The 69,362-nt window shown below is 51.9% G+C and overlaps 6 protein-coding genes across 6 annotated transcripts in view; 2 read left to right on the top strand and 4 right to left on the bottom strand.

The window, feature by feature from the left end:
• LOC100902224 (uncharacterized) overlaps positions 1-1,668 on the bottom strand; it is a 4,784-nt gene extending 3,116 nt beyond the window's left edge. Inside the window, exon 1 of the mRNA XM_018640518.1 lies at positions 1,570-1,668. Coding sequence (XP_018496034.1) covers positions 1,570-1,668 — 99 coding nt within the window. The remainder of the gene's footprint in view (positions 1-1,569) is intronic.
• Positions 1,669-2,196: 528 nt separating this feature from the next.
• Positions 2,197-11,294, bottom strand: LOC100897312 (noggin-1). Its single transcript, XM_003745963.2, has 4 exons — positions 11,100-11,294; positions 3,551-3,864; positions 3,169-3,425; positions 2,197-3,021 (listed from the first exon to the last, which is right to left on the bottom strand). The coding sequence occupies exons 1-4, from the start codon at positions 11,106-11,108 to the stop codon at positions 2,795-2,797; spliced, it is 807 nt and encodes a 268-aa protein (XP_003746011.1). The 5' UTR covers positions 11,109-11,294; the 3' UTR covers positions 2,197-2,794.
• Positions 11,295-18,742: 7,448 nt separating this feature from the next.
• LOC100897167 (mediator of RNA polymerase II transcription subunit 21) lies at positions 18,743-19,800 on the bottom strand. Its single transcript, XM_003745962.1, has 4 exons — positions 19,681-19,800; positions 19,423-19,531; positions 19,223-19,323; positions 18,743-19,037 (listed from the first exon to the last, which is right to left on the bottom strand). Exons 1-4 carry the CDS (start codon positions 19,720-19,722, stop codon positions 18,864-18,866), a joined length of 426 nt encoding a protein of 141 aa, XP_003746010.1. The 5' UTR covers positions 19,723-19,800; the 3' UTR covers positions 18,743-18,863.
• Positions 19,801-26,269: 6,469 nt separating this feature from the next.
• On the top strand, positions 26,270-31,040 carry LOC100902078 (RNA-dependent RNA polymerase 1). The gene is made up of 7 exons (XM_003745995.3): positions 26,270-26,409; positions 26,521-29,447; positions 29,549-29,817; positions 29,904-30,013; positions 30,098-30,289; positions 30,383-30,545; positions 30,629-31,040. The coding sequence occupies exons 1-7, from the start codon at positions 26,270-26,272 to the stop codon at positions 30,941-30,943; spliced, it is 4,116 nt and encodes a 1,371-aa protein (XP_003746043.1). The 3' UTR covers positions 30,944-31,040.
• A 3,886-nt stretch (positions 31,041-34,926) lies between these two features.
• LOC100901929 (uncharacterized) lies at positions 34,927-40,092 on the top strand. Its single transcript, XM_018640517.1, has 9 exons — positions 34,927-34,941; positions 35,207-35,360; positions 35,479-36,639; positions 36,716-38,415; positions 38,513-38,781; positions 38,869-38,978; positions 39,070-39,261; positions 39,342-39,504; positions 39,745-40,092. Exons 2-9 carry the CDS (start codon positions 35,221-35,223, stop codon positions 40,057-40,059), a joined length of 4,050 nt encoding a protein of 1,349 aa, XP_018496033.1. The 5' UTR covers positions 34,927-34,941; positions 35,207-35,220; the 3' UTR covers positions 40,060-40,092.
• Positions 40,093-42,834: 2,742 nt separating this feature from the next.
• Positions 42,835-67,659, bottom strand: LOC100901787 (cGMP-inhibited 3',5'-cyclic phosphodiesterase B). Its single transcript, XM_029112233.1, is given in 11 exon segments — positions 42,835-42,912; positions 43,295-43,386; positions 43,654-43,996; positions 44,225-44,408; positions 44,539-44,701; positions 44,956-45,280; positions 46,784-47,018; positions 47,165-47,281; positions 47,545-47,672; positions 48,816-49,082; positions 67,258-67,659. Coding segments are annotated over 11 exon segments (2,334 nt in total).
• Between the last annotated feature and the right edge of the window lie 1,703 nt (positions 67,660-69,362).

The following is a 69,362-nucleotide window of genomic DNA, read 5'->3' as shown; positions in this document are numbered from 1 at the left end:
TTCCCGATCATGGGAAGGGTATGGAATGAGGAATGGTATAAGAATGAAAGGAAATCTCAGAAAAGGAACCTATTCCGCGCTTCTCGAAGACGTTCTCACGAGCGTCGCCGACTGCAGAGATGCCCACAGAATCTCGATTTGGAGCCGATAGAATTGGTCATCTCCGACGCTTCTTCGCCGACGGGTTGGGATCGATGTTCCATCCTCGTTGCTCTTCAGTAATGATTCTGGCCGGAAGGACGAAACAATTTGTCCCCGAGTTTCGGATCCGCGAACACGGCGGCGGGCATCATTCGGAGTTTCCAGGAGTCTTCCGGAGAGGAGAGCTCCCTTCGAAATAAGCGCGGGGATGAGCCTATCAGAAGGAAGGGGAAGAGGAACGGTCTGGATTGAGGTGCTGCGCACCCGGTGGCCACCGATCTCTCCGCACAGGAAGTCGCTGGTTCAAGAGTCGATGAGAATCGTTTGCAGAGTCGTAGACAGAAAGGCTTCCCAGAAAGCTGTCTCTCGCGACGAATTTCTCCGAAAGCCGTCTGACAAGTGGCTAATATCTAGTCTGTGGAGTATTCGCGATAAAACTCGGCGAGAGACAACGGATCTTCCGAACATGCGGATACACCTCATTCAGCGACACGTCAGAGCTGTGGGCCCTTTAGCGGTCGCAATGTCTTACTTCCGAAAACTTGAAACCCTGGAGAATGCCTGAGGTCTAGGGTTTCCTTCATGAACGGAGCCAGCCCTACTTGTGTATAGTTTCGGAATTGTGGATGTCATGACGTCACCTCGATCGAGCCTCTCGAGCAAATGATACCTACAAGAAACCTTGTGGATTCCAGACACCCGCGAAAAATGAGAACTCAATGAGAAGACTCGGCGCTCCGGTTCACAAGTTCCCGCGCCGACTGAAGGCTTTCTGAGTTCGGTATTCTAAACTCTTGGCGCCGGCCATGTCTGCGGATCTTCAATGATCGCGAGACAACAAAGAGCATACCCCTCGATTGACCAGAGGTGTCAAGCCGTCGAGACATGCTCTGTGGTCATCAAGGTGCGCCGACAGTTCAACCCCAACAGGTGGAGTTATCTGATGCTCGCAGACATTTATCTAGCTCAACACCCCGACGGGTTTGATGGACGCGTCAGCAATCGAATCCCGACTTCGCTTCAAATTGAGTAGCTCTGTCTTTCATAATTCATAATCAGATAAGCGTTTGGATTGCCGACCGTAAAAATTTGTCTTTGTGGGGATCGGGAGCGACTGAGAGACTGTTTGCGTGGATAGATAGGCTCGAGTCGGCTCGTTATTCGACCGAAGCTGCAAAGCTGACTCTGATCTCTGCAGCTGATGGGACATGGAAGCGGGTAAGAGACAAGAATCGTGCCGCCCCAGGCGAGCATGCCCCTCATCATATGGATGGACGCCGATACGCTCAGAGTCGGATTCACGTCAAGTGAAGCCCTTTGACCCCTCTAGTCGGGAGCACAGAAATCCGTTTTGCCTCGGTCAGCGGAGCTCACCGCTGACATTTCGGCAAGAAAGTCGCAAACGTAGCGCTCCAGTGTCAAAATTACCTTATGACACACCGTAGCTGCTCCAGGTGAGAAAGGCGGCGGGATCGGGGCGCTCAGCCATCCTCCGATGGGTCTGAGCCCGAGATTAGAGCTAGCCATGTTCCGCAGTGCAACCCGCCTCGACACCAGACTCGCGGGGAGCCAGGACCCATAACATCTCATCTGCTCGCGTCACTAATGGCCGGAGCTCAGATAGGCATCAATGGAGGTTTCTGTTGTTATTGAGAAGAACATCCGGATGCTAGACTATATCGATGTCTGGCCGTCCCTTCGCGTGTCTGCTGCTCTGGAAGACGATCTTGCATTCGCAGTCCTCGCGGCGCCCCGAAGTACACACAGCTGCAGTGTGCATAGCCGTCTCTCGATGCCGAGACCTGAGCAGCGGTATATCAGCTCGATCGGAGCTCCGACCCAACCTCAAGAACAATGTCGGTGGGAATGCCATGCTTCGACGGCGGAATCAGGGTGACTCGCAGGCGATCTCTCGTGTATATGTTTTCGTTCACAAACATCGGATAATTACTTCGAAAAATAGTCCAGAATTATTATTGTTCTTATTTGACGCTAATGTTACGACGGAGATGGACTAAATGAGAACATCGAAGGAACGAAATTTTCTTCACAAAATAAATTAAAAATCGCTAGTTTATTGTCTTCCATTTCCTCGTCCCCTCGTTCGCCTTCTCGTCAATCCCTAGTCTAACAGCAACTGCTCTTCGCAATCGACCGACGTTGAATGTTTCTCCGCTAACATTATAAGCGCAAGGTTAGGAGTCCGTATACATAAGTTACAACAAAAAGTATTACATACAAGTACATGAACGGGTGTGGCTTTTTGTTGTCGCTTCCTTCTCGATTAATGATTGCTCGCTGTCACTGACTCGCAATCTGGGATCGCCGATGAATTCGTTGACATTCTCGTGTTGTCGGTGATGATGCCGTAGTTGTTAAGAGCGCATGGGGATGATTTTATGGTGGGATATATGTACACATAGTTTACACTTTCAGCTTGCCTCGATTCTTTCCGCTGCTATGTCGGGTTGTCGAAGGGATCCGGGGACGAACACGATGGAGGATAGGGGGCCCGAACAAGTCATTTTTCCCCTCGGACGAGCTTGTCGATATCTTGAGGGCTCGCGATGATGCGCTCTGTCCCGGTGTCGATCGCGATTTTTTTCCCGTGTTCTTTTGTGACACTGGAACTCTAGATTTCTAGATTCACCGTTCATTCATCCAGGTCAACGCTCTCCGATGAAGAAGGTTTGCAACGGCATGTACATTCATCCAGAACGCTGTACACAACCTTCCTCCACCGGCACCTCATGTTTTCCATGTCGAAGTCGTCATCTCCTTCGTCAGATCCCACACGCGTGCGTTTTGAGAATCGGCTTATGTGACAAGCCCAGTACATAAGTTTGAGCTCTTTCCTCTTTTCAGGCAAACATGTTAAACCTGCGGGGGAAGAGTTCAGTCTTGAACGCGGAAGTTCACCTTGAACGATTGCGTTTCTCACGGTACATAATCTTTGCTTCTCGGGACTCTCAGGAAAAATCCATCGTCAGTACAATTCGAGATACCATATCGAAAAGTCCTTCTCACCTGGAGGAATGGAGCAACTCGAGTTCGTGTGTGCGCAGTAGCCTTTCCGCACGTAGCGTGGGAAATAGCGGTCTCCCATATCCGCCCAGTATCTTGAGACCTTACACTGACTATGGTTCCGCAGGAACTTCTTCAGAAGTCGGCGGAATTCCGGGTTGTTTTTCGGAAGATCATCAACCCGACCTCCGAGAAGATCCTTCAACGTTTTGTGGCGCGGGCCGCTCTTCTGTCGAATTTTGTGCTCTACCGATGGAGTTCTGCGGAATGGTGAAGAAATCGAATGTCACGAAGGCGAGCTCTGCGACAAGGACGATATTCGATTCCGCATGCCGTCATGCGCTCGGAGAGATTCATGCAACGAACGGACTCCTGCGAGGCTCACCGTTGTGTGATGTTCGGGTTCGAGATACTCATGTATTTGGGTAGGATATCTTCACCCAGCTCTTTCAGCAGGGCAGCGGTGTCGATCTCCGGCTTTTTATACCTTTCTGCCGGAGGGGGAGGGATGTCTTCAGTCTCGTTGTCGCTTCTAAGCTTTTCGACGAGGTATTTGGCCTTCTCCTTCAGGTCCGGGCTCAGGTCTCCAGCGACCGTTTCGGTGTGGAGCACGCCCGCGAGGAGAATAGAAAACTGGATGCATAGAAAGAAAGTCGTAATCCCACAGTTTGGACATGATAGATGACTCCACCTTTTCCGCTGAAACGAAAAACAAGACAAGATTATGCCTACGCTACTCGTATAATATACACTGATCTGTATTGATTTCCAATTCGGTGTCGAGCTAAATATTCAAGCAGCCAGATGCCTCGTTGGCCACCGCATAAAATTCCCGGAAAGGAAATTTAAATATTAGCTCAGGGAGTCTTCGTCGGTCCGTAAGCACACAATTTCAGCTCCCGGCCAGAGAATTCCTCCAGCGCGTTTCCATGAGCCCAACATTCGCACATCCAATGGGAGCCGATGGAACGAATGAGAAATCCCAGGGACCTATGCTGGAGTCAGGGAGCGAACTCGTCGCTTCGCAGATATTATCCCCAGGATCGGAAAGAAGCGAAAACCCTCGGAGCGGCCAAAGTCGCTGGAACATACTTCAGCCGAGGAGTCTTCGCCAGTGACGCTGTGCGCCGTCATGGGATCCACGCCCAGAGTCAACGAGCGTACGTCATTCACACAATAGATTCAAGAAGGATTTTGTGACACTTGCTCGGATCGCGAGCGCCATACACGTCTTCCAGGAACTGATGTAAACTAGAGTTGTCAGAAATGACTGTTTCTGATGCTTCAACCCTATCTGACGGCCGTTCCACGGAGAGGAATTCCCGAAGTTTTGCATTTGACTCACTCACTCTATCACCGACTGAGTCGCTGGCTCGAATGCACAATACGGAGCTGGTTTCGCCACGAGTCGCGTCGATGACGCGAACATTGCACAGGTAGAACTAAATGTAAACATGTACACGCGGTGCTCGCTCCGCGGGAGCAACGCAGCGACCGGTTATATGGCTGCGTGCAGCGTACATTTACGTCGCGATGTCCCGCACGAATTTTGGAAATCGAGATCCGCTAGGAAATTCGATCGATGAGGAAGTTCGCTCATCGAAAATCAAGCCAAGCGTCACAACTCACTCCGCTGTGTTTACAAAGCATGTGCTGGGTAAGAAACTTCGCGCTCGAGAGCGCTGGGTGCTCTGATTGCCAATTTCTGAAACGTGTCTGCACGCTATCTGCATTTTCTGGAACATTGTTAGACATGAACGTTTCCCAAACGTTCCGGCGCCAAAGCGCAGAGTGGTGTGTTGGCGTCTCATATGTCCCTCACGGAACCAACACGTCGCCTTAACCATAAATGGAGAGTAGCCTTAAATACCGGCGAGCCGCTCATCATCCGAAAACACAAGTACGTCGAGCGTCGGACCGAGCTCCGGCCGGCTCGGACACTCTCGATCCTGGGGGAACCATCCGGATAATGGGCCTCCTGGGCCTTCCGAGGACAATAATTTCAATGATTCACGCATTGGACAAATAATTATGTGCTGCTGTCGGCGGCTTTCTGGATCATCGAAGACTGCCGATGATGGTTTGGAGGGATAGATGAAGATAACATGCAGTGTACGTGCTCGCTTCGCCTGTGTGATCATCCACCACCAAGGGAGTCGACGAATGAACGAAGGCCGCTCGATACTTCTAGAGACTGGCGTCGTCGATTCGGAAACGTGTCGATAACAAAGTTTCGTTCCGCGAAATCATCGCCCATGTCAGGGGTGGATTCTGGTGCTACTGGAGAATCGCCAGTTTACAAAATTACCGAGGACAGCGGCGATATTCGAGAATGAAGCATGCAACTCATCAACCCGCCAACTCTCGTCGACGTTTAGCGGTCTCCTGAGTGTTCTTCGATCCTCCTTCTTCTCCATGGCCCCGACAGCTCCTCGAAGGTATGAACTCGGAGCGAAGAGCCGAGGAAGCTTTTTCCCGGGCTCAAATGCCCGAGATTGAAACGTCCTGGAGTAGAAAATCATGAACGGACCCACCGGAGGCATAATTATTCGATCATCGTCTATAATCATCCGTTCGTAGGTACTTGAGCAAGTCGATCGATTGATTGAGAGAATGATTGACGTCTGAAGCAATAAGAGCGCCGAAGTTCAGACACCATTTGAACTCCTAGGCTGTGCCATTCTCTAACCCGTGGCACAGCGGGGGGGCGGGATGGAATGGCTCTGATGAACGATATCGCGTCATGAGATGTTCCCCAGACACGGATTCGTGGACATCGTGGACTCGGACTGTCTCGAAACCGAGATCTGAACCCTTCCCCGAGACATTGCAACTCAAAAGATGTGCGCTCGATTGTAGCTGCCGTTCTTGATCTTGTCGCTGCTGCTGATGATGTCAGATCGGGTCCTTGCATTCGACGCAGTTTTTTCGTGGAAGGACTGGAACAGCTACTCGGGCGAGCCGCGAGCGAGCGGTCCGGCGATTACTTTCGCTCTGTGCGTACATTCGTATACATTGTGTTTCACAAAGACTCGGAGACAGTGCGCGTCCGCAAAAAGGGGCCGAGTGGGCGACACCCGAATGTACCGGTCTTACTACGGAATCTCGTGCGAGAAGCTTCCATTCATTCACGTGGTCTTCAGACAATGCATACGGCGAGTGATAACTCGTTCCGTCGTAATGGTTCTGCTCGAGGCATCGATCCTCCAGTGGGATTTCATATTTTTCAACTTTTGCTTTTATGTTTCAGTTTGTGGAGCTCGCATTATGACAATGGTGTAATCGTGCAGAAACGCGTTGCAGAAAAACGGGAAATATAGTCGCCGCAATGTTCGAACGTCATATTCCGACCCCAAGGGACGGGACGCGCGATTCCCGAGCGTTGGCAGCATCCGCAACTACTCGCAGAGCTCCCCGTCAAACACACGCACACGATCAGCGAAAACCTCAGATTCTCCCGGTCCTGATCCCCGTTCGACGAGAGCGCCGATCTTCTGGGGTCTAGGCACCGAGTCTAAATTTCCACGGGCGGAATGGATTTCGGCGCTGACCAGAGCGAGGCTTCATTCGACAAGAGGCTTGCCGTCCCCTGCGTTCATCTAGATCAATCCCGAGCGAAGAGTTCCGGAGCACATAAGACCAAGAACGGGTGTCGTCTGATCGAAACTAAGAGATCGCGTCGTGGCCACTTTGGTAATGCCCGGCCCGCTCTCGCTCGGAATCGAGCACGTGATGAGAGTTTCGTCCATTTCGTTGGATGACTATTATGTCTGGTCTCAAGACCTCACTTCGTTCCCGTAGGGCTGGTTAGCTCAGCGATCGAAGAAAAGGTCCCAAGGGATTCTTATATCGTTCACGATGAAGAACACCGATCAATTCGCATCGACTCTCTGGTACGATCAAGGACGTCCATGCAGAGTGTAACGATAGAATCAGCCGGACGAGTTCTATTCGATCGAACATGCTGGGCGAGTCGCAACCTCTGCCCATATTTTTGATGGTCCAATTATCAAGTAAACAAGGCTCCTGTCTCGATAATTTTACTCTAAGGCCGCAGATCTACGAGACGCATCTCTATCTATCACTGATAGAGCCGTGTCGCTGAGACCGGTACTTGAAGACCATCCTATAATCTTGACAAGAAACATCCAAGGCGGATCTCCGCCACTTGGATAATCTTCCTTGTCAGAATAAAGAGCTTAAATGGAGTCGGAGTACAAATAGAGCGGTCAGAGCTGGCAGCTCGGTGGAGCTATCCGATGCTCTCTCAGTCACGTTCAATACAAGCCGTGACAAGACTCACTCAGCTCCGACTCTCATCCCCATGATGAAGCTCCTCGCACCACAGCCTAGACTGAGAAGTTCCGATGGTCCGGTGTGCAAGTTCCGTATCAATTTCTGAACGTAAGAGCTTATTACAGGGTATCGAGCCGTTCGCGCCAAAGTCTGAATGTCCCCTTTAGAGATCGGATTTCGAACGCATCGAACCCACCCACCCCGTGTAAACGATGGAGAGCGCCGTGAAATTGCGCGGAGTCTTGTTCACCAGAACGAGCAATATATCATCAGTAAGCGGACCGAATGAGCGGTTACGCCGCAGCTGCTCATGCGGCTGCTGTTGTCGTAGCAAAGTGAAGACGAGCGATTCCGAGCCAAAGATACAGGCGAACAGAATACGCCCACGGACTACAAAGTCTTCGTATAATCCAACTCAACGGCGCCCAGGCCGGTCATTCAGACCTTCTGTACGTTTTTTCGTCGTATTTAGTCACCCCGACGTCATGGCGTTCCGAAACCCGCAGCGGGAGAATAGTTTAGCTGCTCAATTGATCAGTTTGGTTCTATTATCGTGGAGCTTCTTAGTTCCCCGTGGATTCACGCAGCTTGTCCTGGGGTCCACCCTGTCTTCTTTGCATGGTCGCTGTCCTCCCCACTTTCCCGGGGGAGTTTGAACGCGAGTTGACCGGAGGCGACCGATAGATACAGGCTCAGGAGATTCACGAAAATTACAATGAATGACGTCCATGTGGCGACAGCTATCCGGCCGTCCTTCAAGCTCCCGCCGTCATCTCAGCCGACGAATTTGAGACCCAGGCTCGACAGCCAGCTCTCGAGAATTCATAGAATCGGAAAATGGGAAGCGGTCTACTCAGAATCGGACGGGTGCCTCTCAGATTCGGAAAGATTGTTCGTATTTCTTCCCCGGCTCCCTGGATCTGCGGAAAACTACATCCACGTCGAGAAGTTTTCCGGAGACCGTCAGAAGTGAGTCGCGATCCCCAGCTCGTATTTATCCTTCAGAGGATGTTGTACGCGAAGGCTCGGAATGGACTCGCAGACTGGAGATAGAATCGACTCATTTGATTACTATGTATGCACAGATTGGAGCACGACAGTCGTTTCGTCGTGCCTTGCCGCTAAGGTTGCTGTTGCCGCCGCCGCCGCCAGCGGTATTGCTGTAGCCACAGCCACCACCACCACCGCCGTCGTCGTCGAGAGATTTACGTGGCGCCGTGGCTCACCGACCCGACGTCGCCAGTGAGACACGGCGAAAAAGGAACGAACGAGCTTATGAGCAGGGGGACGAACGCTCGGTAGACCGATGGAAAGATGCATAAAGGTATGGCCGGATTAGCGGGCCGATGAATGGAGATATGAAGGGATCGGAGAACGGATTGATAAGTTCATGATTGATGGATGGGCAATAATAATATGTAGGTGGTCGATTCCGAGGATGGACTCTCCCCCGAACATAGGCTTCGATGGAGCTCGCTGCTAAGAAACTGAGAGAAAAGGATGGTCGGATGATCAGAGTTATGATTGTGTGCGGACCCGAGCTATTACGCTCGCTCTCCATTTCCATGTATCACAATGGGCTACCGTCTACAACTCCATGGCAAGCGTCTGAAAAACCCGCGGGGAAGACGAAGGAGCTCCGAACTTGTCTTATCGGACAGCGTCATCACCCGCAACAGAACGGACGACGATGCCGAGCGGGGCGGCACCGTTAGGCGCCGATTTTTTTTGGAAATAGAGCACGTTCAGAGAATGTGAGCTTCCCTTCCGATTCTCCCCCGTTCGTCTGCTCTGCTCTCACATATATAATTTATTATTCGCGCTTATCATCTGTCGCTCACTCGTTCCCTACTCGGTGCCTAGATGTCTAAGCAAGATCGGCTGCTTGGCAGTTTCGCTCCCCGCGCAGTTTTTTCGACGGTTCGAGGAGCGCTTCGAACGAGTGTTCTCCCTCGGCTGTCTTCCCTCTTTTCTCAACACGTGGGATCGAGGTCTGCGTGCGATCTTTTCGCTAGGGACTTATCTCGAATGCGCTAAAACGCCTCGCGAAGATATCGAATTGACCTTTGGCGGTGCAAGGCAGGGGCTCTCTGAATTTCGCGATATTCTCCTTCGCCTTCATTCGACTGTCGAGACCCTGAATCGTTTACTGAACTCCCGACTTTTGATTTGCGACAATCTCCCAGCGATTTCGAATCCGACGGAAGATCGAGGGCTCGAGTCGATTCCGATCTGGATCCCAGGATCGATGTCCGGTTAGCCCTCATTGGAAAAGCGTCCGGCACGGGCTGTCCGGCGTCAATCCGGTCGGCCGGCCGCACGGCCGACGCAGATGGAAACAATCAAGGACTGCTAGAATCGGAGATTCTTCTCGATTCCATGCCACTCAAGCATGTCCGAGGCGACTCGCTAACATCGTTCAGCTTATGACTGAAGCATTACTCCAATCGTTATTCGACCTGGTAAGCCCAAGTCACAACCCCGGACAGATGCTGGCGCGAAGATTCCCCAAATAGATGCCGGAACGAGTTTTCCCTGGACAGAACGCAAGCGAACGGGCCGCATCGACCACGTCGAGCTCTCGGTCGATTAATTGACGGACAGACTCTGACGGCTTTCGGAGCACACCGATAACACGAGCGAATCTCTCACGAAGCGATTGCGTCTCGTTTGTGCGCGACTCCCCGCGAACGCATCTCCAATTGCAGTGACCGTGGGCGTGTGCCGCGTTACCAATCGCATAATAACCCTATAAATTACGAGCAAGTCGAACAAAGTCTTACGACCGCGTCGATGGCGATCACAATGCGGAATAAACATGTTCCGGATTGACAGCAGACGTCCGCGGTGCTCACGAAACCTTCGTCTCGGAATTCGTCCGCCGTCGGTTTATTATTCGACTTATTTTCCTTCATCTCATGGCTCACATCTTTTTTTTCCTTCGGAGTGAGCTCACGATCTGTCGTCAGGAAATGAAACGCAATCGGAACTCGAGGCTGTACCGGACCTCTAAACACTTCCTGCTCGCCGCGTGTGACGTGGGTTCGATCGAAATCCGGTAGGCGAGGCCCTCCGGACCTCATTCGTCGGAATCTCACCACCTCATGATCCGATATGCGAGCTATTATGCACGGATGCTGAATAGGAGATTTCAAGAACCGCGAGTCCTACACAGGCTCCTCACGCACGATTGAGTCGAACGCGGTCTCCTTACATTTCTAGGAAACGGATCGTCCCAATCCCCAGCTATCTTAATCTATGTCTCGAAGAGTTACACAAGCCTTATCGTTAGAAAAACAGGTTGCTCGAGAGAATGTGCGCAATTAGAATGCCACAATGCCTGGAAGCGCGGAATCGTCCACGGAACGCACACTTGGGTCTGGCTTCAATCATTATTCTCGTGACCTCGTTTCCGAGACGGATCCCCCGACCTCAACCCTGGTTTTGAGTTGTGAATAGTTCCACGCGGAAACTCTGTCTCCAGACTCGGCCGCGCCGCATCGGGAACCCAATAATTCCGCTCAGTCACTTCTGCTCCGATCACCCGTATTTCAGTGAGCGCTCCAAACTCATCCAGACTTTGTACACTATGTGCTTTCTTGACTCGAGTCGTTCAATAATCGCATGGGGGTACTCACTGGCAGCATGGTACGTCGAAGAGAGTATCGGCGACGTGAGCTTGCAGCAGAAAACACCTTAATCCTTCACCGTCGATGTCCATCCTGGAAAAGCGCGCATGTCTTACTTCGTCTTAAAAGGCTCGGCTCTCCTCTTGCGATTCGCCTCGCGCTAAACACCGTCTAGGCTTCTGCTAGATTCCAACTCTTTCCGACTCGCTCAAAAGCTCTAGAGCTATTTATCGCAAAATCTTATTCCTTTACTCTAACACCGCCGTCATCGCTGATGCCGCTGTCGTCATTGCAGCGACAGCAACAAAGCCGCTGCGTGACCGGTCGGCCGTTGGGTCGCCGCGCCGGTCGGTCGGGCTCCACCTACACAAACTTATCCTTATCCATTAATCCAATCCATCTCGAGACGTCAACTGTAAGCGGGGGACCCTTTTCTTTGACTCGACGCCTGTGCGCACGAACGCCGGCCTGTACAGACACTTGCAAGGCCGGCTACCAGACCCGAGGAGGCCGATCCGGCGAGGCGAGTTTAGGTCTGGCCCGGGTAGGAGAGCTCCACCGACGCGGCGCTTGACCGGGAGAAAAACTCGCTCTCGAAAAAACTCGAGAAGATCGGGTTGTCGTCGACAAATAATTGCAACGGATTTGGATCTGGCATTATTATCGGAGCGCGGAAGTGTTCCTTCTTCGAGACAAAGATCACGGTTGTACAGCGGAGCGATTCGACTTGATCCACCTTGAAAACATGGTCAAGAGCATCGGTCCATTACATTCACTCTGGAAATTCCGCGTGTCCTACGATCTCTCTCGGGTTTTTTCCCGGCCTTTCTTTTTCTTTTAATTTCCGATCAATGGGAAACAGAGAATGAGAGTGGCGGTAGACTCTCAATATTTATCACTTGACGACAGTCACTCTCCGGTGATGGGATCGAGTGCGGCGGAGAACGATCAATTAACGACGAGGATACCTCTAGCGACGAATGTTTTTTCCAACGCGATCCATTATACTCCTATCGTACATCGGCGCTTACCATTCTGAGGGCGGGAGGAATCCAACCTAGAAGAGATTCCGTGGTGTGGATGACACGAAGTCTCGAAGACAGAGGTCAGCTGACACAGATGAGGTAACGAGGCATTTGTCGTCTGTGGAGCAGTTCAATCACTAGAAGCACTGGGTCGAGGAACACAATGAGAAAAAAGAAAGCGATGGCGTTTAGACATCTCATCGGAGCCTCTGTATTCAAAAGTCACGACGCAAGGCAACCACTACGCTCATTCACGGAACGAGTCAATGAACGATTGAGTAAAAGTTGTGCGTGAGCGGCTCGTCTTTCTGTGGGTCTATCGATCCGTAAGTCAGTGGAGGCGGTGGCGGCGACGGCGGCGGCGGCCGTACGCTGGAGCGCGTATGAGTATTCAGACGTGAGCGCGTCAATGAGCGAAGTCCGCTCGAGGGGTGCAGCACGCTTTCGAACTTCGTTTTCGGCTCCGGCGAGGGAACCGAGGGGGAAACTCAGTGCCAGTGTGGACTGGTGGTAACGCGTGTACGGACGTCTGTCACTCAGTCCGTCAGTCAGTCAGTGAGTCGAGGGAAGGGAGAGACGGTCGCCGTCAACAAATGGGAGAGAATTCTATTCGCACCAAACACGGATAAGTAGCTGGGGATCTTCGGTTGCTCGGTCAACAACAGCACTTGGAGTCAGCTCTGGGACTCGCGAACGATTCTCCCGAACACGATTCTTCTCCGAGAGACGCGGGGCTGCTCTCTCGAACTTCTGATGATGCACTCGCGCTCCTTAAGGCTCCTGTCGGACTGTCGGGAATCGGTTGGAGCTCCTCCGTATTCTCATGAACAATATCCGTTGAGAAGCGTGAAAACGTGGTTGCCGTCCGTGGTTTATGCGAGCCGGTACGTGAATCCTTGCTTTCTGCCTACGGCTCTCCGCGGCTAGAAGACGATGCCCTTGCCATCTCCGCGGCCGCCGCTGTCGCAGCCAGCGTCGACGACGTTGTCGGACGGAAAGAGGAAGGAAGAATTTTTGTTTGTGCGAGTGCGTACCAGTCCCTCCGTCCGTCGGTCGGTCTATCCGTCCCTCTGCTCGTCCTCTCTCTCGAATCGCTCGGCGACGGCTCCTGACGTAGCTCGCCTGCTTTCCCTCACCTGATTCGCCTAGAAGACCCCTTTTTCAAGAACTATGTTCTACTCGTGCCTCCTCTGCTACGGCGGGAGGATGGGAAGAGGGAGGAGCTGCCATTTCCCGCACATCTTCTTAATTGTCATGGAAGCTAGGGAGGGTTTGGTTTGGCGACGCGAACTTGACTAAGAATGAAAACTCATTCGATAGAGGAGAGCATCGCCGGCTAGGGGGATCGGTTCGAAAGTTCGGAATATTCGGGTTCCAGACTTCTCATCGACCTGCGGAAGCTTGAAGACAAATGTTTTTTTGTACTAAGCTTCGAAGGGGATCGACTCTGCGGGTTCAGACCTGGGGCCGCCTCATCGTTACGGGTTCTGCAGCGGTCCCGGATGAGGGAGTTCCCAGTTTCCCGCTCGTCATGCTCCGGCAGAGAGCCTGAGTACTCTCGTAGCTCCCCCGAACATCCCGCGTAGTTTCAACGGGAACTCCGAAGATCGATCTCCAGCTCATTGATCATTCAATTTATTCCGGTGTTTTTTCTCTGAATAAGTAGAGGCAATCTGGCGGACGCATATCGTCTGCAGGTTTGCGAAATATTCAGCTCGGACATCGTGAATCATAGAACATGAGAGCGGTTGATCGCAGTCCATCGATTCGTTCGGAGAGGATCCTGATCCTTAGCTCGCGATCAATCGCACTCGAATTCATCTCACCTTCGTCCGATCCCGACTCATCCCCTGAGATTGGCGGGCCGTAAACAGTCGAGCTCCGTGGGAGGGGATGATCATGGGCTCGGCTTGACCACAGAAAGATGTCATAATGACAACTGTTGGATCTCAAATTGATGCAATCATCCAAACTCCAATGGCTCGGTCCGATCCCGTCAGACCGGGAGGGCAATGAACAATGGATCAGAAACATGATTGGAAAATTCCCTCCTTCTGAACAATTGTAAACTCTATTCCTCAAACTTGGAAAATCTATCTTTCGGGGTCGCTTAGATGAGTGGCCGAAATTTCCCCAGCACGTGGAAAACTCCGGTTCTCTCCGTAATCATAAAAGTCGAAGTCGTGTACACATAAACTGGCGTTATAGGTTTGTTATCCGATCTCGCTCCCAGAAAGCGAAATGGATATCCCCATTCAGATGACTACGCGCACGCGCCCGTCAGCGTTCGTCCAGACCTATACTCGGAGCGCGGCGTCAGTATCTAGCGATGAAAACAACCTTCACTGAGAAGGGCATTAACCCGCTGTTGTGGCTTGTGGCTCAAAACGTTTGAGTAGGGCTCGACTTTCGCCGCGGCTTCTTAGCCGGAAATTCGCGGCATTTTCAGGCTTCCATAGACTTCCTATGGGGAAACGCCCCGCAATGTAACGAAAAATCGCGGTCACGGACCGCGACGAAAGTCGAGCCCTACCTATGAGCAATGTTCGCTCCTTCTTGGAGGGAACTCGAATCGATTCTCCTTGTCGTTAGAAGACCAGGAGGAACTGGGGCAGCCTTTGCTTTCCCGGATAAAATACATTCATTAGAAGTCGAATCGCAGTCAAAACTTACATCCAGATCGGGTTGCAGAATCTATCCAGCGACATATCTGTCGGAGGTTTAGTGCTAGCCTCGGCGGTCGGGACTCGACTTCGCGCTCCAGGGCCCGGAGCCTGGCAGATCACATACCGGCCACTATACGATTGAGGTATCGCTGTATTCTCTGGGAAGCCTCGCGCTGCTCAATCTAGTTTCCGTCGTAGAGGTGATGAACGTTTGCTCCCTTCCGAAACACTGATGTTAGCTTCTGACTGGCGAATCTATGAATATGCTGGCCCGAGGATGTGCTATCGACCCTTCTCGAGATGCTGATTCGATGCTGCTGGCAACTGCGGAAATCTGCCGTTCAAGAGACTCGCCCCACGGCAGCAGCCTTGCCGACAAGTGGCAATTACCCTCAGAAGTGATCTTCGGGAATTTCCCGAAAAGTTCGAGGCTCAAAGAGGTGATGCATCGACGTTCCCCCCTTCCGTGATTCCCGTGTGATGAGCTGCAGCACGGTATGCATTGATGCAGTCGCAGAGCATGGTCTCGCAGTCATCCTAACCGATGAGGCGTCAATTTTGTCGCAGCTCTTCAACTCGTGGTATATCTAAATTTAGACAGCGAATCTTCGGAGTCCGGCTCTGCCCTCCCGTCGTTCCCCGGCGAACATCAGGTCTTCGGATCGACATGACTTGCGTCCGATCAATTTTCACCCGTAGAGGAGAGTTTCATGATGTGGGCGCACCCGGGGAGATCGCGAGCTGCTTCGACGGGTGTGAGAGACGGTCCCGAAATTCAGGGAATCAATGATTCTGACCATCTCACGCAAGTCACGCTCATGCTCGTATTTTTTGGACAAGATTCTCGCCATCTCGTCTCGAACTGACTGCCCGTCAACAAGTATAAGGAGAAGGCTACAGGGAGCGAAACAAGAGAATGTGTAGAAATTCCTTGCTCTGTCTCGCCCTCTTCGCGAGCTTCGTTCTGTCGGATGCCAGTGATCGTTTCATGTGCGATCTGATAAGCCAGATATTCGGCGGGAAACCTGTTGTCGTGCATCACTTCATCGATAGCTTGGCTTCGGTTCAGGGATTCGCACGGTGTGTTGAGCATCATCGAGGAAAACCATCCACGTTCTACACATTCAGAGTGAGCGCCCACATGGTTCCCAATCCGTCAATTTCCTTTCGAGGCGAGTCCTTCGGCGAGGGGGGGGAGGGGGGAATCCGCTCGTCATCTCGGGAGGATACTATTCCTCCGCTGAGTTGTCCTATTTTTTTCTCCCACGCACAGGAAGCCTTCCACGGTGCGTTGAAAAGAACGCTCCTCGACAGGAACGAGACCGGGGTGATTGTCTGGCCATCCTCACCCGGCCAGGTCACCATCGAGAAGATGAAATTCATCTCCCTGAACTTCTACACGTGGACCACTGTTTTCTGCTATTTCTTCAACTCGAGCGATATTCCAGCAATGTACTGGATATCCCGGTGTTGCGACGCGATTCTTATTGGGGACGGACCCCTCGAGATCGACAACAGTCACGTGGTATACGAGGACAGGCAGCTGTATCGGCAGTGTCTCATTTTTAGTACGGGGAAAATTGATGTAGCCTGCAACAGATGTGGACTCGTGACGAAAATTTTCGATTTACATGAAGCGGTGCCTCGACCGTCCGTATTCAATAGAACACTGGTTTGCTGCTCGAGGGACAAACCTTGGTTTTTCAACGTCGAGCTCTCGAACGAAACGAGCCCTCGAGTCGGGAACGCGACTGGAGGCTTCGAATTCTTATTGATGGAGGACGTACGCACGCACCTCGGCTTTGAATACTTCGTCAGAGAGTCGCCCGGTCCTCAAACCTGGGGGGCATCGAAGAACGGGACCTGGACAGGAATTCTCTCTCAGCTCGTATATCGGGAGGCTCATTTTGCTTTGGGTGATCTCAGTCTTCTTCATCCGAGGAATCTTCATCTCGATGTTACGTATCCCCACGACTTCGATGTGCTGGCGTTCGTCTCCAAAGTGGAGCTTCGCGGGCTGTCTAGTTTAGTTTTCATTCAGCTCATGGATTGCGGAAGCTGGTGGGCGCTCTTAACGATGACTGTTTCCACTTGCACGTTACTTGTCGTTGAAAGAAGGCTGAGAGGCCCGGAGACCTCCTTGTCTGAAATCACATACAAAGGCGTCGAGTTCATCTACGGGGGCCTCGTTCAGCGGACGGTGAGTTTCCCGCGGGGATCCGGGTCCGCGGCCAAAGGTTCATTGCTGACATGGAGAGCCGGACTCTTTGTCTTGGGTAGTATGCTTTCCGCATCTCTCGTTACCTTCATCGCCGCTCCCGGCTTCGAGGCGATAATCGATTCGACGGGCCAGCTTTCGAGTTTTTTGCGATCGCATCCAGAATCTAAGGTATGCACGACCTCAGCGAATTATCAGAATTTTTTCGATAAGAGCCACGACCACGCGATAACACGAGAAGCGGCGCTCATAGGGGACTACGTTTTCCACGAATGCTTGTCGTGGCCTAGTCCACGGATTGTTAGCGAAGTCGTGGTGGGCGTGAATGGTTTCTGGCTAGGCGAGAAGGTAGAGATGACGGCCGAGTTCATTGCAGCCGCTTCGCACGGTGGGACTCTGGCCACGGCCCACATCTCTCGTGATCACCTGAATATCATGCATCAGGGGATCGGCCTGCAGAGGGGTTGCGCCTTCTCGATATTCTTCCAGAACGTTGCCAGATCGCTGTTCGAAACCGGGCATATAATCCATTACAAAAAGAAACTGAATATGTACAGCTTGCCCGCGGTGACCACCGAACACACCTTCAAACCACTCGCACTATCGAGTTTGAGCGGTTTGATGACGAGTATCATGGTTTTGGAAACGGCCACGTCTTTGGTTCTCATTTTCGAACTGGCTCTGCGCCTGCGGCGGGCTCGTCGACCGCGACGAAGAATGAACGGTCGAGGGCGTTGCAGAAGAAAACGCCCAGACTGGGACTATGATAATTCCGCATGTTCTAGGCCGCGATTTTACATTTCTCCCTAGATTCTAGATAATAACCTAATATAACCTTTAATAATCCATTGTTGCGATGCGGACGTCGTCGGCGACCCGCCTTTGGATGTTCAACTGATGCGAATGTGGACGGCGGCATCAATCTTGAGGGGGTTCGCAAGGACAGATCTTATACATATTTTGGAAACGAAGGCATTTTCTGATGAGATGAGCGTGATCAAGAGTGTGCGGAACCAGAGCGATATTAGCAGGGGTTTCATAAGCGGGTGCTTTTCCCAATGATCGAATGCGTCCGCGGAATCGGAGCGACAGAGTCACGGACCTAGGATTTAGGAAGAGACCAGGCTTCTCAGCTCTCACTACGAGTCACAAGAGGATGCTTCTCTAGCGCCGCCTCAACGCCAGACCCATCGGGGTTCGCTGTTGTTTTTGGAATAAAACGCGTACTGCGCTTCAGCGTTTTCAGGCTTGTCAATCGGGGAGCTCTTGTAAGTAAGCACTGAACGAGGGAGCTCTTTCTAGGTTCCGAGGCAGCGAAGCCAAGCCGAACGGCCTAAGAAATGTGAACAGACGTGTCATACATTTCTACATCGACTCAAGTGATACTCATCTATCGAGAAGTGCCGCAGCCGACAGAAATCACTTCGCTCGGAGGATGGGGTTCCCTCCCGGGATACTTCGTCTTTCATATGCACTTCGGAGGAGAAAAACGAGACTGTAAGAAAGGGAGTGAACATCTTAAATATAATACATGACGATAGCCGAATCGGCAATGAGCAACAACGGGATTTATTTACTCAGCTCCCTTTCCCTGTGGAAGCAGGATTTTTCCGGAACTCTGAAGGTTAGTATGTACAACTTTGCTCTTGATTCGGCAGGTCGGACTTCTCGACGTCCAACCTTGTGGAAGCTCACTGATCTCCGCATCAATGGCCGCACACGGTCAAGGCAGTTTTTCAAATTGGAGTCTACAAGGGACCCACGATATGGTCCGGACCAAAGCGCTATTTCTATGGAGAATTCATATCTGTAGGGAAACATGAAGCTCCTCGTCAATTCTCGCATTCTGGAAGCCCATCTGCTATCAGCTGCTCTTCGAGTCTTCGGATGATTGCTGTTTGGAGGAGAGCTGCTGACTCGCGATTTCTGAAAGGGCTTTCTGCACTTCCGCCAGCAAGGATTCCCCGCGCATGACGACTTCTCGCAAGCGGAGAGCGGCCTCATTATTCTCGATCTCTAGCCTCTGGAGGTTATTTGCCTGCAATCAATTCAGACTTTCCATCATACAGTTCCCCCTCAAGCGAGCCATTGAGGTGGGACCGAACCATGACCTCAGGATCAGGATGAAGCTTCCGATGGAGATTGACCATCCCCCTAGGGCAGATCAGATAGGAACGGTAGAGACGGCGGGAGATGATTTCCGAGAGTCAATCAGTCGCTAACCTGCAGTTCTGGTGCTGCTTCTTCCCCGGGAAGAGAGTCGATTAGAACGTCTATATCCTTAGCCGTTCGCGCAATCATCGTGGCGAAGAGCTGTGCGTAATCTGGTGGAACGACGAAAAAACTCATCTCGACTCCGATTTTTACGAGTAAAGAGGAAATACATGTATAGTGTATCTGATGCTCCAAAACTTCCCACTGACCCTCTTGCGATGTGGCCGTCGACTTGCATGTTTTCTCGAACTCCGGAAATGTAGAAGGCTGAGCGAACTGTTGAAGGATCCCGATGCTGTTGCAGAAATTCTCAGCTTGCTAGAATTGGAAATTCGAGTCAGACAATTTCGAACGCAAGAATTCATCCCCTGGAGCACCTTCGAACACCTCAAAGTCCGGTAAGAAAAGAAATGTATAGTGGTAAAAAGTAAGCCGGTAGCCGTCTCTCCCCCTCATCCGTCACTCACCAAATTGACCAAATCTTGGAGCTGTGTCAGGCGGTCGGCCATTTCTCTCCAGAGAATTCAGGTTCTTCCTCTCGATCGCTTAGAGGGGGGTTGTCATCCACTCGTCGTGCTCCGGAGGAAGTCGGCGCCAAGGAACTCCAGCGGGAGACGGCTTTGCTCTGCGGCGCTTCTGTAGTCACACTGTCTAAAGGAACGTAAATATTTTTCTATGATCGTCCTCTCTCCCCTGCCACGGTCTGCATATATCCCAGACATGGGTACAAACTGGTGCCGCGCATTTCGGGTGGCCTCTAAGGTGTGCGAGTTCATCCGAGTCTTGAAGCCGATCGATTGAAAATTCTTGAGAGCTCAAAAAATCAACTCCAGCTGGTTTTCTCCCTTGTCCGAGCTGTGATTCCCGCGCCTGACTCGACAGATTTTCGCGGTAATTTACCCATTGGAGTAGCGTGTAACCTCCGGGAAATCAACATCCCCATGACTCGGTCGACAGTCGATTTCTACCAAGCTTTCCAAATCCAGTTGGGTTGGATTTTCTTCTACTTGTCTGTCATCGTCGTCGGACTGGAGAGGGGCTGGTTGTTCTGAATCTGCTGAAGCTCCGAATCTACAGTCCATGACGCCTTCATGCAGAAGATGTGCGTGTGAAGTCGGGATGCCGCATTTACTGAATTAGGGAATGTCGTGAATGAGCAGAACAAAGACCACGGAGGATACAGCGAATTCCTTGCCTGAGAAATCGGGAAACTCGATAGCAGAATCCCAAAGTACCTATGGATCCCTTCGAAGTACTTAAGTTCAACTACACTCCAGATCTCGGGTCGTGATGAGCTTCGAGCTCGAGCCAAACAAACCTACAGGAATCGCTCGAAATCCATCTTATCATAACTCTTGGGATCAGAAGTGTCGAACTGAAAGCTCGCGGATATGAGGGATCTCAGTTCCGACGAGGCATCTCGAAGAATTGATAATAATTATTATGAATCATTGCCGACGGCTGGATATTCTACGGAGGCGATCCTTCCACGCTGGCGAGGAATCGTCGTGTTCTCCGAAGGCTACGCGCTCTAATTTTCTTGCCCGAACCACGTCTAGGCCCTATCCCTATCCAATTTCCCTTTCCTCTACCCTGAATGAACGCCGACTGAGTGTCACGTTGAACTCTATGGTAGCGACCTAATGGAGTGAGCTTTTTTTCATGGGATTCGCTGACGACTTGCAAACTGTCCTTGTGATATTCCGCACCATGTTTGACTGCGAGTCCTCTCTTGCCTCTCAATTTCGATGCTTCCTCTATGGCGGTCGAATGAGTGCTCGAGAATAGTCTCGATTCTTGGCTGGAGAGCAACCCATGTCCTCACCTCAACCCTTGAAGCCTCAAAAACCTTGTCCGAGGATTCAATTGTCCGGGGGGGGGGGGAATGTCGGAAAATCCTTCTCATGAAAATAGGTCCAAGCATGCGATATACTCATTCGAGGATCAGTCCCATCCAGGGGAGTCTACATACGGCGGGAGCACATAGGGACCGAGTCTCTGGTGGGATATCCGTTTCGATTCTTAGGATCTCCACCAGAGAACGAACTATATGCTCCGGAAGAGGCTCCATTAAATCGATTTCCTGCTCCAAGTAATATTGGCATCCCTGACTTTCCAGGGGGGCTAGAACGCTCGAAAGTATCGTTCTCCTATTGGCGAGTTCGTGCTTGAGATTGTCGTGAAGCATCGCTCTTAAATCAGATAGTAACCTTCGCAGGTCTTGTAACAACAGGCGGAAAACTTTATCCGCATGGAGCGAGGCTGGCCGCGATTCCCTTCAGAGCTGAAACGTCGGATGCGCTGATCGGGGTGCCGTGACGCGGCGGGACGTTGTTCAGAGCACGGAGTATGAGGAGAGCTCTCTCAATCATGAGCAAAATAGAGTAGAAACGAGTTCGGCAGTCCAGAATCGGGCGCGGCTCTCTACTCTACCATCAAACGTATCCTTACAATTAGCTGTTACCTTCCGTATCTCAGCCATCAAGTTCGGTTTCTTTCTGAGGTCTCGCGCGATTTTTCGCAGTCGTTCCGTTGCTTCTGCAACCACGACTGGCGCCTCGAGGTGTACCGCATTCCCACTTTCAAGATCGTTTCCCGCGTTCTCTCCGCTTCTGCACTCAGTTCATCGTCGCTGTCGAAACCTTCCTGATCGGACAGAGGGTTGCCCAGACCGCGGTGTTGAAGGCGAGGGAGTCTCTTTCCGTGAATAAGTATCTTCACCACAAGGTCCAAGCTATATGCTGATCTGGGAGTTGCCGGGCCGTCATTTATCGATGGAGCTGACAGAGCGTCAGATGGCGATGGAGTTCGAAGTGGACTAGTCTCGGAGATCCCGTGCTTTGTTTTCAAGTATTTGACCGAAGACTCAGTGGTCCGATCTCTCTGCAGGATCTGAAATCGGAAGGGAGGCTGGAATTCGTGCTAAGAATCGGGGTCAAACAATGCGGAAGAATTCGGGAAAATTCTGGATGGGGTTCCCCAACAGAATGAAAGATTTGCTCTCAGCCCTCTAGGAGATCCCCCCTCAGGGAAGAATCTCGGCGATCATGTGCTGTGATGCTCTGGAAAACTCGAGAGCGCTGGATCAAAACCGTGCGGGCGAAGTCTCACGCGACACCATGCCTGGAGACGAAATCTTACATCAGAACAAATGTCGCTTTGGGCCCTAGTTTTCAAGACGCTGCCTTTGAACCACAGCCAAACCCAAATATTCGTCACATCTCTGAATTTTTCTTCCCCGTTGAGTTCCGAGACTTCTCCCTCCATTGCTAATATTATTATTCGATCTTCCCCCCCAGATGAGATTCGACAGAATGCGGGAGAAGTGATTTGAAGCTTCGAGACTGCCCTCTGGGATGGCCAACGACAATCGATGCGTCGCACAGCGGGACATTTTCGGTCGAAACCTGTTTTTGCGATTTTCGGTGATTTTTTTGAGAAGTATGGATGTTCTGGATAGCCCAGCTCATGACCTTGACACTTTTTTCGCTAACTCATCCCCAGCTGATCGTACCTTGACGTATTCCGCCCGGAGCCGTTGGCGCCTGCAATTCTTCACATTCAGCGCCATCCGGGCCGATGGTATTCTTTCTAGACTCCCCGTTTGTTAAAGATTCTGTCTGACCCCCTCCCTGCTGCTATCTCCCGCTTCGGGCTGTTTTTTGGCGGAAGTTTGAAAAATGACGCATCTTACCGCCCTCCGGCGAAAGTTCCTTCTCGATTGCGCGCGAATGCGAATCGATTTCGACGGAAAAAGATGCATCCGACGCAGAGCTCAACGAGCTTCCAAGCAAGCCAAATCTCGACCCGTTACAAATATGCTCAAATAATTTTCCATTGCAGCCGGAAGGTCAGATCGTACAATCTGCAATTCGAGGCGAAATGCGAATTCAGCCACCATTTTGAAAATTCGGTCGATCGTGTACAGAGCTGTGCGCCATGGGATTTTCGTCGGCGGCGGCGGCGGGCTGGAAAACGGGCGGCGGCGGCGGGCGCCGCGGCGATTTTCGGCGGACCGATGAGCCCACGGCGCGCCGCGGGATAGGTGGAACGCACGTTCGAAAGTCTTTTGATTGCGTCTCCTCATTTGTCGGGGATGAAATACTATCTGACACGTGCGATCTTCCGATGAATTCAAGTTTAATTGATCAGTCAGGGCTCTCAATGACCACGGAGCTTCGGTCCGAAACATCCCGTCTCATTCGAATGCTATGTCCCCGCATCCTCGTGCGAGCTCAGTACCTCGAACCGAATCCAATTTTTTTTCCCGTGGTTTTCTGTTACTTTTCATGAGGATTGGGCACGGCGCGCCGGCGTTCCGTCACGCCGTCGGACGCCGTGCTCGGGTTCCGGCGGCGGCGGCGGACTCCAGAGGTCGGCGGCGGCGATCGCCGGCGAATTCGTGACGCGGCGCACAGCTCTGATCGTGTAGGAGGTCGGGCTTGGTCGCGTTCGGAAGCTGAGTGAGAGCGAGATCCAGCTCCTGGACGCCCCGCACATGTGTTTCCGCAGCATCAGAGGGCCAGAGATTGGTTAGCTGATAGTGCTCCAATACATGAGAGTTAATCACTATCGCCCATCGCCTGCACGAGATCCCATCCAAAGCCTCTATTTTTTTCCGTTCCCAGAGGAGGGAGAGACAATGAAGTCTGCCGCCAATTGGCGACTTGATTCTGCATCGAAGTCAGGCTTCGGTATGGTGGGAGCGCCCCGTTGAAGTCGCCAGTCTACATCCGCCGAGTCCGAATTACATTTGTAAAGAAGCCCAGGATGAATTCACCGTACTCCCTTCAGCAAGGGCTTGAACGAGAGATCTGCGTCGGAGCTCATAGATTCATCCAAATGACTAGCTTCAAGGATTCGCGAACGGAATCATGGTCGGACTTCACCATAAACCAGCGCTGGAAAGCTGCGGCTTGAGTCCTGCAAGCTTGATTTCCCTCTAGAAGCGATTCATGGGGAACAGGACCTTAGAAAGAATCGATTACGATCATAGCTGAGGACTCGAACTCACACCTGTCGCAGAAGCTCTAGGGTACGAGACCATTTCATGGGGTTTTCAATCAGCATTCCATAGACCTCTCTTTCCGATCCTATTCCTCGAAGTGTTGGTTTTTCACACCACGCGTCAGAGAACGCTGAGCGCTATTTGGTGACTCGGTCCCGAAGTTGCTAAGAACCTCTTCGGTTGGTTACCAAAGACATGGCCTCTCAAGGCAGGATTATATACAGAATCGAATACTATCGATTCGACGACGCCGACGGCGATTGGCGGACGGGAATCTGCATCGTGAATGTTCCGTCGACACTCTCGTCTCGATCCATGGACCGGCCGCGAAACCATCTCAATTGAACGACCAGGTACCTTGTTCTGCTAATGATGCATTCGGCAATCGAATAACTCGTTTTTTAGTTCCGATGTGTATCTCCCTCAGTATTCGAGAATGATTTAGATTTTCATTATATCTAGAAATATCCGATTGTCTAGTGCATGCGCTTAGTTAGTGTCGCGGAAAGAAGGATGTAGAAGAGCTCCTTCACTTGATGGAGGAAATCTTGAGAAAGTCATGATTGTCTATCCATGTGTGAAAAATGGAAAACGAAATCATATCGATATCACCAGTGCCCGATAATGCCCGAACTCCCCATTCCGGAGGTTCTCGGAGCGAATTCTCCGGTAGCAGAGCGGAGAGAAGTTCTGAATGCACGGACTCCTCATTCTGAAGCTTCCGGAATCGAATTCTTTGGCAGCCGAGCGGACAGCGGTCCTGAATTCCCGGACTCCATATTCCGAACATTCTCGGGCCCGAATCCACCTGTGACTGAGCGGAGAGAGGTCTGATGATGCCCGGATTCCTTAGTCCGAAGATTCTGTTGAGGATTTGATCATGCGGCATCGGACCCCACAGCATCGGCCTTCTAGTTTTGCCTCATTCGGGGGTGAACGCCGTCTGCTCCGGATGATTGCTGATTAGCGGCACTCACTCAGCTTTGCGGACCGGCGGCAGGTAGTGCGGAACTCAAACCGGGATTGAGGACGCAGGGTATCGAGCTGTGACAGAAGAATCTGTGTCTGATGCTTATACCAGGGGGTTTATATACTAGTTGGGCTGCATAGACTCGTGCAGAGAAAACTGGTTCCAGAAAATAATATGGGCTCATAGATCAGTCTTGGTAATGGTAATTTATTGATCCAGATGGGTCTTCTATGTATGTGACAAGATGACGGATCAGCCTTTCATGTCAGGCGCTATCAAGCAGATCCTTGGTCTCCCTCTCCCATTTTTCTAGGATCCGTTCGGTTTTTGTCACGATCGAAGGGTCCTGTCCTTGTTGTGACAGTGAACATAAACATTCAGAGTCCCCTGGTGATTGGTGATTTACATGAATAATTATCGGATACACTGTCTCCAAGAAGATTCGGGACGGTATTCGAGGAAACGTGATTTTTCACAGAATTTTTCTTCCCAGTATTTGCTCCCTTACTGTGGGAGGCTCGGATGTGATCAGACTCTCGTTTTGATACCCCGGGCATATGTACCGAATAAGCGCAGTTTTCGTCTGAAGGCTATTCATTCCTTCTGGATGGAATCTTGGAATTCGGAGACATCCCTCACCATCCGGCAGCAGTGATTGAGGGTAGAGCAGTATAAAATTTTGATGGTCTCCGACGGACCGCTCGATCGGAACACAGTCCCAAGTAAAGATCATTAATATCATTGTCCTGATGTGTACTCTTCGATGATGGAGATAGCGAGTTTGTGATCGGCGGCACCGGCGAATGTAGGCATCGTGATCGGATATTAAGATATAAGCAACAACTGAACCAAGACGATGAACATGTTGAATCTCTCGAAATCTATGTAGAAATTTCCCCGTCGCTCGACGAAGGCGCGCGCTAGATATTGGGATCCTCCCCGTCAGCGCCTTCGATGTGTACGCCGGGAAAGTTTCCCTGTCTTTCTTTATTTTCATATGGGTCAACAGCGATAGTTCCGTTATTCTTCATCGACTTCAGCGTACTAACAAAGACTTCTCCCTGTCAATCTACAGAGAATGGGTGATTCTGAGAAACTGGAAATCGATGTTCTGTCATCGAGCACCATCTCGAAACGGATCTTCAACGAGAGCTTCGGTGCCCTGCCGACAAAGACGGAGTCTATATGGATTGGCAGCGAAACCTTGGGGATATCTGGGTAGAGTCTCTCGATCTGAATACTCTGCTTATTCTGTATTACTCTGACATCATCAAGGTGGTTACAGCAGCATACTCGGGAAAATCCACTGATTTTCGCGTGGTATTTCAGGTGGTACAAGTATCGCTGCTCGTTCGATTTGCCCGCAAGCCTCGACAAGTTCCTGTACGTAGTCGATCACTTCTGCAAGATGTTCCAGGGCGACGCCCGTATAGACGCCGATGCCCTGATGGAAGATATCGTTAGCGAGGTCGAAAGTGACTACAAATACGCGAAAGTTCATCATTTTGCTCTGGGGGCTTGGACGGGTCTGAGCCGCTTCATCGAGAGGTTCACGAGTCATAAACCTGACAGTGCCTCTAGGTCTATCAGTCGAATACAGGCTAGCTTCTTCCATGACCGGAGGTTTCTTGAGATATACTTCGAAGACAAGATCGCGGGTTCGAAGAAGAACGATGTCTACAAACTGAAAATCGCCTATGAGGACATCACGCAAATAGTTCTGAAGAGGGAGTTGAGACATCTTGACGCTTTCTATGATATAAGCCGCAAGAAGGAGCCCACGGACGTCTTCATGCACGTCAAGAAAATCGCAGCGTATAGATGGAGCGATCCGGTGAAGGAGGCTTATGAGTATTTTTTCGACGGCGAATGGGAAAGAACACCGAATTTCGGTGGGTTGAAAGGTCCAACTTACTGCGGTTGCGTTGGGACTGCTAATGCAGTCAAGCTAAGACTAGATTCTAAAATTGGTTACCCCATGGACGCCATCTATGGTCTCCTGGGTGCAGCCAGCGCACCCGTTTATTTCGCAAGCGTTGTTACGCTCGACATGCCGAAAAATCCTCAACCACTCGCCCATGACAAGGCGTCGCCAGATATTCGATGGGCTCTGTCTTGCATACACAGCCTCTCGCCTGAGATTTCTCTGAAAATGGCCCTGGAGGGGAACAGCAAAGAGATTCAGGAAACTCTCGTCGCGTGCGCGAAAGAAGACAGCTCCTCGCTCGCGAGGGCCCTATACGACATCTACTTCAACCTTTGCAATTATCCACTGATCGACATGAAGCTAGCGATCAAGGATTCCTTCTCCAGCGCAAGAAAAGGCAAAAGTTCAAGGACCAGCATCATCAATCAAAAGTTGCCCCAGGACCTTTATCTCGTGAAGAGAGCCATCGTTTGTCCCAGTAAGACCATTGTGAAACCGCCAACGGTTGTGAGGGTCAGCGCTCTACTGCGTAGTGTCGACCCGGAGAAAGTTATGTTGGTGGATGTTAGGGACGACGATGGGACGAGATTGCGTTTCAACACTCAGAATGAAGCAAGAACCTTTATTCAGGTGTCCATCGCAGAGAAAATCAAGAGGGGCATCAAAATCGCGGGGAAAACTTACTATTTCCTCGGCAACTCCAAAAGTCAAGCGGAAGACTTTAGTTTCTGGGCGTACGCGATTGAGAAGGGGGATACGGACACCATATCTTCGGTGAGGGAGCGACTCGGCATCACGGGGAATCTCGCCAGGAGAATAGCTGTTCAAGATCTCGTTTTCGCCGAAGCTCTGGGGGCTGTCTCCATCGATCCTTCGTGGGTCAGCGAAGAAAGTGAAGACGTCCCAGCTGCGTCAGACTTCAAGCATGGCATTGGCCGCATATCGGAGGCGGCTCTTCGCACGGTCGTCGAAAACTGTCATTGGAGCAGAACTCTTTGTTCGGCTATTCGCGTGATTCACGGGGGTCGTAGAGGCACCCTCGTCTACGACCCTTCTCTCGAGGGTTCGAGAATAATTTACAGGAAATCCCAGACGGTCATCAGAAGCGAAGATTCTACGCTCTATCTGATCGGGAGGAGTGAGATGAAGAATGCCGCCTTCGACAGAACCTTGATCTCCACGCTGAGCAGCAAGGCCGACGGACTCACAGAAGAGTTCTCGGTCGAGGATTTCTTGACTCCCTTGTATGAGCTGCTGACGGAGCCGCTATCCTTGTATTCGACGGGAGCTCGAGTGAAGCGAGTCGCCGCGGAGCCGGTCCTGGATCACATTTTCAGGAAAGGAGAGGATTTGTACGGATACGACAAACGCGGCGATGGTTTGTTCCGCCAAGCAGTTCGCTGCAAAGCGCTGAAGGCTCTCCGAGACCTGAAGAAGCTCAAGCAGCATATGACGAATGCGTACGAAATAATGCCCGTCGTGGATGAGCTCGGACTCTTAGAGGAAGGCGAAGTATTCATTCAAGTTTCCTCACCTGGAGGTGATCTCCGTGTTCTCAGCGGGGACCTTGTCTTGGCTCGGAAGGATGCCATGCACCTCGAGGAATTCCGGCGGGTCACCGCAGTCAATCGCCCAGACGTTGTCGGGGCGCTTGGACACTTATTCAATTGTGTAGTTTTGCCGTCCAAAGGTGGCTCGAGACCGCTGGAATTCCTGGCGAGAGAGGCGAGTTATGCGGGGGAATCAGACATCATCCTGATCGCCAGCCATCCTGATGAAGAGCCCGCGTTCCTCTTCAAGAGAAACGATCCACCGCGCTCCACGTCAATCGCCGTGGGTTCCGAAGTTGATGCCAGCTGTGATACAGAAACCCACTACTTCAATTATTTGGCCTATGTGAGCTTCAATGATTTCGAAGAAGTTTTCTGTGCTCTGGCCGACTCCCTCCCGCAACATGCGTCGTCCGAAAGCTGCATTCGGGTGGGAGTTCAACGGCGTCTCCTGGATAAGTATCGGCGCGGAGGGAGAGAGGTCGCTCCTCTTCCCAAAGTCGTGAACTTTCCTCATTTCTTGGAGAAAATCAGCGATCGGAGAACTTATTGCTCAGCACGTCCTTTGGGACATATCTACCGGAAAGGGAGGTTGATCGATACTGAATACTTCGAAGATACGCAAATGATGACTGAGGATCTAACCTTCCAACATGAGTTGAGAGTGGAAGGCTCCGAAGCGTTCGCTGAAATCGCGGCTCGGGACATTCGGCAATTCAGGGGAGACCTTGAGGGAATCGCGTCGTTGTATGGGATCTCAGTCGACGAAGTTCTCACCGGTTAGTATTCAAAATCGCGCGATGAGACTTATTCCGCGCGATGAGATTGAAGCGCGATGAGCACTTGAATTTTCTCCATCTCATTATGGTCGCTCTCGCAGGTACGATCTTCTCGGACCGTGGACAGCACTCCTCGAATGAACGCAGGAGTGATATCGAGGCCGCAGTGAAGCTTCAAGTGAAGCACTTGGCCTTAATCTGCAGACGAAAATTTAAAAAAGGCATGGAGAAGGCTTCGGAGCTTGAAGTTCTGCAGAAAATATCTGCTTACTATGTTGCGTCTCGAGACTTCCCTAAGGATGGGGGCTATGCGTTCCCCTGGATGCTTCCAGATCTCATGCAAGGTCTCATCGCGCATTTAGACCCGCAGGTGAGTTCCTCATGATCAAACCCCTGGAGTGATCTCTCGAAGGTCGAGGTCGATTCCAATGACGATTCCTCTCCTCTCTCCCTCAGCCTCCGCCCATCCCGGAGTCGGAAGTTTCGAGGAAGCTCCTCGCGTCCGTAGCTGGCTGCAGAGCTCCAAAGCTCACAACGCTCACGAATATCCACACTATTCTAGACAGGTGAGGTCGGAGTGCCTTCAAGCTGGATCCAGTCCACATTCTGCTCGAGGACTGAGTTTTCTGGAGCAGCTTTCTCGTTTTCAGATGGATACGGGTGAACAAAAACATATGCGCCGTTTCTCGCGGAGACTCAGAATACTTTAGCGACAAGTTCTGTGACTTCGTGGAGCAAGCTCACGGAAAAGCCTTCGAGAAACTCGTTGGTCCCGAGGACAAAGTAAACTGTTCTCCCCAGCTAATCAACAACCCTCTAGGTCTGCTGGCGGAAACACTCCGGTGAGTCTGAATCCCCTGCCCGCATCGACTCGAGATCGTCCTACAACAATCATCACCCCGTCGCGGGTTCTAACGTCGTATCTTCCTCCGTAGGCACATGTTGTTCGTCTCCGCGAAAGACACCGATAAGAAGTTCGGGAGGGAGCAACTGTTCATGATGTCCCTGCAAACGCTGCTGTTGAACACTCTGGCGAAGATAACAGCTACCTGTTCGCTCCGAAGCTTGTTAGATCCCACGAAGATTCTCCGAGATACGGTAAGCAATCATTTTTCGTAGTCTAGACTCCACTATCGATTCTTCTCCGGACTTCTTCTCAGAGGGCCGAGCTTGCTTTCCAGCTTGTGAGTCACCGGATTCTCCTACCCTTGAGCATGAAAGACGACAAGTATATCCGGGCGACTCAGGGCGATCTACAGAAGTGTGAAACGAAGCTTTGTGAAATGACCGGTTGCCGCCGAGCCAGGATACGATTGGTGCCCAGACTTGAGACATCAGAGTGTGATTACGAAGAAATCATAGCCACGGGCACGTGGTTCACTGTCGCCAATCTGGAATACGTCGTCCTACAGCCTGACTACCGAGCGATTCTCATCAATATATTCAGAAACAATGAGAGGTTGGGTCTGCAGGCTTTGCGACTTGCTGATGAATAAAGTATCTGCTGCTCAGAAGACTCCAAAGTGCTTTCCTGTGAGCTGCTCGAGGGCTTCTTACACACAGAGCCCACGCCGGAGTCATGCAGTACACGAGCAGAATGTATTTTGGCCTGATTATTTCTCGTTCGAAGCATTCGCCCTCCGTGAATAAACGGCTGAGGCTTAACGCTTTACCGAATAGAACATCGATCATACTCAAGCCACATGATCCATTCGATCCGAACCACTGATTTCTCAGTTGAATGATGATTAAGAATGATGGCATTGAACATCGCGGATATCCTACAATCTTACATCTTGGTCGTGCGCACGTCGATGATGTTTCGACATGTCGACGGTCGACAGCGGCAGCCGGGAACTCCTCTTGGGGGCGAGGCTGCTCCATGTGACCTCGATCCAGCTCGAAAAGATGTTACATTCACCAGGCTGTTGGCAACCTACTTCAGGCACGCAACCTAACCGGTCCTCCGGGCTCGGGTGAGCCGAAGAGATGCGAATTTGTGGAACAATGTTCATAACCATGTCGACCTCACCATATGTTTGTAGAAGGATGTTAAATGCAGAGAATGATCTTCACGAAATCGCGGCTCTTGAAAGTCTTTATTATTATCTGAGGGTTATTTTCACCGCATATCTCGATGCCGAAGTCAGACATCTCTGTGGAGGGATGATGATGGCCCTGGAGTCCGACCACCACAAAGCTCCTCGAAAATATCTTCGTTCGCCACGCATATGGTCGCCCGTCGACCATGGAGGCGGAATCCATGCATTGCGAGAGTCCGGTCGAAATCGCTGTAATTTTTCATTTTTAGAAAATAGCAAGAAACTTCGTTCGCTCGTCTCGTCGGCTCGTAGATATCCTCCAGTTTGACGAACTCCAGGACATCGCAGATGTGTTCGGGTCGAACCCTAAAATTCAATCCGAGGACAACCAATATCAGATCCGACGGTCTCGGTTCCGCGCGACCCGCCAGAACCGGTCCGCAGCGTGGCAGATTATATCGCAATGGCGGCATCCTAGACTCGGCGAATGGGTGAGAAATGGTCGCCCGGCAGAAATCAGCCTTCGTCGCCGACTGGACATACACTCGCGCCTCCCCGAAAAATGCACCGTCCAATTCGAGGGCCAACTTGGCGTCCCCGACGGTACCAAATTTCAGAAATATGGCTGGGTGATCTGGCTTCTCGAAAAGGTACCTGATTCTGGCATTCCGCAAAGGCAGGCCGAAGAAAAAGTGCTTAATGTCGAAAAGGTTCGGAAGATCCGAGAAACCCCACAATTTCACGTATCTGATGTCTTCATGGGATTCGACCGTCGCATCCAACGGCGAGAGGCTCGGGAAACTGGGTGGGATCGCCCCGTGCGTTGTTCCTGCGTCGGACACTCCGCTCTTGCTCGTCCTAATAAGCCCCGAAATCAGTCGATACAAATCATCATGGGTCAGGGCGCGCGACCATTCGCCCTCTGGTCCGGTACAGGCGGATTGCTCAACGATCGAATTCACTAATCTGTCGAGTTCGCTTCGCAGCAGTTCGATAGTCCTTGCCGGAAATCTGAGATTATTTTCAGCACGACATGAGCTTGACCCTCTACTCCCGTTCCGGACAGATGCTGACAGTCTCTTAACTCGACGTCCAGGGGTATCGCGGCGTCTCCTCGGACGTATTTCTCCCTGTTCACTGCTAGAGTCGCCATCATTCGAATCACCAAGGAGCCTCGGCGAAGCACTCGCCGCGTCCGAGGTACTCTCGGGATAAGCGTGGAACTCTTCAAAACTGCTCATGAGAATACTGACCCGACATCCACGGATTTTCTGACCAGTCATAGCGACTGCGCGGTTACAGTCTTCAACGCACGAGAAGAAAACGAATGCGACGCTCCTGGACCTGGTCCCCAGAATGTTCACCGCGCGTGGAGGAGCGACCCGATTGAAGAAGTCCCTCACATCGCTAATGAAAGCGTCTTGGGGTAGGTCCAGCATTTTAACCACGTTGTCGTCCATCTCGTTCGTTCGGCTATGCTCGCGAAAGTGAAGCTCTTAACAGGAATCGGAGTGTCACTTGGATTCCATCCAGAGCATCGACCCGATGCGGCTGGGAACTGCGGCGGCCTGTCCTCTTCGAGCTCGGCTCAGAATGAGCGGGAACCCGATGACGCGGATGGTTTCGTGCACTTGAAGCAGGGAGGTGCGCGGTCTTCTACGACACGTCTGGACACTTCTATGGCGAGGCGTCGCGGGACGTATACAATACTCGGTGTACTGGTTCGACGGCTTGAGGTATCGGAGGTCGTCTTGAAACTAAAAATTAGTGCGATTCTCTCCGACCGATGTTCACGCAGTTCGCTTCCGAAATCCCAAACTTAGAGAGAGCATGTGGTCCTCGCATTGATGTTGAGCGAGAAATGTTCATGAATCTCGCAGCTCATGCACATGAGGTTCGGACCTGCCTCTGACTCGTGACGAGAAGGGAAAACGGTGGAAACTTCTGGCGTGACATCAGCGATGTGCCGAGCTGCGAGACTTCGAGCGCGAAATTCCCACAGTCAAAAGTCGTATCAGAAATAGTGATGAAAGAGGAAACCATACCGAGAAAACTCATTCTTCCGAGGCCTTCTCCATCAAGCGCATAAGAGGAAGGGCTCCACACTTTGCTCGGGCGGCCTAAATTTTCGTTACCCACGAAAAACGGACGGGATGCTATGGCGAACGGGTAGCTCTACTGAACCAGCGTAGTGCGTTCAAGAGGATCCATCGAGGGGCGGTCGAAGCCGCTCGAGCCCCGCGAATCTCACGGGTCTGATCCGCGAATCCGCCAGGAGGCCTAGTCGAGCTCGAGAGGAGTCGGGGAAGTCATCTAGAGTCAAATGTGTTGGCTGGACTTCCGAGAAAACCTTCCGCCTCGAAGTACCATTTGGCAGCTCTCGATGCCGCGTGAAGAAATCGTGGGGAGTTATCCCAGCATCAAGTCTTGTACCAGACTTCAGCATCCCGTTCATGGCATGCGAGCCCCTGGGAAGACCCACCGAGTCATTTGCAGTTCTTGGTGACCTCTACCTGCGACCTGTGCGAAACAGTTTGTAAAATATAGCTTCCGAATTTTTCTCTCGGCGCTGATCACTCTCGACGGAAGCTTCGGAGGGAAAATTCATTGATTGATTAGTTGACTATAATCAAGATAGATAATTATCTATTGACCCTTCGTGAAAATATTCAATTCCGAACGGAGAGAGACCCTAGTATACGGGGCGATGGTTCAGCTGGTCATTGATGATCGCGGTTTTGCGACTTGGCCGTCTGGGTTGTCAATGACGCATGAGACGCTCCCCGTGGAATCAACGAGACACTCCCCGACCCGGCAACCTATTTCGCCAGCGAAGTTTGTCAAGATATTCTCCAGCTCCAAAATTATTGCGGAACGACAGTCGAGAAATGAATCTCCGTAGCACCATGTCAAGACCATCTTTCAAGCGAGCTGATTTTGGAAGCCAAAGAACCGCCTTGAATATTTTTTGCTTTCGTCAACGTTCGTCCTCGAATGGAACAAACGGAGAGTGACCAATAACGAAACTTCCGGAGACTCCATTGGCCATTCGGCAAATAATAGTGTATGTCGTGGCGCGAGACCCAGCGTGTTTCGTCGGTGGCTCCGAGGGATGAATACCATGCTTTCCAAACGACCGGGTTCGTTCTGTATTCGACTTCATGTATTCAGTTCGAAGAATTCGCTCTCGGTGACAAAGTCGCTCCGGGAGGTGAAAACTCTGCCGGGGCTTTTCTACCTCGCCATCAGCTGAATAAAGATTATAAGGGCTCGGACCATCACCCACCTAGCCTCGGACCAGCGTCGTCATGACTTCAGGAACTCGAGCCGAAGGAAGGAAACCGAACGCCCGATCACGCCCATTCGTCCGGGAAGATCATCCGCATCATCTTGTCCACGTACAGCACGTAGCAGGTATTATTCGAATGGAGGCAGCGGGCGATCACGCGAAGGTAGGTGTGACGGCTGTCAATTTTCAATGAGCTGCGCAAGGCAGTACAATTCGACTCTCCGGGGTCCTTAGCGGTCCTCTCGGCATCGATCTGCACAATCGCGAATATTGCATAGTCTCACCCTTGATATCAAAACCTTCTTCGTCTGCATGAATCGTGTTGAAGTTACTAGAAATAATCTCGAATGTTGAATATTATATTCATGTTAGGCATGTAGTTCCGGGATACTGGACCGGGGCGAAATTCTAAACCGAGTCTTGTCCAGTATTTCCGGAGAAGATGGGACTTACCGAGAAGCTTGAAATCGACGTTCTGTCAACGGACAAGATCTCGAAGAAGATTTTCAACGAGAAGTTCGGAGCTGAACCGCCGAGTACAGAGCTCATCCGGATTGAGAGCGACACCTTGGGAATATCGGGGTACGTACTTCTACACCTGAAGTTCTCATAACGAGCGCTATCGAGTCGGAATCACCAATGAAATCGGATGAGCCCGCACATTTCGGGAAGGCTGCTGATTTCTGCATGAACATTCCAGGTGGTACAAGTATCGGTGCTCTTTCGATTTACCCCCAAGCCTCGACAAGTTCCTGTACGTTGTTGACCGCTTCTGCCATTTGTTTGAAGGCGACGCGCGCATAGACGCCGATCCTCTGATAGAAGATATCGAGGACGAGGTCGAAAGTGAGCACAAGTTCGCGAAAGTCCATCATTTTGCTCTGGGGGCTTGGATGGGTCTGAGCCGCTTCATCGAAAGATTCTCAAGTCAACGAAATGACAGCGTATGCAGGTCAATCAGTCGCATCCAGGCCAGTTTCTTCTATGATAGACGTTTCATGGAGATTTACTTCGAAGACCACATGGCAGGTCACAAGAGGCACGATGTTTACAAACTGAAGATCGCATACGAAGACATCACGCAAATCGTTATAAAGAAGGAGCTAAGGAATCGCGACGCCTTCCACGGGATCAGCAACAAGAAAGAACCCAAGAGCTTATTCTTGCACGTCAAGAAAATCGCAGCCTACAGGTGGAGCGACCAAGAGAAAGAGGCCTATGAGTACTTTTTCGACGGTGAATGGGAAAGAACGCCGAATTTCGGCGCGCTGAAAGGTCCAACTTACTGCGGATGTGTGGGAACTGCCACTGTTGTCAAATTCAAACTGGATCCGGAATCCACGAGAGGAGAGAATCGCATGGACGCCATTTATGGTCTTCTCGGAGCAGCGAACGCGCCCGTGTATTTCGCGAATGTTCTGACGGTCGGTATGCCGAAAAATGTCCAACCTCTCGCCTGTGACAAGGCTCCGCAGGAGATACGATGGGCTCTGTCCTGCATACACAGTCTCTCGCCTGAGATTTCTCTGAAGATGGCTCTGGAGGGGAATAGCAAAGAGATTCAGGAAATCCTCGTCACTTGTGCGAAAGAAGACAGCTCTTCTCTCGCGAGTGCCCTATACAATATCTACTTTAATCTTCATAACTATTCATTGATTGATATTGAGCTGGCGATCAAGGATTCCTTCTCGAGCGCAAGAAAAGGCAAAAGTTCAGGGACCAGCATCATCAATCAAAAGTTGCCCCAGGACCTTTATCTCGTGAAGAGAGCCATCGTTTGTCCCAGTAAGACCATTGTGAAACCGCCAACGGTTGTGAGGGTCAGCGCTCTACTGCGTAGTGTCGACCCGGAGAAAGTTATGTTGGTGGATGTTAGGGACGACGATGGGACGAGATTGCGTTTCAACACTCAGAATGAAGCAAGAACCTTTATTCAGGTGTCCATCGCAGAGAAAATCAAGAGGGGCATCAAAATCGACGGGGAAAACTTACTATTTCCTCGGCAACTCCAAAAGTCAAGCGGAAGACTTTAGTTTCTGGGCGTACGCGATTGAGAAGGGGGATACGGACACCATATCTTCGGTGAGGGAGCGACTCGGCATCACGGGGAATCTCGCAAGGAGAATAGCTGTTCAAGATCTCGTTTTCGCCGAAGCTCTGGGGGCTGTCTCCATCGATCCTTCGTGGGTCAGCGAAGAAAGTGAAGACGTCCCAGCTGCGTCAGACTTCAAGCATGGCATTGGCCGCATATCGGAGGCGGCTCTTCGCACGGTCGTCGAAAACTGTCATTGGAGCAGAACTCTTTGTTCGGCTATTCGCGTGGTTCACGGGGGTCGAAGAGGCACCCTCGTCTACGACCCTTCTCTCGAGGGTTCGAGAATAATTTACAGGAAATCCCAGACAGTCATCAAAAGCGAAGATTCTACGCTCTATCTGATCGAGAGGAGTGAGATAAAGAATGCCGCCTTCGACAGAACCTTCATTTCCACGCTGAGCAGCAAGGCCGACGGACTCACAGAGGAGTTCTCTGTCGAGGATTTCTTGACTCCCTTGTATGAGCTGCTGACGGAGCCACTATCTTTGTATTCGACGGGAGCTCGAGTGAAGCGAGTCGCCGCGGAGCCGGTCCTGGATCACATTTTCAGGGAAGGAGAGGATTTGTACGGATACGACAAACGCGGCGATGGTTTGTTCCGCCAAGCAGTTCGCTGCAAAGCGCTGAAGGCTCTCCGAGACCTGAAGAAGCTCAAGCAGCATATGACGAATGCGTATGAGATAATGCCCGTCGTGGATGAGCTCGAACTCTTAGAGGAAGGCGAAGTATTCATTCAAGTTTGCTCACCTGGAGGTGATCTCCGTGTTCTCAGCGGGGACCTTGTCTTGGCTCGGAAGGATGCCATGCACCTCGAGGAATTCCGGCGGGTCACCGCAGTCAATCGCCCAGACGTTGTCGGGGCGCTTGGACACTTATTCAATTGTGTCGTTTTGCCGTCCAAAGGTGGCTCGAGACCGCTGGAATTCTTGGCGAGAGAGGCGAGTTATGCGGGGGAATCAGACATCATCCTGATCGCCAGCCATCCTGATGAGGAGCCCGCGTTCCTCTTCAAGAGAAACGATCCACCGCGCTCCACGTCAATCGCCGTGGGACCTGCAGTAGATTCCGGCTGTGATATAGAGACGCACTTTTTTAACTATTTGTCCTACGTGAGCTTCAATGATTTCGAAGAAGTTTTCTGCGCTCTGGCCGACTACCTTCCGCAACATGCGTCTTCCGAAAGCTGCATCCGAGCAGGAGCCCAACAGCGCCTCCTGGACAAGTATCGGCGCGGAGGAAGAGAGGGCGCGCCTCTCCCGAAAGTTGTCAAGTTCCCTCATTTCTTGGAGAAAATCAGCGATGGGAAAACTTATTGCTCAACTCGTCCTCTGGCTCACATCTACCAGAAGGGCAGGGCTATCGACACCAAATACTTCGAAGAAACACTAATGATGACTGACGACGTAACCTTCCAGCCCGAGTTACAAGTCGAGGGCTCCCAAGTTTTTGCTGAAGTCGCGGAACGGGATATGCGTTCATTCAAGAGGGAGCTCGGGGGCATCGCTGCCTTGCATGAAATCTCAGTCGACGAAGTTCTCACCGGTTAGTCTGAGAGACCTGATTGGGCGCAGAGTATTCGCGGAATCCCAACTTGGTTCAAACCGGAGCCGGTCATTTAAAGCACCAACCCCTCTTACAGGAACGATCTTTTCGAATCGAGGTCAATACTCCTCAAGTGAACGTAGGAGTAATATCGAGGCTACAGTGAAGCTCCAAGTGAAGCACTTGGCATTGATCTGTAGACGGAGGTTCAAGAAAGGCGTGGAGAAAGCTTCGGAGGTCGAAGTCCTGCAGAAAATATCTGCTTATTATGTTGCGTCACGAGAATTCCCGGACGGTGGGGGCTACGCCTTCCCGTGGATGCTGCCAGACTTGATGCGAAACTTGATCGAGCGCTTGGAGCCGAAGGTGAATTCATTATCCTATGTGTTTCATTAGAGCATTTATAATCCGAAGGCGATGATCGTTCTAAATGACAACTTATCCCCGCCGAAGCGGCCACTAGTTCCGGATTCTGAGCTTTTGGAAAAGCTCCGCGCATCGCTAGCTGATTGCGGAGATGTGAAGCTTGCAACGCATGCGAATATTGGGAAAATTTTAACAAAGTGAGTTCACGTCGGACGAACCGTCTTTCACTCCAACCCACTTCGAGTTCATTCGGAAATGAATTTTCTGAGAGAGCGCTCCTGTTCCCAGATGGTATCGTGTGAATCGAAATGTCTTCCCCTTTTCACCCGGCGACTCAGAGTACTTCAGCGAGAAGTTTCGTGACTTTGTGCGGCAAGCTCACGGGAAAGCTATCGAAGTTTTCGCAGGCTCTGAGGAGGAAGAGAATTGTTCTTCCCGAGTCATGAGCAATCCCCAAGATCTACTGGCGGAAACATTTCGGTGAGTGAAGTTTTGAGAAGGAATCGCGAGATTCCCTTTATCACAGTCAGCGAACACAGCGTTGTGTCTCTCATCCGCAGGCAATTTTTCCTTCTGTCCGTCGAGGAACCTATAGTGAAGTTCGGAAGAGACCAATTATTCATGATGGCCCTGCAAAGTCTGCAGTTGAATACCCTGGCCCGTATCACAGCCACCTGCTCACTCCGGACCTTGTTGGATCCGAAGAAGATAATCAGGAATACGGTAATCAAAGTAGACCCACCATTCACGTTCTAGTGTTTTCTGTCTCCCTCGATCCTCGACCGTAGAATCGTCTTACACGGTCGGCTCGCCTCGACCCTTTTATGATTTCGTCAAGAACGACTTGGGTGCAGCGAGGCGAATGAATTTAAGTGGATCTCCTCAAGTCGAGAGGCGAGTTCAGAACTGAACTCCTTCGAGAGTTGCATCCGGAGAGTTCTGATAGTCGATGTCGCTTTCCAGATCGAAAGCAAACGTATACTGCTACCCTTGGACATCAAAGACACCAAATACATACGAGCGACCGAGAGCGATCTAAGGAAATGTGAAGCGGAGCTGTGTGATTTCACCGGTTGCTGCCGAGCGAAAATACGTTTGGTGCCCAGACTCGAGACTTCGGAATGTGATTACGAGGAAATTATAGCCACTGGGACTTGGTTCGCTCTGGCGAATCTTGAAAACGTCGTTTTACAGCCAGAGTTCCGATCGGTGCGTCTCAGCATCCGGCGGAATGAAGAAAGGTTGCGCCTCCGCGATCTGCAAGCAAATGACAACTGACGAATAAAGTATCATTCGTCGAGAATTTTGAAATCTTCCTGTCCGACTCATCTCTCTCGGCGAATGAGAACATATGTACCGCTAATCCTTTCCATGACTACGAAGCCTCTCTCCCGCCGCAGTCGGTAGTGGACTTCTTTCAGATCTGGATTCTCTGTCTGCTAGATGTCTCTGTTTCAGACGTGGTCACGGTTATGCCAACAGGGACTGCAATTAGGTTGGATCCTTGGGTATAGATCCTGGATATATTGAAGAAAAAATGAGGCCGAGAAAGCCGATCGGACTGTCGTTCAGTGGATCGCGAAGTTGATAAGGCTCTCAATCGCAAAACCAAAGGGTGTCCCGTTGTTGAGTTCACTAGCGACAGGGAAAACTTGAGCAGCTCGAGTTACGCACGCGAAGTCATACGACTAGCACAGCGGCTGAAGAGTAGTCGGGGAGGAAACCCCCGATTGGAGACTTCCGGTTTCTGGCGACGGCGGTGAATAATTAGTTTCGAAGGCCGCTTCTGAGGAGCTCGGGGGAGCTTTCTGAACTCTGCTGTGATTGTTTCCTTTGCGGAATGCATCGCGATGACGGAAGACTCATTGTTTGTTCGTCTGTCTGATAGAGTGATGCCATTTTGGTATTCATGAAAACAGACTCGTTGATGAAGCTGTTAACAGAGTAATTACGCGAATAAGAACTGGCGTCGAATCGGCGAACTCACGCTGTGCCCGGGTCGAAGCATTCGGGAATGAGTCCGGAAATTCGCTCGGCGCCAATTGACGATTGTGGGGAGCTCGGATATCATTGAAACATGCAGTAGACTCCGCTGAATCGGATCGCATCGGGATAGGCCATTCATGTTCGGTAGAGCTGAGGACACGACGGAGCACGTCGATCAGGAAAACATTTCTCGGAAGAATATATAGGGGACGATGTTTCTCGACCGTAATCGGCGGCGCGGAAACGAACACAGAAGAACTCTCCTAGAATAGGAATTTGATTGTTGGAGTCGATGGACTATTGTTCGATGCGGAGCCGGACGGCAAGGTCGCAAGTTCCAAACAAACAGTCTAGCGAAAATTGTTCACACTCGAGAGATCGAGGCTGACGGCTCGAGTCGCCCTCCGAGACGGACATGATGCTAACGATCGACCTGAATGTGCGCGAGTCGCGATGGAGCAACAGGCGGGGTTTCAACCCGACTCGTTTCGGGAACGATACCTCACAATGAAGGGAACATCGATCCTGAACAGGGAAGCACTTGTCTGAGAGAGCGAGAAGGTTCTCGAGGCAGGATTCGAGGATTCTGATTCTGCTCTGAGTGAGCAGTGAATCTGACCGAGCGGACAGGACAGGGTCCACTGATTCCTTTCATAACTTGGCTGTGGGCGCGATGATTCACCCACAAATATAGGTTCGCAAGGTCGAACCCCCGGGCTCTGAACGATGGAACCCACGCATGAAGTTCTCAATGCGAGCCTTCTCGTCCTCGGAATCTATACCCACGATAATGGAATGGCGAAAGAATGGAAGTTATGAGAACTCCTAGAACCCCGATTGCTGTCTTGAGCTGACGTTGTGGATGAATGCCGGGAGATCTATAGGATCGATCGAGCGAGTCGCAAAAAAAAGATGCTCCGCTCCGACATTGTCTCGTAATTAACAGCATTTATTCTTTGGCATTCATCCGGATGGGCGTACCTAATGTATATATTTATATAACACGGACTCAATTACTTAGAAAAAAATTCTCCTCTCCAGCCGGGCAGTGCACAATCTGCAGATTGTCCGACCGACCGATTGGTGGCTGACTGTCGTGGCACCTTCCCAGCGCATAGGGTAGGCCCGTTTCCATTATATGGTAAGAGCAGGTCTGCTCAGCTTCAGATTTGTTAAACATTGACAAGCAGACGCGGGTCACATATTTCAATGACTGGCTGTGCTCGATTGGGGTTTGTTCGTCGCCATCGGAGACACAATCATGAGAAAGTCGTCTCTTTGGGCTTGAATTCAACGTAAGGATATCGAGTCACTATCGAACTTCTACCTATGGCGTCAAACAATGTTTTCCAACAAGACTTTCCACAGCCCTGCAAGCGCGCGCAGGAGTCGAAGGCATTTGCCTCGAATTCTCACGATACTGGATCTGGGTCCGGAAATGCCTGTGTACATAGAAAAGTAAGATCTCTGAACCACAATGAGGGTTCGAGTGAAGTCTTCCCCATTGACTCGAGCCAGGAAGCAGCCTTGGATAATTCGCGGAGAGACTAAGGCAGGGACGTGAAGGATGGAAGGAAGGTGAGATGAATAAGGGTATGAGAAGACTCGGTAAGATGAGATTTCAGCTTAGGAAAGACTTCATTGATCCAATAAGGCTCTCGAATCTCCGGCCAGGTATCAGCAGACCGTTGATCGGCTCAAGATAAGTCTTGAGTAGCGACTGAGTAAAAATCGCTCGACGAGAAACGTATCAAGACGCTCCTCGCTCAGGATCATGGAACTTTAATTTCGTGGATCCACCGCTTGATTGTACTCTTTGTGAATCGATTGATCTGTTTGGATGACTGATTGAATCCATGAGGAATAACAACAAGAATGGTCTTTTCTTTGGTTAGTGAATCTAGAGTATGTAGATGTAGAAACGCTGGACGTCAGTCTATCGTCGCTTCGAAATTATGGGAGTATTGATTTACAAACACGGATCGAATTCTCGCGGATTTTCGCTCGAGACTCCATCTAGTTCCTGACGGAATTGAGATACCTATGGGTTTGAATCAATCGAAGCGCTCAGGACGTGGCCGCCGTGGCCTCTAATTCTTTGGCTTTCTCCTCCTGAATGACTTTGATCCAATGCGCGTAGTTGTCCTGCGAAGAGAGGAAAAAATGAGTTTGGCTCGAGAAAAAATGTCTGTCCGGGATTCGACAAGCGGTGGTGGCCTCAAGCGACGGGAGCCGTGCCGATCCTCCTAAGCTGACAGCTCTGTACGCGGCGAGATGTCTTATTCAAGCAAGTCTACGATCAATCTCAAGCTCCAGCTCGGGATGGCCAACATCGTATCGTTGTTGAATTATTGTCCAGACCTACCTACCAGCCAAATGGATAATCAGGGAGCTCGCTATTTGGCTCGAAGGCTGACTAAGGAAGACGGTGGAACTAGCACAAAAAGCCGGAAGCCAACGGAGCGGAGAATAAGTTATTCATCGGGCCTGCAGGCAGAGCTCATTTCAATCAGCAGTGTGTGCTCACCTGCAGATGCTTAATCTGTATGCACTCTACACGATTATTGGCGCTGGCCTTCACGCCGTCTTTCAGGTCCATCGAGGCATTCGGGTGGTTTCCTGTAATAGAAGTTGCACTCAGGGATAGTTTCCCAAAGCGAGGCCTGTCCCGCACGAAATTAGAGGGGGCTCCGATTTTCCAGAGCGAAAATCATCGGAATCGGGCGACAAGTGGATTCCGAGATCGAGAGGAGGTGTCGATGGTGGGAAAAACGGGGAATATTTGGCGTTTCAGACTCCCAATTTAATTAAAGACAGACACTTGCGATAAGTTCCTGTGGAGACGGAAAACAAAACTTATCCTATCCGACAGAGATTTGGACTAACCATTCGTCGCCTGTTCGGCCGTGACCACCCATTTTCCGGGAAGAAGCCCCGCAACAGCGTAAGCGTTACACAGGGGAGCGACAAGGTGATTTATGAAGGATTCTTGCAGTTTCGGCAACTGCGGTTTCGAGCGATCCATGAACGGTGATATAGGGAGTCCGAGGTGAGCTTCCTCATCGCCCTGTTCATAGAACTCCTCACAGATCCGATCGGTCCAACGAACGTGCAGGTCGTGCCTCTTGCACGGTCCATTGATGTCGGAGAGCTTTATTGCCATCTCCAGGACGAGCAAGCGATCGGCTTCGTCGTTCCAATTGATGCCGGAACTCTCTTCCAAGTTGGTCTGGGAATTAAATTCATGTTAATTCTTCGATGCGGCATCTCCCGGAGGAGACCGGGAGGCCTCTCGCGATTGCATATGTCTGAAGATTCGACGGAGGTCGTCTGGAGGGTTCTCTTTCCACAAAATTCGAGAGGCTTGGAAAACAGACGATAGATCTCCTCCTCATGCCCAAAGGTGGCGGTTCGGAGCCGCCTGAGGTATGAGAGGTTGGACGATTCATTCTCTCACCTTCGCGGTGAATTCGGCCAGAACTTCGAAGTGCCGTTTCAAATCTGTAGCGAGAATACACTCTATGGCCACGTAACGAAGTCTCTTGAATTCAGCGGTTTCGAGATTCTTCAGGAAGTTGAATTCCGGTTTGGAGAGGAGCAGGCCCCACGCAGCCGCTGCGTGATGATTCTCGAGGACGGACCTGGACCAATTGATTGAAGTCATTTGAAGACATTCTTCCCATCCTATTGGCTTACTGGGAATTCGGGCTAGTAATTGCCATGCAATCGCCCCTTCGAAAGATCTCCCTAGGCTGGAATAATTCATCGAACCTGTCGTTGTAGAGAATGGCCAAGGGAGCGTGGGTCGCAACAATGAAAGCATTCGTTCTGCCTGGATGCTCGAAATCGTGCATTGCGGCGGCAACATACAGAGCCAATAACTCGAGGGGCGGAAGATTCGACGCGATGATTCCATAAGGCAGGGCGTTTTCATCTGTGAAAATAATAAACGAGCGATGGTCAATACCAATTTTTTAAATCACAGCTTGAATAAAACATCCCGACTGTGATTCCGGAGGCTCGATCTTGATTCATGAATTATTAATCTTCTCAACGCCTGTTCAACGTCGGTTCGAGATTCTCCACGGAGGAGAGATAGCAGCCAGGATTCGACAATGAACCTATCCTTCGTGTGTGAAATTCATTCTGGCGGTCAAGCCGAATTCCTGAGAGCCGCAGCTCCGAGACCGCATGGAGACCGTTCGTGAGCGTTGCGAGTCTCTCAGCTAATGGGTCGCGACTGATTGCGCTCCCGGGATGAATTCGTACCTTCCTGCTCGCTTTGATGATCAAGCGCAACGCTGAGGTCAGAGATAGTGGTTTGCTCTAGGCCGGCAACCTGCTGTGTAGTCAGATAGTACACCCCGTGCAGTACGTCGGCTGCGTGCATCTTATTGTGATACGGGTTGTCGCGGTAGCCGCACTCCAATGCGTGCAGGTAGCAAAGAAGTTCCTTCTCTGGTATGTGATACGCGTCAACGAGACCCGTGTCGAATAGAATCCGGTAAAACATCTGGAAAGAAGGAGGACACATCATGAACAGAATTCATCCGTTGGAAAACGACCTATACCGAAATTTTCCAGCCAGCGTACGGAATCAGGGGATCGAGCGGATCGATCCAATGCTGCGAATCGAGTGAAATGCAAATTCATCTCAAACGGTCAAATCGAATCGGAGGACAACCTCCGCAGAGTCTGTCAGTCTCCTTCCGAGAAAGTAGGCACGACAGGAATTTCTTATTCTCATCAAGCGCTGAGTCCTGCCGAGTTCGCTGAAGGTCACGAAGCTGAAGGTGGCGAGAGCACTTGTAGGTTCATCAACCGCTCGACTCGGAGGTCCGCACGCCCGGCTCCCGAAGTTCAGTCGGGTTCAGGTACGCGTTGCCAAGTATCCGCATTAGAATTAATTGATGTTTCGCTTGCTCGTGGCTTGCTCGCTCAAAACCCACCGATCGAACTTTCGGGTCGAGAGCCGTCCGGAGGCGGGCTTTGTCGTCGGATCACTCATTCGGCTGACGGATCAGCCGAGGGATCAGCTCTATACCTTTAGCATCGTTCGGCGAACTTGGGAAAATAGAGCAGTTCGCTACAGCCCACTCCGAGCTAAGCGGAGGGACAGAACGATGGGATCGTAACCCGCCATGATGGATGACGTTGCTTTGGCTCGCAATGGAGGGCCGGGGGCCTGGCCGCAGGCGACCTCTGCTACCACTAATACCGAATCTACCGGCAGCGACGATAAGGGCCGCTTTTGTGCCTTTCAACGCAAGGGAGCATTTCACACGAAACGTCGACGGAAGTCAATCTAGTCACAAGCTCGAGGAATTCCAGCGTTTTTGTGGTGCAGAAGTCGAGAATCTCGACCGAAGGTTTAGTCGAGACTTGTTTTCATATGAATGATTCAGGCTCGGGCCAGGGAACTCGGAGCAACAATTTCCGCCCGGGAGACTGCGGCAGGAGGAGGGGAGGGGGCAGCAGAGAGAATCGTTCACGGACAAGATGCTCGCCCGAGTGGCTCGTTGAGAGCGGAGCGGCGGCCTGTCGTCCCGTCTCATCCTACCACGTCCGAGAGCCTCTGGCCGAGCCAGTCTACCTAACCAAGCGGAGCAGACTCGATGAAGCCTCCTCCGGTTACCCTCGGCGAAACAGTCGAGCCGCCAGAGCATGTCCGATCGCGTTTTTTCCCCCTCGACTCGTCTGGCTTCCGAACACAATCACATGTGACCTTGCGAGAGCGCTTGCGCAAGTCTCACTTTTGTTATTTTAGCTGAAGGCGAATCGGGTCCGCAAGGGAAAAGGTTGCTGCGACTCGGCGCGCTCGACTAGTAAGCTCCGCTCGACCACGGTCTCCGGGCGCTTGCCCTGTCGCACGCCGACAGTAAATGAGGAGATTTGCGGCCGCCGATTCCGTCGCCCTGCCGCTCGCACATGCTCGAAACGTCGGCGAAATATCCGCGAGCAAAGGCCGCGCCGTCGCTGCAAACGGACATATTTGTCCTCTTTCAATCGAGCTCACCGTGCTGAGCAGCGTGTTCGGGGATTGATCCGTCAGCTGGAAGATGTCGAAGTCCCAATCGCAGAGCGTTCCGAGATGCGCGTCTTTTACTATTTCTGTCGTGTCGAGTTTAATCCCGTTCACTTCGTAGGTTCCGGGAGACAGCGTCTTTGCGTCGAAGTTGCGCGTGTCGTTCTCCTTGGCGACTACTGGGTCGCTTGTTTTCCTTGTGTTACTATTCCGCCGTCCGCAATACCTGGAATAGACCCGCTGTGCTGACCTAGGCGTGACGGCGGTATGTATTTCGGTATACATACATAGAGAGAGTTATTTTTCCGCCGTTCCACGCTCCGATATGTGATTCCACCGACCGCGGGTTCGATCATGAAATCCGATGCTCACTTGCAGATGAAGTCGATGTGCGCCGCGCCGACGTCGGAGCTCTCAGACAGGAGTCGCTCATTCGTTCTGATCAAGTCGTCCGGCACCGGGGTTGTTGACAGAGGATCATCTGGCCGACTGGAAATTGATCCACTGTGAGGCATTATTTGAAAGGAAGACGGAAATTAAAAGGTTTCTTCCTCCATTCTCCTCGACGACGACAACGACGACTACAACAACAACAACGATCACGATAAGAGGCACGACAGTCTCGTCATCTTCTTCGAGAAGAGAAGGAGAAAGCTAACGCGGGCCGAAGGAGGGGGGCGGGCAGGCAAAAAAACTGATCGCAGACAGCGAAAGTTGTGCAAACATTGCATTGACGAAAAAGCGAGTCTTACCGAGCACCGGTACTCCGTTTTCGAGAGGGCTCAGGTTCGAGTGTCGGCATGCCTGTCGCCGAAGTCGTAGTTGACCAAGTCGAAGTCGACATCCGTCGCAAAAGCGACCGAGGCAGCTGTCGGCGTGTCTGGAAATTCAACAGATATTTATTGCTCCGGTATGAGCAGTTGTCGTGAAAGGAAATAGCGTTTCGTAGGGGACAGGTCCACGCCTCGGATCGCTTCCAATAAGCGAAACGTTTCTCGAGAGGCAAGGAGCGGTATTTTTATTTAGGATTTCCCGGATGTTCCTGGATTTGAGAATGAATTATCGTATTCTGACTATGATGTGGCTTCCCCCCCCCACGAGGGAGGCATGTCCCAGAGGTTGAGGTATCGAAGATGTAGACGCTTGCTTCTGAGCACCGTGGAATTCCTGAGCCGGGAAATCCTCGCTCCAGCTTTGGAGTTTCATCCGAACGAGAATTCCCGCCTCTCCGAGGAGCCTGCCAAGCTTTTTGAGGTAGGCCCCGGGATGTACCGCCTCAAACCGCTGCTACCACGGCGTTGGACAGCCGAGCGGTCAGAGCAGTCGGAACATCGGGGGACGATTCACGAAGACCACATCTACGCTGTCTCGAGCGAAACCGCCGGCATCGATCGAACGAGCTGCAGATGTGACATGTTGTCAACCTTTTCGAGCGTCGCGAGAACGTTCGAAAGCCCCCGAATAGCTGCCGAGCTTGTGTACTCGGTGTTCATTCGTTCTCGTCTGGTGGGGGATGCTCGGCGGACGCTCTCCACCATATATCCTTTTCAGCCTCCACCTCGCGAAGCAAACAGATCCAATCTGGCCGGGAGGGAATCCCGTTCTCGCTTGTTAATATTTCATCGAGTTCTCTATTCCACCAACAGCTGTGGGTTCGGAAAGAACGCTGGAGGCTCCGCTGACCGTGGTAGCAGCAACTACTATTGAAACCTCGCTCGCTTCCAAAGAGCGAGAAGCGAAAACCCCCGAGCTCCGCCGAGTCTTTCAACGGATATTTTTTTCCTCCGTGCCAGCCGTTGTCGCCAATGCCCACCTACAGCAAGCGGGGGCTCTATAGCGATGCTCAATAGTTTGCACAAGCCGCTTCTGGGCCGGGGGCTCAAACGAATCGCGGAGCCACCGCCAGAGAGATGTCTTTCAGCGCTGGGAACGGCGGGGAATCCCCGCAAATCAATTGAAGAATCAAAGCTGAATTGGTCTGCGAGGATATGAAAGTTGACTGATGAGCTGATTACCAACTCACCTTTGACATGTCTGAGGGCTTCTCGCCGGTGAATGGGTTTTCCTCGCAGTCGTCGATGTCGCTAGGCTCACTGAGCGGGGCCAGTTCGACTTTTTGACCGACAGCGACCTTGGCGGGCTTGTTTTGTTGGGAGGGACACAAGAGGATTTGGAGGGCCTTGAGTCCGGACGCAATATTCGGCGGAATCCCATGATCCATGAGCATGTCGGCGATGAGTCCATTCGCCTCGGCGAGGATCGTGTGGTCCAGAGAGCCCACGCCCCCGCCCTGGAAAAAATCATCTGTTAATTGATCTTGCATCCAATAAAACCTGATGGTTTCGTGCGGAAACGCCCATCACTCGATGTCTTCGTTGTTTCGCCATAAAAAAATCGGGGTCTTCAACAAGGAGATGGATGGTGAGATAACGTGAACGCTCATTTCTGACGAGCCTGAGCTGCTTTCCTTGATTCCTGGAATACTATGGGCGCGAGGCATTTCAAAAAATTCACTCGATATATTCCGTTCTCTCCAGGACGGCTCATCCCACTTCCGTTTCGTCTGACTACGGAGGTTGACGCTATGTTTGGTCGTTCCACTCTTCGCCTAATATCCGTGGAAAAGCGCTCCCCGGTATCCATTTTAGTTTTTGCCGATTCGGGCCGGAACGGAGCGCAGCATAAATTCCCCTTGAGCTCGTCCCTGAGCTCGCCAGACGGCCAGGCGGCAGAATGAATGGACGAGAATTAGGAATGTGAGGTGGCTAGCTAGCCAGCTGGAGGAGACACGGCTGCTTCCACGGGGTAGATGAAATGCCGTGTCTTCACCGTCATCGCCCAGGACGAGGGAAGTACGAGATTCGTCCGATTGGACCCTAGGTAGCTGATTTCTGAAGGGTCCTCTAATTGAAGTGCGTTCCGCGACATCGAGGGCGACGTCGACGAGAGCTGATTTGACCGATGACGATTGGGGCAGGTTGCGACTCGCTGGCATTCCGACTAGATAAGACACGAAACTTGTGATTGGGATTCTGGCTCCTGCCGATTTCCTGGGCTCGGCGGATGGGGAGCTCCGAGAGCATTGACGCCCATGCGCGGAAGCCGTATGTTTGCGTAAGACGGATATGTCAATGAGGGATACCCATGCGAAACACAAGTGTATTGATGCAAAGCCTCTCCGCGTACATCGGATTTCGGCCTCGGTTGTATGTCCGCGTCGTCGCGTGGCGAGTCTCTAAGTCGGTCGGTCGGTATTCCCGATCTCCCTCCTGCAATCCAGTCAATGCAGCCGGAAGGATGCGAGCGAGAGAGGAATACTCCGCAGCAGAGGCTAAAGAGCACTGAATCGGAGATTGAATCCGAATCGTGTTCTGGGACTATGAAAAGATACGCTCTCTACGCCGCCGGCCAAATTCCGACCATGAATGCTCGGAGGGCTCTCGGAACGGAAGCTGAACATTTCTAAGGGAAATAAGTTTCGTCTTTTTAACCAATAGAATCAGCGCGGTCCGATGCTGCTCGAAGGAGACGAATCTCTCAGACGTCGCTCCGCCGCCGCAGCCAAGACTCGCTGCAGCGTCGCAGCCGTGATTGTAAAACCCAAAAACGTAATTCCTCCATTTCCGAAGAAGGATTCCAGATCGAAACTCGGAATACGCAATCGGAGAGGGAGTGTGCCTTGGCGGATTCCGCCCTCCGAGCCGGGTCCCGAGCTCCGCCACGAGGACGACGCGCCGATCAATCGCAGAGTTCTGTCCCAGGTGAGCGGCATGTGAAAGGAAATAATCTGTCAGATGAAGCAACTCGACGGCACCCGCACTGTCAAAATTCACCCGATGGGACCCGAAGGTAGAGACTCGCTCCTCCACAAGGGCCGCCAACCTCTCGGAACCTTCTGTGCCGATGCCCTTGAGACCGTGTACGGCGCAAAACGTGAAATGCTCAGCCCCTCCCAATCTTAGGAGTCCTATTGACCGGAGAGGCCTGCGAGTCCTCCATGGAGAATAAGGATGAATGCCCCCTCGTACTTGAGCCGAAATCCGGATTTTCTCGGACACGTTGAGACTTTGAAGGGATCTAAGGCGATTTCTTCCTAGCTTATCAGAACCGTGACGGGGGCGGGGTACGAAAACGGCAATCTGACGTGAAGTTTGAGCTCATTTTCTCTCGGTTCGAGCTTGTAGAGCATAAAGTCGATGCTCGGCAGCTCCTTCTGCGGAAAAGAAACTTTCTCGAAATCGATTATCAAAGCGAATTCGACCCAGATGTCGTGGATTCAGGATAGCGAGAGTGGAACAGGTTCGGGATTATCGAAGCGCGAGAGTTTTCCTTTCGCACGCCGTTATTCCTCCTTACGGAATCCTCTTCATGGAAATTCCCATGAGATTGCCCCTTTCAATGTGCCGGCACCCCGAAGTCGGCGCGTCTATTTTGCGGGCCGCGACCGATTCGACTGGGTCGTGTTCCATGGCCAGATACCCGAAGCATATCTTGACATATCTATCCGTGTCTCCTTGTGTCAACCGAGCCACGGTCTCGGCTAATCAATCTTGAAGCGTCACCTATGTTGCGCATTTTCGAAACTCTCTTTGAAAACTTGGCCGCGGGTCCTCAAAACAGAGCGGCCTTGAGACGACTCATTCTCGCGAATATTTCCGAACACAGGGACAGAAGCACCCGAGTCGAACTTTAGAGGGTCGACGATGAGCGAGAAGCTTCCCTCGGCCGACGATATCGAAGACTTAGCACCTGAGGGCAAGCATGCTCCTATGCAGAAGTCGCCGAACTTGATAACTTGAAACAGACGTCGTCGAGGATGTCACGGAGGAGAATCTCAATTTGAGTAGCTGCGAGCCTCGCCCAGGGAACGGCCCTATAGCGGAGGGAAACACTTCCCGTGAACTTCAGAGCCCTGCGCCTCGTCATCGACAGGTGAATGGAAGAGACGGCCTCAATGGGCTCGATGCTCGAGTTTGCAAGCTCCGCAAAATATTGGAATCTCCGTTGGAACACGTTTCCGAGAGACGACATTCTAAAACATTTTGTCCCGTGGTAGCCCTGAATAGATCGCCCACTCTCTCACTCCCCTCGCCCCTTCCCAGCCTTCCCCACACCCCGAGGCAATTCTGAATAGGACCCGGATGACCGAGTCTTCCCGCATGAATTTTCGAGCTCGCAGAACTCGAGTCGCCACTCGATCGCGACGTAGGAGAACTTCTAGAGGAGATGTTTTCATGCGACGGTTGACGATCAAAATAGCGGATCTCTCGTCTCGATCATAATCAAGGCTGGCCAGCGAGGTTGAAACCTCCGTCTCACACGTCTGTTCCTATTCTCAATCCTCTGCTGCGCTTGTCCGTCTAGTCGTTTGTCTGTGTCGCTCAGTGCCAATATCCGTAAAGCAATATGTCCCAAACACGTGCTCATGGCAAACACGGCAGGCATTATGCAAAGGGCAGCTTGAGGAGTGCACGAAAGAAAAATAGCGTTTCTGGCAGCGGAACATTTGCAGAGCTCAATTCCCGGCGAACGGCATCTGCCTGACCGATGCTCTTACGCAATCGCTCACCGCTCGTATGGTATTCTCGTCAACAGCCGGGGCATATGCTTCAGGTTTTTGCCCGCTTCTCCCGCTGACACAGAGAACGATGAAAGTCTGTTTGGCGGATGACCGATGGACGGATCCGCGAACATCTTTCTTGTTGAGGCAAACTACTCCGAACCGCGAGGAATACCAGAAGTCGAAATCGAATCGACGAGATCCGTCTCCGACGCGTCGGAAAAAAATGCCGCACTCGGTGTACCATACTTCATTGCTCTCTTAATGAATCGCATTCCTCTTCTCGACGTTATATCGGGCTCAAGTAAAAATGTTGAGCCCGCGACGTTCACCCAGTTAAATCTGCGTGGCGTCGGAGATGTCACGCCTCTTCCTTCGAGAACATTAGGCAAGGGCTGAATCTTCAAAAACGGGGGGAATCACCCCTTCGGACGGGCGACCGCGCTCGACCCAAGTTCCCTGCAAACGTGAAGTAAAGTGGGAACGATCAGAAAACGGATCGCCGCGCCGCCGAGTGAAATGGCGCAGAAGGCCAAAAACGATTCGTCGGAGACGGAACGAGGCTTCGGGCCAAGTTGGGCAGAGAGTCGCTAAGCGCAATCTGTTGACGGTGAAGAAGGGAAGAAAAAAATAGAAGATTTGTCAGAGCGTGCCGGACTGGCCGAGCGATGCGGAGGGCTGCGGGCGCCGCCGCCGCCGTTACCGCCGACACCATCGCGACCTCAGTTCCCACTGAGCAGCAGCGGAGGCGCCTTACCCGCTACACCAGCAAGTGAGCTCTTTCGAAAGCACGGCGCGAGCCCATTTTTCAAGAGACGAGTCGAGGGAGTCATCATCCAAAAAATGAAGCGACTCTCCGCGGAGAAGAAACGTCCATGTTGATTCAAGAAAGCATCCTTCGAACTTTCCCTTCTCCGGCTCTTGACGAGCTCAGGCGGCCGACTCGAGCGGCTTGCTTCGGCCGGACTCGAGATCGTTGCGATGACGACCATGATCATTTTCCCCGCTACTGTTTCTCGTTTTCCGGCTTCGTTGGTGAACGGAGAGCTCTGACCACTTCCCGCGGACTCACTGAGCTCACGAGGGAGGAATGAGAGAACGGGGAGACTACGATGATTATGGCGGTGGCGGCGGCGGCTCAAAGTCGTCATACTCATTTTGAAACCAAAGCCCGGCGCTCGGCGACAACGGTGACGACCTGTTTATTCTTCTCCTCAGGTTGGTATGTCTGTGGTCTCTCGAACGAGTGACCGAACGCGTGCGCTAGCGAGTGAACCAGCTCAGCTGGCCAGCCGCCGCTCTCGCTCGATGGCATGCTTGTAGTATGTAGGGCTGCTGTTTAACAGACCAGCAGCGGCTGCCATCGATGCCGAAGCAGCGGTGTCGGCTTGGAGGCCAAAGCCATTCCAACGATCGTTTGTGGCGAAGCGTCGTCGCTCAGTAGCTCGTTCCTGCTCTTGATCACCATTGACCGTCGTCGACGTCTCCTCCTTACTACACTTCCATTCTATCTAGCCATTCCTTCCGGTTCCTCTCGTTCTCGAGGTTCTCGGAGGACATGAGCGAAGTATTCAGAAATTGGAACCATTAATCGCTCTTTGGCCGAGCCATGAAGCGCCGGCGCCCGCCAGCTTCCTGTAAATCGTAGTGCTCGCGGAGTGTAACGGCTGGAGGATACGAGCCGTTTAACGCGTGAACACGGCACGCAGAGTCACGGCGGCAGCGTAAACCGAACAACAGATGTATGTGATGCTTCACCGGAGAGCATCAGCTGTTGAAGACTTCCTCCAATCCGAGCTGCCGGCCTACGGAGAAGTCAATTTTCGGTTCTTCTGCTCCCTGAGACCGATCTCGACGAACAAATCATCGAGCTTCGGAAAAAGGAACTCCAGAGGCACCCGAAGCCTTCTGTGGGAGAAATTCAACGCTCTCTGATATTTGTCAATTTGTATCTGATTACACTCCTCGCACCACAACGACGGGAGCTCCCCCTCTCTCGACCCGGAAAGTTCCGACCGTACGCGGAGGTTCTTGACGAGACAATACCCTTAGTTCTGGTCATGGACCACGAAAGTATGTAGTACCGAGTGGAAAAGAGGAGGCATGGGATGATTAGCGTAAAAAGAGCAGCAGAAATCTCCGTGTGTGATTCAGCGTCACGCTGTGGGTCCTCATACCTTCAGTGTGCATGTGGCTAACATCACGTACACCTTTCGGCTTGCATCACCTTCGACACAATAGCGACCGAGTTGATGACTTCGATGCCAGGGGCAACGACGGCGAGCAGCAGCAGTACGGAAACCTCAAGAGCATCACCCAGATAAAGCCTCCTTCAGTGCGAAATTGTTTCTTTTCCGTTCACTCGTTCAAGTTGTCGTTGTTGATGTTGAGCGCGCTGTCAAGGCCTGACGTGCATTTTACTAGCAAGTGAAGCGGACCACCACGCTCATCAACAACTACACGGCAGCATGAGCAGTGACGATGACGAAGGAGCAGGCGATGATGATGAGGACGACGACGACATCAACGTCAACGACGACGACAGCAGGGGCAGCAGCAGACTGATGCCTTCATTGTGAAGTACACCGCGCATCGATATTAGCTGTTGAGGAGGATGCGACGGCGGAAACAGGCTTGGCAGCGCACTGCAGTAGACCGTCCCCATAGCTGACATCTCCGGAACATTTGAACATACACGAACGACGAATCGTTCCGTATCGCCGACTCGGCACGGGGTCCACTCACTCACTCACGGGGTCGGCTCTCACTTAAATCACGACGCAAGCCCGAGCTTGCGATCAAATGTAGATTTTTTTCTTCATGACATCGCCGCCGCTGCTCGGACGGTCAGGGTGCTTGGAGGAAGGGAGCGCCGTTCCGTCCAGATCGTGCTCACGACGAAGCCGAATCGCCCCTATAGTCGCTAGCAGACATTTGTATTTGTTTGTCGTCTGAAGCTCACTCGGTTTCTTGCTCGCGAGTCGGCTCTTTTGCTTCCTTGGTCGCGTTCGCCACTTGGTTTTGACCGAGAGACTGGTCGCACGCGCCCGCGCGAACGGGCCAGAGAGGGCCGTACCGAGCTGACTAGCGGGCTGGCTGGCTTGCTTGTGGGCAGGCAGGCCAGCCAGCCAGCTAACTCAATGAGTGACTGACTCTATGTCCGACTGGTAGGTAGGCAGTAGGCAGGCTAGCCGACCAACCAACCAACTAGCCAACCTGCCAACCAACCAACCAGCCAGCTATCTTGCTTGCTAGCCTCTGTACCGCCGGTGCCGCCACTGCCGTAAGAAATATCAGCAACAACAACAACAACGACGACGACAAACAGGTCTGAGGAGAAGGAGAACTTGTTGGTTCACTGACTAACAGACTGACTGACTGACTGACTGACCGACCTACTGGCTGTGTGTATGATAGACCGAATGACTGACTGACTAGGTGTTCCTATTCGGCAAGCTGGAAAGCAAGAAACCGACGGCAACGCGGACAGCGTGAGAGCTGGCCGGCACTGGTCGGACATCATGGAACACTCACTCAGTGTAGTGAGACATCGTAGGAGGGAGAGACATCGAGTCGTAGAGCATTCAAGGTCTCATAGAGTCGCCAACCGAGTGACTGACTGAGTGAATCGAGAGTTCGCGATCGGGTTAGCTTCGATACGCCCACGGCTCATAGGAAAATCCTCAAGGTGTCCCCGCACAATATGGCACGCTGAGAACTCGTTGGAATCATTAAGGGTTCCCGGCGGAGAATGGGGGAAAATCGAGGGATTGGCTTATGACTTCGTCCAACGAACAATAGGGCGGAAGAATCGCTGTCCTCTCCCAGGGGTAAGGCTCCATTTCGCGATAAGGTTGAGATGTTTCTTGGAGAGAACCACAGGACTTCATTGAAAAGTGACCTCCCCTCACTGTTCAACGAGATTGCTTCAACTCCCTCACAGGCGATCGGACTGCGTTCGCTGTTCTTCCTCTAGATGAAGCATCGAGATTAGTGAAGTGTCAGGAGTTTGTAGGCACACGGGCTCGTGTTTAGAATTGGCTCGACCAAGGCTCCCACGGTCCAAGTAGTGGCTCGTTGATGAGCTCCTGCGCGCGGGGCACTCGCGGATGAAAATTCCACAGTGATCGCTCTCATCGGAAAACCAATCCGGGAGATACAAATCGACCTACTGAATGATCTTTATATTCCGCATTGGAATAGAGTTACAAATCAAATCCGAAGGGAGAGAACCCGTTTCTCTCGATTGGCAGATCCTCATTTCGGGGAAGGAATCAGTAACGCTTCGCATGATGATTTTCCTTTTCTCCTTCAACCGTTGATGAGAACTCTCTATTGCCGTAGCTCTGGTGTTCTGAGATTGTCTCGGGGACAAGGGACGTACTTTCTTCATCCGTCGGAACGTATTCTGCCTGAATCCCTTCTTGCTTTGTCCGGTCTAATCAGAGTTAGGTACATGAGGTCTCGTGGTGCTGTACGAGGGGCGCCCACCTTGATCGCGAGTCTTGACGGATCGCTATTGCTCTCCAATAGCTTCAAGACTGCCTGTTTCAGACTAAATATTGAGACCAATTCTCTCCGAACGGAGGAGAGCCGCGATCTGCCTCTTCGCCATCTATCAGCTTTCGTTCTGGACGCCATGCCGTGATCGCTTTCTCGTTCTAGCTTGACTTCCGGTCTGTTTGAAGCAATAGGTCTGACTGAGCAGACGCCATCAGTACGGAAAGACGGAGAGGGAAGAAGAGACTGTTCTCTCAGGAAAAGAGTTGCCGTCTGGCTGCGCCGTCGGGTGTCTGCCCGCCGCCAGGTCTGCAAGCGGAGATGCCTCTGTCGTTCAGAGGAGCGGAAAAGACTGTTCTTCATAAGCGGAACTCCCTCCTCGCAGCCAGGGTCATCAGATCGAAGGGGGGCGTTGACGTCGAGGGTAGGTGAGGGAATTGTGTCCCGGAAGGTGCATAGAAGTCACGTCCGAGCCGAGTGATCTCTGCGACTGGAAACGTCGTCCGGAACCGCGAAATTCGAGCTGTTCGCCTTCGACAACGTTAACTGACACGGAAGCTGGACGGCTCCAGACTTCCAGAGAAGAGTTCGTCGACAAGTCGGGGAGAAAACTTCGAGGAGCTGCTCCCGATTCTGCTCTGAGTTGTCAGAGAGCCATGGCTCCTGATCGACTTCTTCCGTAAGGCGACGAAGGCCACTCGTTTCTCCGTGGTTCTTGAGCGAACACCGAACATTAATATTTTATGAGCCGTCGAGTCCTCGCATTCATTAGAGCCTGCACGAAGTGTTTACTATGTGTTGGAAGAATCAAAGGGAAGGCGGGCTCATCCGAAACCCTTGCGCCTGCTGGACGGACGCCCTCGCAAGATCCAGAACGCCACCTCTACCACCACCACATTGATCGCTCACCAACCTTCCCGGCTGCAGAGAGCCCCCTATCATGCGCAATACGATATTCGTGGTTAATGAAGTCCCCGGCTTTTCTCTCATGGCTCCTTATAATGCCATTATCCTCCGTCTTCGCGAATATAAACGGCACTGATTGGCTCGCGGGCATATCGCCGGCCCGCGGAACCTTGAGCAATGATAGACTCATTGACGATCGAGCCTCGACGGATCATCGAAATAGGGAACGATTCGGTCTTGTCGACTTGTCAGATCGTCCGATATGAATCATGTGACACGAACAGGAGATACTGGCCTTTGATTCCTGGGACCGACCAAATCATTTGCTAGATGAATACTGACGGATTTTCACAGAATGTGAACCCGGAACCAATTGGCTGTAGGCAGCGGGAGCTAAATTCCTAGGGGAGACGAAATCAGGGGATGGTAAGCACTGGGAAGTTTCAATCCGAAACCGAATCAGCTTGCATGGGAGGTGAAGACTCCTGGAAGCGGAGAATTCGGCCCTCGGCAGCGTTGCAAAAAGATCGATGTGGTGTATCGAGTCGAATACGATCGCTCTAATGAACTCGCAGGAGCGAGGTGCGAAGTGGCGATCGAGAGCTGAGAAAATCATATCTTACTGAGCTCGGCTACCCCGCGCTCTCACTCCAACCTAAATTTCCGTTCGTCTTAGGAGTGGATGCCGCCGCAGGAGTGGCTCTTTCCGATTGTTGTGGCCCCGTGCAGGGAAATTTCATGCGCGAGGAATACGGAGCGAATAATTACGACAGCTATTCAACCGGCTTCTCTCTAATTGCTCTTTATCTAATGGACGGTGACGACTCTCGAGTGTTGTCAATTGAGTCTCCCTTGGAGTCATCGTCAGAAGATGTTTTTTCGAGGTTCTACATATTCCATGTTTCCACCAAACCGCACGGAGGGCGAAACCGAAAGAACTCTGGAGTGATCGGAGAATTCGGAAACATGGCCCGTTCCCAGGTTCTTCCAAGTCCCCTTCGAGTCCCAATGTCGAAGCACGAAAGGGAGCAAGAATATCGCGAAGCAGAAAGATCGAAGCTAATCGAAGATCGGTAAAAGTCGAAAAATTCAGTTTTCCTAAGCTTAGAACGAAAATCGCAGGCCTAATCTCTCGCCTGCAGGACTTAAGCAGCTCCGACAGAAACAGCGAGCAGGAAACTTGTCAGGAGAGTAGCGCACTTTCTTGAACGCCTATCGCGTTCCCGGAGGAATGTCAACAATGTTTTCGAGCCGCGAAGGCGGCAGCAAGGAACGAGGAAAGTCGATGTGAGTCCAGCTGTGAGGTTCCAGCCCAGTACTGGGCGATCGCGAACTTTTGAGTGGGAATCGTGTTTGCTGAAGAAAATGAATTTCATAGGGGAAAGTTTGTGTTCTCAAGGAAAACTCGAGAACACCGACAAGAGTTCCATGCGAAATCACGGAACGGGTCCGCGTGAGGACGTACTCCCCTTAGTGAATGTCTTCCTTCCCTATGATAGACTGAGGGATAATCGGGGTGAAGGCGACGCTCCGTCGCGGTGCATTCGCGAAGCTCACATCCTGTCGATTCGGCGAAATCCCCGAAGCTCTGCGGGCCGGTAATAATGGACGCGCATGGTGGCACGCCCTGAGCTGGTCCTTACAACGAAGCTCTATTGGATGCCTGTTCGATCTGGGGATCTCTGTGCGTTCTCCGCTCCGTTCGGACTCCAATTAACTTAAAAACTTGATCTCTCCGGAATCCAGGGGATTAAATCCAATAAAAGGTATACCGCAACGATCAGGGCCGCACGCGCATTTGTTAGTGACTTATCGGCGAATCTACAAATCTGACCGGGAATTCCGCGTGATCACGGACGTGTAGCGGTCCTGAACCCGTCTGAGCTGCACCGAAAGAGCCCCGTAGTAAATTGCTCCGTTCACTTTAGTCTGTTCTACCCACTTGTTCTCAAATTATTTTGGAAAAACTCAAGCCTGCTGCTGCCTTGTTTGCTCGGCGGTAGGCCACAGACAGCTCGGCCAGCGAGCTATCCGATTCACATCAAGAATAAATTGAGGCCACCTGGCTGATCCATCCTCGACTGGGATTCGTAGTTTCCCTGCTAGCGACAACCAACGTCGCCAAAAACAAGGTGGTCATGTTATTTCCGTCCACGAATTTTTCCCGTGCCTCAGAGACTGGAAGAGTCGGAACTGACACAGCTCAGACAGCTATGTGTAGTACCGCGAAATTTTTTCCTCGAAACTCGTACTGTACGACGGCCCTATTCCGGCCTCCCGACGGACCGATGACCCCTGCGCGAACGAGCTACGCAGGCGGTCTAGCGTTAGCCGATGCGCGCATCAGAGACTCGACCGGTACGCTTGCGAGACAACGACAACGGGCATACCGGTAATGCGATATGTCGCAACTAACCGTTTCCTTCATTTCTCTTGCAGCGCCATCAATTGAAAGAACGACCTCGCTGACGTCAACGTCTCTCGACGATCCGCCTCTTTGATTTGCAAACGTATCCGTACACGCATCTTGTGGAGGAAGTTCGTCGTGAGTTACGCTCCATCGAACCAAATATAAGCCATACGAGATGCGATTCTTTCACCATGAACCATTCTCTCGTAGTATGCAGAGGTGATCACGAGCGAGCGAAAGATATTCGAAAGCTCCCTTCGGACCTGATGATGGTGGAGGCTCATCGTGGCGGAATTTCGCCACGACCAAAGGAGAAAGTCAAAGTTCTGTAGTTCTCGATAAGGAGTCCCTCCAAGGTGGAAATGCGGCTGGGACCGCCGGGTGTCTCGGGCGCCTGACCTTGCGGTCCACGAGTGGACCAAATTACGAATGACCGGACCGCAATCGATTCGGTCCGTAGAACGTGGTTTCGCTCTGACAAAGCTTTCCAGTCAGTTCGTCAGTCGGTCGGTCGTCGGTCTAGCTGACTGCTCGGCCGGCAGTCACTCGGGCAGTCAGATGGCTCGCCGTCCCATAAGAAGCAAGACAGCAGCCAAGCAGAGCGAGTTACTCCGGACGACAGCTCCCATTGTGTCGCGGAAAACCGTCTGTATTCCGTACCTTCACCTCTGAATGTCACCCTACCTAAGCGCAGCTAGATGACAAGGACAACTACGGGTTGACGGTGCCGTCGAGCGCATTTGCCCCCTGGATTCGCGAGAGCGACACGACGCCCGCGTCTTGTGTAACTTACCTACTCGCCTGTCTCCGTGACTCTTATTAGAACTACCTTCACAATCATCCGAGTCGTTTTTAGGAGTATTCCCGCAAGTTTCCTCGCGGACGAATCAGAGTCGGAACTCCGAGACAAGAAGTCGGAGTGGAACTTGGGCCACGGAAAGTTCCCATCGCAGAGAAAAACATTTGAGGGAGCATAGTCGTCGGTGCCTTGATATTAAAGTGATAGCTAATTGAGATTCGAAACCTCCCGGTGCGTTGTGTCGCGACTCGATACGCTCCGTGATTTCCCAACAAGGCGAATCCAGAGCGAAGGCTCCATATCCAGGCTCCGGGATGTCGGACCTGCACGGACGATATAAAATCGAGCAGTGAAGGCAGCCCGGCACACGAGCACTTCTCGAGGGATTCGATGTACAGAGAGAAAACCTCGAGCACAGGCGAAAACCGGATATAGTGGAACTTTTCCCTCGGAAGTTTTCCATGAGTGTTTTGTGGAAGAAAGGCCCCTCCACCGCGGTCTACTCCTCGTCTGTCCGGAAATCACGAGAAATATTTTGATTCCAAATCTGAACTCTCTCGTTTATCAAATTCATGTGGAGCGTCATTGAGCTCCTGCGCTGCTGAAGTCAGACCGCGGAATTCGACGGATCCGGTCGCACGGCTACGACGCTGCGAGTCGAGTGAGACATCTGCTCGTTAGAATGCAGCCACCGCACCCTAGCCGCTCGGAAAAATCACCGAAGGAGAAGTCATCGACGCCGTTCCAGTCGACGGCAACAGCGGAAAACTTTCATTCAGGGACGGGCACGCAGGTGGAGGCCGTCAGTCAGGACGAGATTAGTGGAGATTATCTCCATCGACGGAGGCTCAGGAAGCCCGATAGGACTGAGGAGCACGCGCTGGCGGCGAGCGTAGGATGCCGCCACCGCTGCGAGCTCGTTCATGGCATTCATGAGTGACGGCTGACTTCTCCCTCGGAAATAAAGCCAACGTGCGGCAAGGCTGAGGCTCGCTCTGGCAAGGTTTGTCGGGCTTCCGAGGGAAAAAATTAGCCTTGATTATCTCTCCGGGAGAAGATTAGCCATGCTTGAGGAAGGTGAGGTCGCCGGATATACACAGAAGGTGCCCTCATCAGATCGGACAGAATTAACGACACGGCCTGGAAATACCTAAATGAGGACCGACACTTGATATTCGAGACTCGTGCCAATCAAGGCTTCACTAGATGATGATCTCGCCGTACCTGTTCCGCTCGCAAGTTCGTTCTGCCGCAAACGAAGGGAGGAGCTGCACCGCCTCAGCTCCCCGACCTCGCTCCTAAGCCTGACGTTCTTCAACTTCCTCCGTTGACCCGGGAGCGAGCCTTAGTAATTTCCGTCGTCTTTATAGCCCCAACAACAGAAATTCGACGCTTGTCGGCGCTGTATCCGGTGCCTTCGTTGCGTCATATCTCCTGTACGCCATACCGAAATTCCCCTTCGGAATTCATCCATTTCCTGCATGCAATCGATTCATCTCGGAAGTCGAGCATCGGCGATGGAAGTATTCGGATTTTTTTCTTCTTCCGCTTCAATCAGACTTTCGTCATTCGCCGAAACATACAGAGAGGGGTTTCGCTCTTCATGCGAAAATGGCTTCCCAAGATCCGACTCCCGACTAAGCCGAGTCCTTCGATCGGTCGATCTGGTTTTCGCTTCCGATTCCGCATTGAAGTCATTACATTGGGTGAACCCACCAAGACTATTATATCGAAACGTGGATCTTCTCTACGAAGTTCATCAATCTCGACGAGGATGCCCGCCAGGTTCTCCCGTCGGAGCGTGCTCCCTGGCAACGACTTCGCCAACCATGTGAATTAGTGCAACTCATTGCCATGTGGCGCAAAGGCGACGAGGAGTAGCTGTATCTCGGATGATACATATTCATCCATTGTCTCAGTCGCACTATCATCCGCTGGCTCCCAATCGAAAATAATGGCGATGTCATAAACCCAATTCAGCGATGGAACACGACCCGGCATTTCAGAAGGATTATCATGCTTGCGGATCATCTAATAATCGCTGTCGGCCGCACTGCAGCTAAGCCTGCCCGCCCGCTCTCGCTCGAATGCGTTTGACAGTAGCGTTCTGATATGACACTTTCTGGCTCAGAAGGCGTCCGCAGGCTTTTCGAGCTTCGCGGGACATTCTCCTCACGCAACAGCTTCGCTGAAATTGCTCAAGTTCCGAGGTCTCATCGATATTGGCTTCGGAGACCGAGGAGAGCATCCGCACAATTAGACATTCGTTCGCCGCAGTCGATTGAGTTCGATTCCCTTCGCGAAATGATAATTACGCACCCTCGGAGAGCACAGAAATTCCGAAGTAAGAGGAACCTTGATTCAGATCACGCCAAAATCGTAGGGATGGAATCGCTGTCCGACAGTAGAGGACTGGGGATACCGTCGACCCGCTGAGCGGTGGGATCGTTGCTCTCCGTGGGAATTCCCTCTTCCCGAGAGCGAGCTCGTCGTTCGGCGACCGATCGCTGTGCCAACGGGACTTTGAGGCAAGGCCGCGGAACGGAGTGGGGCTAGAGTGCCAGTTGGCAAGGAGTGATGGGGAACGCGGCATCTCCATTGTGGTCGCTGACGCCACGTGGGGGGACGCCAACTGGGCGCCCAGTGACTTTTTTCCCTCGCTCTGGTGATGGGCGAGCTGGCTGGCTCACTCGATTGCGACCTCTTCCGCTTGCCGCGACCCGCCCGCCCGTCCTCAAAACATCGTCTTGTTGTTCCTTGCTAGTCGCCGTTCTCCGAGTCGTTTGCTAGGGTGCTCATCCATTTGTACGTCCTCCCGCGCAGCCCGCCCGTACACTGCAGTTGGGGCAGCATCGCTGGTCTGAATTAAATTCTTTTCATCACTTGCTGCGTCGTGCGGTATTCTCCACGCGAGATCCCGGCTCGACGATCATGAGGAGCCATCAATGGGTTACGCTCCGACCGAAGAGTGTGCATTAACAACGTCATTAATGGCACCCCTGGTTCGAAGCCGCTGTTCACCTTTGAGTTTCCCATGTGAACCACCGGTGCTTCGTAGTGGATTGTGGGCATCAAGTGACAATTCCAAAAGGACGCGGAAACTCCAAGCTTCCCTGACGGAAGGAGCTGGAAGCCCCACCGACGTATTCAGCAGTATCGGAAATTCGGAAGGGAGGGTACCAGTACACCGGGAATGCCTCCAACCTCGACGTCTCGTAGATTCAAGCGATTTTCGTGTTCATCCTCTATTTATGATTATTCGCTTCTAGTGCTCTGAGAAATGGCACGACTGATGGCTCGGGGCTGCATTCAGTCACAAACGATCGAAAATATCCGAAGTACATGGATGGCTCTTAACTCTCTAGCGCGCTCACGCCGCAATCTGCTTCTCTGCTCCGTTTCTCGAAAGCCGTTCCCGGACTCGTGTGTGGAGTAATACTTCTCCAGACACTGGTAGCGAGGCGGCCCTCCACTTTCGTTGTACGTATTTTTCTGCTGCGAGGAACCTCGGCCGCCAAAGAGATCGTCAAGTGGTTGACGCGTCCAGGACTTCGCATGTGAAACCTGCGTCCTTCCGCTGATTGTAGCGAGCCCCGCAGATGTTCCTGATAGGGTTTCTGATAGACTTCCTTTAGAGGCTCTTGTGAGGGCTTCCGTGAGAGTCTCCGACGCATAGTACTTTCCCAGGGATTTTTTGAACGGCTCCGAAGGAAGTCCCGCACGAAACGCGAACGGAGCTTCCAGAGAGAAGACCAATCCCGCCTGCCACCTGATGTATGCAGGACACCCAGGTCCCGGAAGCTAGACCGTTTGATGACTCCAGGAGAAACCACAGGACACACCGAATACGATACTTCCGCTCAATGAAACAACGGAGAAGCGGTGAGGATCGGTAGAGCGGCTCCATCCCTGCTCTCCGCATTTGTTTCTGTTCATCCCCCTACTTATCATTGATTTCCGATATGGGTTTCCGTAGCGCTCCCACGGAAGTCTACAAGACCTGCTTCTTGATCGAGGACCATTCATCTATCCGGCTGCTCTGCCAAACAGACGCCAATCTCATGGAGTCTAGGCACGCTCGGGAGAATTTCGTTTCAGGCCCAATAGTACAACCTCGATGAGGGAAAAACGCTTGCGTCAATGTGACGACTTCGTGATGTCCCGCAGCGGCGGGAATACTCAGAGGCGGGAGTCTCACTCAGCTCGCAGATGAAGACATAGATAGGAGACTGGATTGAAAACTAGACGTAACGATAGCGTCAGCAGCGGTGACAACAACGGCAGCGGCGACATCGTCGTCGACGATAGTAATAATACGGACTTCCACATCGTCAGGACGCTGCCGCTTCCGTCGTCATCGCTACCGCCGTAGTAGACGTCGACTGTTTTGGCTTGCTGTCTGTCTGACAGACAGGCGGACGGGCGGGCCAAACGTTTCTTGTTGCTTGTCGTTGCTTGTGTTAGGCCCAATGCTTGCCTGATCACGAATCCCCTCGTCAACAGCCGCTGCCGACGTTGCCAGGGTCTCTGGATGACGCGATTTTGAGCAGCGGATGTCGGCCAGGCTGGGCTTGGCCCTGCTGGCCTTCGTTCACATTTTATGTTCCATGGGCGATTGACAAATCACTCAGTCCGCCTAACAGGTATGGGATCATAGCGTAAGGCTTCGCCGAAGCGCGGGCTCTCGATCACTCTGATTGGCGGGAAATTGGTGAACACTGAAGCTATCATGCAACGGGATTTGGTTTCGAGGAAAGTCGCTTCGCTAATCGCCGTAGCGAGATAAAATGTACAAAGTATGAATGATGTACCGAACTTAGCGTCTTCATGAAAAACTTCTCGTTCCGTCAGAATTCGAGATAAGCTGAGATGAGCCCGAGGGAGACGTCTTTGGCAAGCTTGGCGTCTCCTAGTTTATCGATCGGGTGCTCGGAAGAAACAGAACGAAACGTCTAAATGACGAAAGGCTCTGTGAACTGCGTCAATCTTCGATCAGAGTAAACAGAGTCTCTGAGCGTTGCGCAGCTCAGCCGGTTCAACTAATATCGTTATAATCGTCTCGGGTGGAGAAGAAGGGAAACCTGTTCCCTCGAAGCTCCGAGCACCACCAACACGCTCTGGACCGGCCGACAGCAACCACAGTAGCGGAGGCACTGGCCAGCGGCTCTTCGAGTAGAGTTTGAGGTTGGAGCAACCCGGCTTAGGTTTATCGTGTGTTCATACTGGGTTTCAGGGAAAACTTCGGATTTGCGACACAGATTCGGACGAAGGAAAATCGGAAACAGAAGAGATGGACCACCCGGACGAAACAGAGCTCGCCCGGAAGAGCTCGATGAATTTTCTCGAGGAGTCATCCATTGTTGGATTCTTGCGGTGTTTTGTGCATGGAGTTGGCCGCTGCATTGTAAAATGTCCGATCATCCGAATCGAACCAAACCCTTACAGCTCATCCAAGATTGTCAACCCCGACTTTTGAGAGCCACATCCTACTCATATGCAGTATTCGTTTTTCATCACAAAGTGTGATATTCGGCAACAGAATCGTCTCGGCAGAATCCCTGCTGATAACGACTGCTGTAGCGGTCAATGCCGGAGAGGGCTCACAAATCCCTGCATGGAGTATACGGAAATCTCCTTGATCAATGCTTGCACTCCACTCCGTGTCTCTCCCGGGTCGTTTCGTAGTATGTTGAATACTCATGTGTCTTCTGCCGCGCCGGAGAGTCGAGTGCTCACTCAGAATGAATATCCTGCGGTCGAGATAAGTAGTGCCTTTCGCAGTGTAAGATGGATGGATATGTGGCCCGCTAAGGAGCCAGAAGCAGGTGGACGGAGATACGGTTTCAAACAGAAATGCCGACTTTAGCTCTCTCTACCCATTAGGCCAACGCGCGCTGCCAGCCGTCGAATCGCTAGCAGCTCGAACCATTAGGAAACAAGGATCACTCCTCCAGAAATTGAGCATCGCTCGCCGGCGGCGGCTCCTTTTGAAGCTTCCGGCAACACATATTCCCGCATGGTGCAGGTTTCACGGAGTAGATCTCCGGTGTTACGTGGATGATGAACTACAATATTTCTGAGAGCTCCCTTTGGCGCGTCCTGCGTGCAGCTCACATTGAGGAGCATGTTCGTGTTCTGATCCATTCGAAAAAGATATGTCCCCATAATGACGTATCTCGTTACGTACTTGTAGGTCCTACATATGTATGAATTTATTATACGTGCTGTGTGTGTTGCTTCTCTTCCTCGGCGAGAAGAGGCTAGAACAACGAATAAATGTTTTGACTCACCGATGATGTGAAAAGATTCGCCTCGATAGCATTCCAAGATCTCGAACGGTTGACAAGTATTTCTCTCTGACTGACACTGAGTCCTGAAGAGCTGCGACTCGAATCAGTTCGTTTGACGGCGGCCACAGCGCTCACGGATCGTTCAAACGGAACCCTGGTCGGAGTGCCTTCGCGGCTCGCGGAGGACACATTGTCAGTTAGCACAACCCTTTGTTGCTGACGGTGCTCAGCCATTGTTTGCTGCCTTTGGATGCTGCCTTCCTTAATATTCACATGCTCTCCGAATGAAACATTGACTGTTTTCTGAACGGTTTGACTGCTGGTGCTAACGCTGCTAGTGCTTGAGGTTTCCGTCGACGCCTCGATCCGACGGAAAGACTTTTCCTCCTGTTGCTCTTCCATCGCGACCGTGGTCTCCGTGGAACTGTTCAGCAGCTCCTCGACCTGTTCCTCGATCGCTGCTTCCGAGCTGAAAGAACTGTTCCAAAAAGTGCTACCGATAGCGCTATTGTCTTTGATTTTCACAATGAGCGGAGAGCTAGGACACGATTCAGTGGCTCTCTGTACAGCGGCTGAGCCTAATCTGAACCGGAGGGACGGCAGTCGACTGACTTCGTCGATGCTGGCGCTTGTTGCTAAAACCCTCCTCCGCGATATGACAGGACTCCCTGTCCCGCTTCGAGTGGCGTGGAGGATGCGGGAATCACTGAGCGTGCTGCTGCCGCTGTCCGACGAAACGCTGGATGCGCGGAAATCGTGCTCGTTGACTAAATTCGAAAAGTCCGAGTACTCCTCACCGTACTGACGAAGCTTTTCGTTCGTTTCTACGGAGCGTCTGAAGGAGTCAGAGGTGCTCTCGCTTGTTGAGTTGTGTCGGAGACTGAAAGCCTCAAGTCGGCGTCGTAGATGACTAGCCGAGGAAGACGATGCTGACGTTGGGTATGATGCGGTTTCAGCGCTCGCCGCTTCTGGACACGATGACACACGACCTGACACGCCGGATCGCAGCTTGACAACATCTTCACGATTTTCTTCACACTTCAGCGACGAGGAGCTGCTGCTTGTTGCTGTCGAAGCGGTCTCGAATGTCTTTGTCTGTACGCTACTCGTTTCACGATGATGGTTTTCGTTGATATGACTCGTGGTGCCTGTTTGCATTCTACGATTACGGCTCCGTTTTTATCCGATCCGACCGGGTGATCCGAATCAGACGAACACCCTATTCTGACGCGGACCAGAACACTAGCAGGATAACTCTCGTGGATAGCCGGAGTCGTCGTTGCGCCTTACGATCGTTCCAGATCGATGCCTGATAGGAATCTGATAGGATACGAGGGAAGGCCGCACTCGTGGTTCGAATTTCGCGCACTTCACGTTCGGTATGTTCCGTTTTAGCGGCAGTTTCGCGGATCTCGCTTAGGCTCTCGCCGCAGCGCTTGATTTTTCTGACAAGTACGTCGCAAGACGCGGTGAACGCTTGGAGCACAGAGTTCTAGAGTAGTTCGACGTCGGCACAGAGACTAACTGGGATGGACTGGCATCACAGGCTTTGGCACCACAAACTTACAATAGGTCTAGAAGAAGAAGGCTGTCGGCGAGAATGCGTCTTGCAAGTGCGAATGCTCGGTCTATTGGTTCACTGATGGTTGCTGCTGCGGCAGCAGCTTGTGGCGGCGCCTCACTCGACGCTGTGCAGGCCCGGCTCTCAATGTTGTACCTTCCTAGAGCGCCTGCTGAGTGGTCTGCCCGGCGGTCCGTTGACCAACCGACCGGCGGTCCGAGCCAGCGAGCAACTGTCTGAATGGCGGCCGCTTCGCCTGCTTGTCCCCTGTGGTCGCGATGGGTTTTCGTTTTTTTTTGTTTCCAGCTACTGGCCGAGTCGCTTCGGTCGTGAGCACCGGAGACCCGTGTCAACGACTCAGACCTTAGGGTTCCGCGACCGGCCAACTCTGTAGCATTGTACCTCCTTCACCGGTGTTGGTAGCGCTGTCGTTGGGCAAGCTGCATTTCCTCTTGGATACCACAAGTGAAACAATGATTCACGCCGGAGAGTTCTGACCGGAGTTGCTTCTCGCTGGCGGTTCCTGATGACTGAGTCTTTCCGC

The sequence above is a fragment of the Galendromus occidentalis genome, unplaced genomic scaffold (genome assembly GCF_000255335.2).
Source record: "Galendromus occidentalis unplaced genomic scaffold, Mocc_1.1 scf7180000077487, whole genome shotgun sequence".
NCBI lineage: Eukaryota > Metazoa > Arthropoda > Arachnida > Mesostigmata > Phytoseiidae > Galendromus > Galendromus occidentalis.
Note: the sequence above shows the minus strand (reverse complement) of the source record. Positions and strands in the feature narration are given on the sequence as shown.

Coding starts and splice junctions, on each gene's coding strand:
- LOC100897312 (XM_003745963.2), bottom strand. Junction 3,426..3,550: donor AACCCGAACATCACACAACG/GTGAGCCTCGCA, acceptor ACCATTCCGCAG/AACTCCATCGGTAGAGCACA. Junction 3,022..3,168: donor GAGTTGCTCCATTCCTCCAG/GTGAGAAGGACT, acceptor CTTCCCCCGCAG/GTTTAACATGTTTGCCTGAA.
- LOC100897167 (XM_003745962.1), bottom strand. CDS start 19,722: ATGGCCGACCGCCTGACACAGCTCCAAGATTTGGTCAATTTG. Junction 19,532..19,680: donor TCCAAGATTTGGTCAATTTG/GTGAGTGACGGA, acceptor TTCCAATTCTAG/CAAGCTGAGAATTTCTGCAA. Junction 19,324..19,422: donor GACGGCCACATCGCAAGAGG/GTCAGTGGGAAG, acceptor TCGTTCCACCAG/ATTACGCACAGCTCTTCGCC.
- LOC100902078 (XM_003745995.3), top strand. CDS start 26,270: ATGGGTGATTCTGAGAAACTGGAAATCGATGTTCTGTCATCGAGCACC. Junction 26,410..26,520: donor GAAACCTTGGGGATATCTGG/GTAGAGTCTCTC, acceptor GTGGTATTTCAG/GTGGTACAAGTATCGCTGCT. Junction 30,546..30,628: donor CGAAGATTCTCCGAGATACG/GTAAGCAATCAT, acceptor CTTGCTTTCCAG/CTTGTGAGTCACCGGATTCT.
- LOC100901929 (XM_018640517.1), top strand. CDS start 35,221: ATGGGACTTACCGAGAAGCTTGAAATCGACGTTCTGTCAACGGACAAG. Junction 38,979..39,069: donor ATTGGGAAAATTTTAACAAA/GTGAGTTCACGT, acceptor TCCTGTTCCCAG/ATGGTATCGTGTGAATCGAA. Junction 39,505..39,744: donor AGAAGATAATCAGGAATACG/GTAATCAAAGTA, acceptor GTCGCTTTCCAG/ATCGAAAGCAAACGTATACT.